General features: G+C 56.7%; 3 protein-coding genes across 12 annotated transcripts; 1 reads left to right on the top strand and 2 right to left on the bottom strand.

Annotated features, from left to right (window-relative positions):
* Positions 1-9,402: 9,402 nt before the first annotated feature.
* CD40 (CD40 molecule) lies at positions 9,403-16,926 on the bottom strand. 5 transcript variants are annotated; one of them, XM_058176001.1, is made up of 9 exons: positions 15,144-16,926; positions 13,513-13,600; positions 13,027-13,152; positions 12,605-12,751; positions 12,173-12,266; positions 11,543-11,601; positions 11,229-11,366; positions 10,617-10,642; positions 9,403-10,447 (listed from the first exon to the last, which is right to left on the bottom strand). In XM_058176001.1, exons 1-9 carry the CDS (start codon positions 15,495-15,497, stop codon positions 10,325-10,327), a joined length of 1,155 nt encoding a protein of 384 aa, XP_058031984.1. In that variant the 5' UTR covers positions 15,498-16,926; the 3' UTR covers positions 9,403-10,324. The 5 variants fall into 5 exon arrangements, 4 of the variants coding, with proteins under 4 accessions (XP_058031984.1, XP_058031986.1, XP_058031987.1 ...); XM_058176003.1 differs by having other exon boundaries at positions 12,173-12,194; XM_058176004.1 differs by having other exon boundaries at positions 9,405-10,447; positions 11,229-11,339; positions 12,173-12,194; positions 15,144-16,923.
* A 734-nt stretch (positions 16,927-17,660) lies between these two features.
* On the top strand, positions 17,661-26,501 carry NCOA5 (nuclear receptor coactivator 5). Of its 4 annotated transcripts, none has more exons than XM_058175999.1 (8): positions 17,661-17,795; positions 21,438-21,504; positions 23,110-23,340; positions 23,418-23,533; positions 23,621-23,747; positions 23,875-24,074; positions 24,933-25,256; positions 25,373-26,501. In XM_058175999.1, the coding sequence occupies exons 2-8, from the start codon at positions 21,467-21,469 to the stop codon at positions 25,990-25,992; spliced, it is 1,656 nt and encodes a 551-aa protein (XP_058031982.1). In that variant the 5' UTR covers positions 17,661-17,795; positions 21,438-21,466; the 3' UTR covers positions 25,993-26,501. The 4 variants fall into 4 exon arrangements, with proteins under 4 accessions (XP_058031982.1, XP_058031979.1, XP_058031983.1 ...); XM_058175996.1 differs by having other exon boundaries at positions 23,086-23,340; XM_058176000.1 differs by lacking the exon at positions 17,661-17,795 and having other exon boundaries at positions 18,584-21,504.
* Positions 26,502-35,811: 9,310 nt separating this feature from the next.
* On the bottom strand, positions 35,812-55,041 carry SLC12A5 (solute carrier family 12 member 5). Of its 3 annotated transcripts, XM_058176112.1 has the most exons (25): positions 55,012-55,041; positions 54,684-54,815; positions 54,146-54,292; positions 53,226-53,280; positions 52,426-52,556; positions 50,562-50,803; positions 46,845-47,056; positions 46,374-46,541; positions 45,787-45,885; positions 45,303-45,360; positions 44,829-45,003; positions 42,030-42,148; positions 41,764-41,862; positions 41,538-41,657; positions 41,257-41,361; positions 40,595-40,763; positions 40,262-40,457; positions 39,831-40,000; positions 39,494-39,625; positions 39,084-39,191; positions 38,573-38,695; positions 37,066-37,256; positions 36,931-36,945; positions 36,645-36,778; positions 35,812-36,038 (listed from the first exon to the last, which is right to left on the bottom strand). In XM_058176112.1, the coding sequence occupies exons 1-25, from the start codon at positions 55,024-55,026 to the stop codon at positions 35,947-35,949; spliced, it is 3,207 nt and encodes a 1,068-aa protein (XP_058032095.1). In that variant the 5' UTR covers positions 55,027-55,041; the 3' UTR covers positions 35,812-35,946. The 3 variants fall into 3 exon arrangements, with proteins under 3 accessions (XP_058032095.1, XP_058032096.1, XP_058032097.1); XM_058176113.1 differs by lacking the exon at positions 38,573-38,695; XM_058176114.1 differs by lacking the exons at positions 36,931-36,945; positions 38,573-38,695.
* Between the last annotated feature and the right edge of the window lie 12,129 nt (positions 55,042-67,170).

Below are 67,170 nucleotides of genomic sequence, written 5' to 3'. Positions count from 1 at the left end.
ACCTGGTTGAACATCTCCTGGGAAGGTGGTCTCCCCACAGACCAAGAGTTCTTTGGTCATCTGGAGGGACAGGCTGCTCTCCCTTCTGCGGCGCTTGGGGGGGGGGCACTTGGGCCCAGATGCCCAGATAGGGGCCTAGCCAGGGTGGGGGGGAGAGAGAGGGGGGCTGGTGAGGAGTAACTTTGGCATCTGCTGCCCCCATGGATATGGCTGATGTGCTTGGTCTAGATTTGGGAAGTTGCCCCATGTGGATTTATGAGGAAGAGTCTGTCTCATGGGCCAAAATGCAGAGAGAAATGAAATTGCTTTTAAATCCAAAAGCCGGCAAGATTAGCTACCTCTCCTCCTGCAGGCGTAACTGGAGAAAGAGCCTCTTAATCGAGGGCAACGGAGGGGGAGTAGTCTGGCCCAGGAAAGGCAAAGAGGGGCAGGCAGAGGGAAAGGGGGCTGGGGCTGCCCAGAACTCAGTGGAGGGGCCCTTTTGGAGGGAATGAAGGGGCCCCCAGGGACTGGCCAGATCCCACCCATAGCCCAATTTTACCACGAGGTGCAGCCAGGTTCTCAGAACCACGTGGGAACTGAGCCGGGGGGATCTCCTACCTCGTGCCGTTTCCTGTCATGGGTGGAGAAGACCTCAATGGTCCAGAGGCCTCCCGGAGCAAGGCTCATGAGCACAGGGGGGTGCTGCGTCTTGTGAAAACAATGCTGTGGTGCCAGATGTATCAGTCCCAGCCTTATCTGGGAATGGGCCCCAGGGGTGCAGGGCCCCATCTGGGCTAGGCTGCTGTGAGGGATGAAGGGGGAAGGGCCAAAGGCAAGACTGAAGGACAACCCTGGGGAGAGTAAGTGACCCTTTGCACCCCCAGCCTCATGGGGGCCCCTCAGGACTGGCCAGGCTGGCAGAAGGGTTTATTCTGGGAGATTTCTGCCCAGGCAACCCTACAGAATGACAGCCTGCACAGGAAGGGCTCCTGCCTCACACAGAAAGGGGTCACTTCCCTCATGGCTGGGGAGGCAGTGATTCTCCAGAGGAAAAGGCCAGGAGCCCTGGGGGAGTGAAAGAGCGCACCCATCCCTCACTCTCCCAGAGCTCTCTCCAGGAAAGGTAGGAGCAGCCCCCCTCCACATTCTTGTTGAGGAGGGGTAGGGGACTGGCAGGGCCACCTTCTGGGCAGGAGCTGCAGCAGGAGCCTCTCCTGCCTGGTACAAGAGTGCCCTCCACTGTCCAACGCGCCAGTTTTGCAGGCAAGGCTGGCATCAGCTGGAGCCACCTCCCCCCACTCGATGGAAGAGGGAACCTCAGCTCAGGCTCGTCCCTGAAAACCATGGGGATCCTCTGGGCATCAAGCAGGAAGGGCTGCCCTCAGCAGGGCCAAAGGGGCTTATTCCTTTAGCCAGGGGTCTCCAATCTTAGCAACTTTAAGACTTGCAGACTTCAACTCCCACAAGTCCTCAGCAAAGCAGAGCTGGCTGAGGAATTGTGGAAGCTGAAGTCAGTAAGTCTTAAAGTTGCTAAGATTGGAGACCCCTACTTTAGCCATTCCAGTTGGATCACCTTCTAAACTGCAGAGATGAACCAAACCCTCCGCCTGCTTTTCTTGAAATGTGGTGGGCAGGGCTGAAAGGAGCAGCTCCCCCCACCCCAGCTCCGAAGGTGCTCTCCCTGATTCTTCTCCAGCAGCTGCTTTCTGGTTGAGGTGGCTCACCTGGTCTGCTCTGCAACAATCAAGCAAGGCCAGTCTTGGGGGGGGGGGAGGCACCAGGAAACGCCCCAGAGCTGAAAAGCTTCCTGGGGGAGCCTGGCAGGCTGCTCGAATGTTGCCCCCAAGGAAGTTCTGATATGGAACTTGATGCCCAAGGAAGCAATATTTTTGGGCCCTGCCATCAAGGCTCCCCACTGTTCAACCAGCAGCCGGGTCTCTCCTCCTGGCCAGACTTCAGCCTGGGCCAGTGGAGTGGAAGAAGAGCTCCCTGGGATCTTGGATGTGGCTCAGAAGGATTGGGGTATGTGTGTCTGCTTGTTCCCTGTCACCCCAAGCAAGCAGTCTGCCATCACCTTGGACTTTTGCTTCTGCCTCTTCTGCTAGAGTCCATCTGCCCCCTCGTTCATTCCATGCCCACAGGGATCGATATTCTCTGCAGGCAGAGGAAAAGGGCATCAAATCGCCTGGGAGCACCAGTCCAGGGTGGCTAATCAGGGCAATGCCTTTACGGGGCACCCCAAGTCCCCCAGGATCCAGGAGTTAGCACAGGATCCCTCGCTGGCCTGGGGGTGTCCCCAGTGAGAGCCCGGCTGCTGCTTCTGAGCATACTGCTACTTTTAGGCTTCCCTCTCATTGCCCAGAGAGCTGGAATCCAGCTTCCCACCCCCATCCCGGGAGGGCCAGGCCTGCCCCAGAGCCATCCCAGTCGCCTCTCCTCCACATCCCTTCTTCCCTCCGAAAGGCTGGTGTTGTGGCTGCATCCCAGTCGCCTCTCCTCCACGTCCCTTCTTCCCTCCGAAAGGCTGGTGTTGTGGCTGCTGTAATTCGCTGATGACACATATTCCCAGCAGTAAATATTGCTGCTCCCCCCCTGTCCCCTGGGCTGATAAGGGAGCAATCCAGTTAGTAACTCTTCAGCGGTTGTAAAAGCCTTTTGTGTCCCAGCAATTATTTACCGATAAACAGAAGAAAGCCAATAAGCCAAGAAGAAAAAGCCAGCCGGCTGCTACAGGGGCGCTCAGCAGGATAACTGATGAGGGGGGTGATGCTATCACAGCCCCAGCACAGGGGAAATGGGGGGCACCGGAGTAGCTGGCAACAACCAAGTGATTGTGTGGCAGAGGGTGACAAAGCTGGCAGCCTGACCACCCTTCACCAGGTCCAACAGCCTCTGCAGGAGACAAATGCCAGGAGGGTTGCAGGGCCCATCACTCTGGCTACCCTTTCTGGTTTACCCAACTCACCAAGACCCCAAGACCGCATCCCCTTGCCCTCCAAGAGTCAGGGACCTGCCAGCCCTCAGAGAAGGTGAGGCTTCTCTGGAGGCTCACAATTCTGCCCTCTGAGTGGCCAGTACCGAGGCTCCCAGAGTCTTTACGCACCCCCTGCCTTCCAGGCCCAGCTAGCCCTCTGCAGCCGTGGTGCTCAAGGCTGCCCCAGAGCACTCTGGCCTGTTGGGGGGGGGTTCAAAAGAAGACTCCTCCCCCCACTCCTCCTCCTCGCTGGTCCTCAGTTGCTGGTTTCTGGATTCCTGAAGCAATTGGGGAGGGGTGGACCCAGGCCATGGCAGCCCTCTCGGTTCCCAACCGATGGGGGCTCAGACCTGGCAAACCTCTCCGAGTTGGAGAGCTTTCAGTCACAACCACACTGGGCTCTTCTGGAGGACCTGCAGCCCCACTGCTCAAAGCAGACCCCTCTTCCTAACATGGGAAGTACCTTCTGGTTGATCAGATGCCTGAGCCCATCATGCTGTGCAGCTGCCAGAAGGGCCAGAATGCATTAATGGGGAGTGGGAATCCCCCTCGTTCCTCCTTGGAAAGAAGGGGGCCCGTTTGCTCTCCTCTGGTCTTTGGGGACACTCTAGTCCCCTCAATAGTTCTCAGAGATTGACATGTGATTGCCTCGCCCGCTTCCTTCAGCACCTGGGGGGCAAACTCTCTGGACCTGGGGACTTCCTTCCCCTGGCTGCTGGTTCAATGGTCAGCCCCTTCCTGAGTCCATCTGACACCCAGCAGAGGTCATGTGTGGGTGGGTGTGGCTGCGTCTGCCCTCACCACCTTTGCGTTTGATCCTTCCCTACCATGGAGGCTGACCATCCCTACAGGCCTGGGCAGAGAGCCAAGAGGGCTTTTTCAGGTGGGTATTGAACTGCTCCTGCCAGGATGCCCATCTCAAAAGGTTCGAGCAAGAAGAAGAGGAGAGAGGAGGAGGAGAAGGGGAAGAGGGGGAGTGGGAAGGAGAAGGAAGGAGAAGGAGAGGGAGGAGGAAGAAAAGGGGGAGGGGGAGGGGGAGAAGACACGGGGGTGGGGCAGCAGGGCCAGCTCTGCAGGGCCATTCTTGAGGCACAGCTTGGAAGGCCCTTTGGTGGCTCAGGAAGCTTCTGCCCCAGGTGTGGGGAGCCAGGAGACGCAGCGTCTTCTGTAACACTCAGCCCTTCCCTCGGCCACTGGGCCAGCAAGAGCTGGAGACTCAGAAGGTGAAGGGCAGCATTGGGGCAGACTGCGGATGGGAAAGGGGTGGAAATGGCCTGGAGCTGCAGCAGGCAAGGGGGGCGGATTGTGGGGGTAGGGTTGCCGAGAGAAGCAGAGCCGCTTTCCAGTGGAGCCGGAGAGGTGACATATCTGTCCCCCAAAGATCTGCTTTAGCAAAATCACGTTCTTCTCCGGGGTCTGAAAATCTCCCCCAGATGTCATGGCCACCATCTGCTTTGCCTAGTGTGGCCACAAGGCCCAGAAGCAGCTCCAGGTTGCCTGCAAAGCCCTCCTGCTGTCTCCCCCACCAGGAGCAGTCCCTTAGCTGACCCTGCGCTTTGACCCTTCCAGCCCCACCCCGCCTTCCAGAGGCTGACCGGAGGAGTTTTGCACCGTCTCTCTTCTTCACCCCCAGTTCTGAAACTCCTGAAGCTGTTGCGTTGCTCTTCCGTAACTTTTTCATCGCCCTGCTTTGCAATGAAGAGAGGAGCCATTATTTACAACCAAACATTTAATAACAGGATACTGGTGAGGTCAGCTGAGGCTGCTCTGCTCGGTGCCTCAGAGGAACCTCCCCCGGGAGCTGCTCTGAGGCTCCCAGTTGCTTCAGCCTCTCCTCTCGGAAGCCCCAGGCTGATGGTGAAGCATTCGGGAACGCCCCGGGCAGGGGGGTCCACCACCAGGTTTGAGGTTCCTTTCTGTAAGAACTCTTTAGGCCACAGAGCATGCTTGGATACCCCCCCCCGCACCTCCTAATGGTGGTCCCTTCTGTAGCCCTGAGGTGTCTCCAAGGCTTCCTAAGGGAGGGACGGCCCCACTTGTTCTAGCCAAACCCTTGAGAGGCATTGCTGGGTGGCGGGCATCTGTGTGGGTCTTCCATTTTGTCCTGGGGGGGTGAGGTTGGCCTCTGGGGTGGGGGTGCAAAGCTTGAGGACGGTGTGGGATGCCTCGGCTCTGGGCTCTGCAGAGAGACAGCCGAAAAAGAGCGCCAGGGCTCTCCCTGGCATTCCCTGGAAGCAGCAGTCACCTCTGAGCTTCTCTCCACCTGCTGAGGTACACCTGGCCTGGCAAGAAGACCCAGGTCCGAGGGGCAAGTGATGCAGGGACCCTGCCCACACCAAGGCCTGAAAGTCTCCCCCTCTCCTTTGCTTCTCTGGGGTGGGAAATAGGGCTGCCGGTGGAGGGCAGGGCCACAGGGCCAGGTGAGCAGAGCCAAGATGGAAGTAATTTCTCACTGTTGGCTAATAACAGCCAGACAGAAGTAAGTGACTGCACAGTTCATTCACGGCACAAAGATTTATCCAATCACTTTATCCCGTAATTGGTATTCCGGGGAGCTCTGGAGCCACTCGCTGCCTTCCCCTCTATTTGTTTTCTCCCTGCCTTCCTCCTCCTCCAAGGAACAATTCTGTCCCTCAACATCCCGTTTAGAGGGAGCATTTGCCGGCTGAATAATTAGCCGCATTCTGTCAGCCTCCCCCAACCCCGCAGTGGCTGACAGCCTAACAAGAGGGCTACAGGAGGGGCTCTGGCTGGGGGGGGGGCGCCTATGAGGTCCAGCAGCCCCACCCTCTCTGGCCTGCACTGGGGGGGGGCTCCAAAAGGAGGACATCATGTGCTGCCCTCCTGCCACCTGCTCCTTGGATGCAAAGGCAGCCCCTCCTCCCAGAAAGGTAGCAGCCAAAGAGGAGGTCCGATCCCCAGGCCTGCCTCTGCAGCCAGCCCAGAAAATGCACTAAGGCGGCCCCCCTCCACTTCCCCTCTTCCTCCAGACATTCAGCTGGGGAGGCTAACTCAGATCTCTGGAGGGGGAGGGCATCTTGGTTTGGGCATGTCTGTAGATTTCCCTTCAGCACAAACCTGCTCGGAGCTGTGGGGGGTGGGTGGGAACCCTCAGCCTCAGCCAGTGGCTTTCCCGAGGGGCAGAAAGAGTCTAGAATGGGCTCTTTCATCCACGTGTAGCTTTCTGGGCTGGGGGCTCAGGCCAGGTGCTGTTTGTTGGGGGAAGGAAACAGAAAAAGGCTGCTCTTTTTGTTGGATGGCTGCCTTTCCTTTTCTTGGTGATGGTGGATCTTCCTTAGAAGGCAGCAGGGAGCTCTGGAGCAAGGACCAAAAAGCCACTGGCTGTTTTTGCATTCCTGGGCCTCTTCTAGGGGCCCAAAGGGCAGAGGTCCTGGAATTGTGGGCGGGGGAGGGAAGGAAGGAAGGGATGGTGATGGAGCAAGGGAGAGATTAATTTGTCTTTCATTCATACAGCCATATTACCTGCAAACTAGCAACCTGCATCTTTCAGTTTGCCTATAGATACACCTTTTAACCTAGCCTTTATTTAACCAAGCCTAGAATTGTGTGCATATATCTGCGTTTCTGCAAGGGGGACTCCCCACCTTCTGGCCATTGTTGAACATCCCACTCACCCTCAGCTCCAGCTGGCTGTTCTTGGCTTATAAGATTTTCTTGCAGTTCCTGACTCTTATCAAAGCCTGTTTCCAGTGACTGCATTTACATCAAACATGATGTTATTCACCAGCTCCTTTGCGTCATTGTTTGCTGAATAAGCTACGTTTGCAGGGCTGCAATTTCAAATTCTATGGCAAACTTAAGACAGCATATTACAAAGCGGAGACATCACCTTGCCAATAAAGTTCCCTATAGTCAACGCTCCGGTTTTCTCAGGAGTCACATGTGGCTGTGAGTGTTGGACCATAAGGAAGGCTGAGCACGAAGAATTGATGCTTCCGAATTGTGGTGCTGGAGAAATCAGCCCTGAGTGCCCTTTGGAAGGGCAGATCCTGGAGCTGAGGCTCAAATGCTTTGGCCACTTAATGAGAAGAGAGGACTCCTCGGAGAAGACCCCGATGTTGGGGAAGATGGAAGGCAGGGGGAGGGCAGAGGAGGAGAAGATCATTAAATAGGGTCATCGAGAAAGGAAATTGGGAGAAAGTGGAGGATGGGGGGGCTGGTGTGCTATGCTCCATTAGATTGCAAAAAGTTGGACATGAGTTAGCAACTGAATGACAAAAAATTCCAAAATTGTTCCTGAACAGCCTGATTTGACCCAGGGTTCAGCTGACTCGGAAACAGAGACCCTCTAGAGAACAGCTACTGAGCCCAGATTGGTTGCTGTTACTCAGCTCAACCATCTTGCAGAATTCGGCAATTTACAGCTGGGCCATTCACCCCTGGAGAGGAACTTGGGCATGGGGGAGAGCCAAGAGGGATCCCTTCTGCAAGATGGGACCAGGAGAACACGAATTCCAGGCAGCTGCTAGTACCGGAGAGGGGATGGTTCCCGATGCCCACCTGCAACACTTGTAGGGCTCGGAGTCCTGGTCTGCAGAAGAAGGCCGCTCAGACCTGAGCAGAACCTCCACCTCAAAGGCCTCCTGGAATCCCCCTCCAATGTCTTGGCAGCTGTGCCCGCCCCCTGGGCTGGCACCCTGCCCACCGGCCTTCCTCAGCAGAGGAGGCTGGCAGGCAAGCAGCATGGACTATCTCTGGCTGGCCACTCCTTGCTGCTGGCACGGTGGGTGAGGGAGCGCCTCAGAGACAGGACCACCCTGGCCCAAGAGGGATGATGCAAGGAGGCCAAAGCAGGGACAGGATGTGCCTAGAGGGCGTGGAGCCAAGGCGCTCAGTGGGCGGATGAAGTCCCAGCTGGCTTCACTGCAGGAGGGGAGGCCCACAAGTGGGCGGCAGGCAGCCACCAAGTCCCCACAGCCTGCAGCCCTCAACCAGGAGGGCGAGGCGGGGGGGGGGGGGGCCGGGTCGCCACAGCCCTCCAGGGCAGAAGGCGTGGGGGCGGGGGAAGCAGGAGGGGAGGCGGACTGGGTCCCGCTGGCGGCAGGGGCTGCTGCCGACACTCGCTTTCGAGGGGGGGGCACTGCCCCGAGGAGAGGGTCGTCGTGCCGCCAGCAAGCCCTCCACCGTAAGGCAGGATCCCCGCGACGAAGCGAACCACGGCCCGACGCCCCCGCCGTCCCTCTTGCTGGAGCCCGGCGGGAAGCAGGCAAGCTCTTCTGCTGCTCCGGCCGGCTTGCGCGCGTTTCCAGCGCCCCCCGGTGGCCACAGAGGGTCCACGACCCGGAGGAGAGGGGCACCGCCAAACGACGTCGGGCTCCCCAGTAGCCCGGGATACCCAGACAGGGTTAGGGTCATGCAGGTTGGCTCACTGTGCTCGGGTAATCCGCCCCGCCGGGCCGGCTCTCAGCAGGCTAAGCCGGTGGGGTTCAGGGAAAGGAGCTGCGGGCCCGACGGGCGATCTCTCCAGCGGGAGAGGCGACGGTCAATTGAAAGCAGCTCCGCCAATGTGGCCTTTCTAGATATTTGCCGGCGGGGGGAGAGATCCGGGGGCATAGCCCGCCATTGGCTGGCATAAGAAACGCCCCCAACAGCAGGGCGGGTGGGGCCCCTCCTCCTCCTCCTCTCTGCATTTCCTCAAAATGACCCTCTTGTGATTCCAGACTCCAGGCGTGCAATGAACCCTGCTTGCACCCTGGGAGGCTGGCAGGTTCGCCTGCTTTGTGTCTCCATTTCTTGTAAACCAGGCTGGAATTTTTCTAGAGAAAGGCAGGACCTTCCCTTAACGGGTGGGAGGGAGGGCTAGTGTGCAGCCAAGCTGAAGTGTGCCTGTGTGGGTGTACACATACATATGTGATGACGAAAAATGACAGTGTCAAATCCTTGGGATTCCGCCTGATGACTCAGCTGGCCCGTCCCTCCATGGGGCTGCCCTCCTTCCCAAATTCATGTGGGTCAAGAAAAATAAGGAAACTGACTTGTCTGGAAGCCCCCTCCCCATAACACTCAGGTGACTCTTGGTTCCCATATATATGGACTCCAGCTGGTCTACAGACGATGCCCATTGCCAGCTTCCTAATCCCGGAGGCTGAGAAGTTGCCAACAGGCAAATCATATTCGGGGGCTGTGGGTCCCCCCCCAACTTTAGTTTGAATCAGCCCAAGAACAGAGTGCTTTTCCAAAGGTCAGATTTATAAAAGCCCAACATGGAGCTGCTGTCCGAGAAACACACAGATGAGAGAGTAAGCGTGCTCCATTCCGGCTGTTCCAAGATGGGAGGACGGAGGCCTCCTGAAGGCTGCAACCTCTAACCCCAACCATTGGGAGGGCAGCTTTGGACAGCAGAGTTGCCTGCCACCAAAGACCCCAGCCAACAGGACCAGACGCTGCTCCGGAGACCACCAAGGCCCCCACCCCCACCCCACCCCACTGGGACTTGCCTTCCCAAGACCTCATTTGCTCCCTTGCCTGAAGAGGCCCCCTTTTGCTTCCGGTTTCAGTTGAAGCCCTGCAGAGCCAATCCATCGGCCTCCAGGGCAGATCTGGGCGAGGGAGGAGAGGGCTGGGAGTCTTTCTCCCCTGGCTGAGACCCACACCTTGCTAGGTTTTTAGAAAAAATGGAGGCGGCTTAACTCAAAACGCCTGCTGGAATTGTACTTCCCCTGAAGGGCAAAGAGAAGCTGCCAGAAAAGAAGGGGCACCCTGCGTGGCAGAGCCCGGGCCTTGTCAAGTGGGAGAAGCCTCCTCACCAGCCCCCTTCACCTGAACCCAACTCAGCTGTCCCCTAACCCAGATCACTCTATGGGGCTGGGAAAGAGGAAAAAGCCAGTCTGCAACTCCCCATGAGGTAGCACACACTGGTGGGTTCCTCAGAGTAGAGGAGGAGGGGCCTGTGGAGCCGCTGCCCCAAAGCCTTTCCCTACAACTGGGAGGCCACAAGCCTTTGGGATGGCTGCAAGCCCGGGCAGGCTGGCGTGGCTGCTCGTCTCTGCAGATGGCAGTCATTCTGCTGGGGAGGAGGGGCAACCCAGCCCCCTTGCTGCACTGCTTCCACCCAGGGCCCCTGCTAGGGGGCGCCCAGGATCTTCCCAGGAAGAGAGCTTGGTACAACTGGTGCCAGGATCCAGGTGGCGGGAACACCCAGGGTCCTTTGAAGAAAGCTTTTGCCTTTTTGCCCTGCCAGCCTTCCCTTTGGGGAGCCTGTCTCCAGCACGGGGCTCTGGAGGAACCAAGGAGGACCCTGGCAGGACACAGCATCGCCAAGGCTGCCAGGCATGGAGTGCAGAGAGGCAGGTGAGCAGATGGTCAACCTGGCTGTGCAGCTGGTCTCGCATCCCCACAGCTTCCTGGTCAGACCTGCTCCTGCTGGGCGAGATGGCAGTCCTTCTCTTGCATGCCCGCCTGCTCCCCCAGAAGGGTCTCTTGGGTGGGGAAGGCAGGGCAGTCCTCTTCATTCTCGGTGGGCTCCGGGGGCTGCAAGAGAACCAGGGCATTGGAGGCTCCGCTGGCAGAGGTCCCCTAGCACCGTCCTGCCCCCCGTCATCATCCATGGCAAGGCTGTTCTTGGAACTTCAGTCCCAGGCTCAGGGGTCTGGCCCCGGCCCCCCCTCCACCAAGGAGGGCCACAAAAAGGAGCACCTACCAGGTCGTGGTGCCGCTTCCGAGGACCTAGGCAGGAGGAAAGAAGACATCAACTGCGGGACCATCCAGAGGAGGCCTACTGTACCCATTGGGCCACTGGGCCCATCAGGAGAGGGAACCGGAGGGCTGCGACCCCTTCCCCGAGACCTAGCGTCGGAGCCCTGCTCTGGAGCCACGTTTCCATGACAGCTGGAAGAGAGATTTTCAGCCCAAACAGGCCACTCGGGGCTGAGTCTCTCTCCAACCCCCCACCCAGCACGGACAGAGTTGGGGTTCAGGCTGGACTGGGAAGCAAAGTGCATCTGAATCTGAAGACCCAGGAACTCGTCCCTGAAGACTCCTGGCCCACCTGCTCTGTCCCTGGGGATCCCTGTCTTCCTGCTCCTCTTCCTCCCCCCCCCCCCCCCGTAAGAGGCCTGGTAGTGGGGCTGAGCACAGGAAGGGTACTCTAAAGAATACTGACTGAGCCAGAGGCAGGTTAGAAACCCCGCCCCCACCGTCTGCAGGTCCAAGAAAGGCAGTGAATGGACAACCCCGGGGGCTCTCCCCAGAGGCCCCCCCTGCTTGCCTCTGGCTTGTCCATCCTCTTTCCAAGCCTTCCCCCATCACTCACATTTGCCACGTCGATGCCACAAGAAAAGGAGTGCCCCCAGCAGGAAGGCAGCAATAGGGAGCAGCACCAGCAGGTGGCTCTTCCTGGCCTCGCGGGTCACCGGGGCGGGCTCTGCGGGAAGAAGAAGAAGGCCGCCTGCTGCAGCCCCCAATATGGGCTTCCCCGTTTGGTCTCTTGGTCAAGCCCCCTCGCCCCCCAAACAGCAGGGCACTTAGGGGGCAGGTTGACAGCTGGGTTTCTATGTACACACACACATGCAAGCACCCCGCCTTCCCATTCCTTGAGCGGTGTCTGCTCCTCTTGCTCTTGCTTACCACAAACGACGTCCGTTGCCTGTGTGCCGTTTGTCTTCTGAACCTGCCCCTCCTGGCACCTGCAAAGACAGAGCGGCCTGAGAAGGCCTGGCAGGCAAATGGCACCCTATCCCTTCCCCACAGGCCCCACCGCAGAGCAGCTGCTGCTGGGCAAGAGAGCCAGGCCTCCCCGAGGGGTTCCAGCTGAGCGGTTCACAGAAAGACTCCGGGCAGAAGAGCAGCAGAGCACAACTGCACACTTTGCCAGATCAGAGGGCGGGGTGGGGAATCACCCATGCAGCCCCACCTTCCCCCCAGGCAGCCGACCCAGCAGCACATCCTGCAAGAGCTACAAGCCCTGACCAGGTGGCAGAGGGCAAACTCCACCCTTTTCTTCTGCGGGTAAGTGAGGGTGCAAGGCTATTCGGATGGAACTGTGGCTTGTCTGAAGAGAGGGGGAGGGGCATGGCTTTGCCACAGACAGATGGTGTCAGCCACCATTTTATCACCTGCCAGTGACAATCTTGAGCTCTTGGCCCACAGGGTGGAACGCTGTGGCCTTCCCGCCCCGTCTGCTCTTCCCTTGGGCCGGGCGAACCGGCCATTCAAGGGGCCAGTGGCCATTCTGTGATGATCCCCCGCCCGGCATACCTGCTCCAGGGCTGGCACCAAGCTGTGGAGGACGAGACATTGGAGAAATGGCCCAAAGAACAGGGCGCACACAGAGTGTCATTTACGTGGTTGCCTGGAAATAGCGAGATGAGGCTGATGGCACATCCAGCAGGCAGCCCTGCCTTCCAATCCTGCACCAGCCCCATCCACGCACACCTTCGCCAGGGGCATGCCAGGCTTACTAAGGACGGGAGGAGCTCCCGTCAGGAGGCCCTTCTCCCTCGCCCACCTGCAGCAGAAGAGAGGGTGGAGGTGGGGGCTCCCCCAGCCTTGCCCTGCAGGATCTTTCAGCCTTTGTCTGAGAGGCCAGAAGTTCCTTGGGCAGCCCAGATTGGGCAGCCCAGATTGGGCAGCCCAGATGGGCCAGCAGCCCTCCACCTAAACTGGAAGCCCTGGGGCTGCTGCCCTCACCATCCTGTTGGACCCCTTCCCCTTTGCCGCAGGAGGTGTGGGGCCGGCAAGTCTCGCACTCATTGCTGGAACAATGGGTACCCTCCCGGCACCGGCAGACGATGTCTCGCTCTTTGCTCCCGTTCCGATAGACAATCAGGCCAGCTTCTGAAAGGGGAGAGGGTACCAACAGGCGTTTGTAGCTCAGGCTTGAAATGTGGGGTCCTCGGCGCTCTCTGAGCTTCACTGTTATCTTGCAGACGTTTCGTGACCCAACATCATCAGTGAGGTTGACGTTTGCTGATGATGTTACCTAGCTGGGTCATGAAACGTCTGCACAAAAACAGCCAAGCTCAGAGCGCGCCAAGGGCCCCATAAAGGGAGGGGGCTTTGCTGGGCAGGATGGCTCCAGTGGAGCAAAGGGAGCCCCCAGCTGCACTCACTCAGGTTGCAGATGTGGTGTGGGGTGCAGTGAGGCTCCTTGGTCCAGCTGGCCTGGAAGTGATGCTCCTCACAGGGGCTGCAGATCGTACTGGACTCCCCCGAACAGGCAGCTGCCACTTTGTGGCCTGCAAGGCGGGGAGGAAACAGGCAGGGCTGAGGCTGGAACAGGGGAGCGCTGGCAGATGGCACTCTGTGGGGATGGGGGACCATCAGAGGAGCCAGCAAGGGACTTTGCAAAGGGGGAAAGGACCCCAGCCGGGCAGCGCTGGAGGCACCCGAGGGGCCTGTCTGCATGAGCAACAAAGGGGCAGAGAAGCACCAGGGGAACCAAGGTGCTGGATTTAGATGGGAAGAAGGCTTCTGGCCCTCACCTCCACCCACCAAGGTAGAACAGAAGGGGGCTTAGGAACTGCCCTAAACAGGGCGAGGGGCAGGTCAAATAAAACACTTGGGGAAGAGACAGCTGCCCCACACCCACACTCTACCTGGTGGGCATCGGCTGCAGCACCTGCCGTTTGACTGGTACTGAGTGCGGTTGCAGCTGGGCCCCTGCGTGAAGGCCAGGCCCTGCAACTAGAAACACCACAGGCGATTAGTGGCCACACAGGCACCTGCCCCCCCCCCCACTTCCCTCCTCCAGACTGTAAGGACTAGGAAGGCCGGGTTTCCTCTCAAACAGCCTGGCCAGGATATGTGCTGATCGGGTCATGATGCCCAGCCCCACATCTGGTAGCTTAGCTTTCATGGTCAAGTTCGCTCTTCCCAAAGCCGGCCAGGAGCAGCTTTAGCAACAGCTGGGCTGCCACCACCCCCCCACCCAGCAACCTCCCTGGAAAGTCCTGCTTCTTTCTCCCCTTGGCCTCACCGGACAGAACTGTCTGGGGAGGGGCTCCCCAGCCTCCCCTTGCCCTGAGCCCAGAAGGCAGCCTACCCAGAAGTGGATTTTGGGTGCCAACCAGCCACCTCAAACCTGGGGAACCGTTTGTGTCATCTAGGCTGTCCCCCCACCAGGCCAACACATTTCTCTTAACTTCATGTCAGGCCCCCAAATCAGGAAAGGCATGAGGAGTTTCTTCTGAGCGGTTTCCTTTATGGTTCCTCACCCACAAACAGAAACTTGCCAAATTAAAGCAACTATTTGCATATTATAGACGAGAATACTCTTGAGAATCTCTAGGGAGGAGCTGTCTTAACTCCCTTCCTCTGATGCCTCTTTGCCCTCTGGAATGCAGCCCCCTGCTTTGGGAATCCAGACTACCTAGCATCCTCACCTTTTTATGCCCAATGCTACATACATGTGCCCCAAACTGAACCATGAGGAAACGTGTGAATGTAGTCACCAAGTGCTTCACAGACCCATTAAGAGCACACCAGGGAGTGCAGGGAAGGTGACCGGGTGGGGGGAGTATCTGAAGACCATGGCTAACCCTCCCCATTACTGATTATTTTTTTGTGCAGAGGGGCTTAGCCCCCAAAGTTGGGCACCACACACACACACACATACACACACACTAAAAGGACTCAATTCTGCCAGGCCAAAAGATCCCAACGGAGACTATTCCTGCCCTCCCCCAGGAGACTTGCCCTCCCCCTGTGCCACCCAGCCAGCGAGCACAAGGGGGCTGCTAGCCAAAGGGTGGGGGGCTACTGGCACGCAGAAGGCCGCCCAGAGACCACCAGGAGCCACTTTGCCCTCTGTCTGCCCTAAGCACGAAAGCCGGCTGGGTGACTTTGGGCCGGTAACTCTCTTCGGCCCAACCCACCTCGCAGGGTTGTTGTGGGGAAAGTAGAAGGAGGAAGGAGCATTAGGTACGTTTCCCCGCCGTAAGTTATTCATAAAAAATAATAAAGGTAAGTATATAAACAAGGCTGCGGGAGAGATCCTGACTCTAGGTAGAAATCGGACAGATCAGGCGGCGGCGGCCGGGCTCGTTTGGGCACCAGCTGCCGCGGAGAAGTCCGGGTGCTGAAAGGGGAACTCGGGCGGGGAGGCGGCTGGGTGTCGCCGCAGGCCGCGCTCGCATTCCCGGGCGGCGCCCAGCCGGGACTCGCGGGGTCTCCCGGGGCGCGTCTGCCAGAGCGCGGGGCCGTCCTGCCGGGCGAAAGCGAAACTCACCATAAGCAGAACCGCCGCGCTCAGCCCCGCCGACCACCTTCGCCCCTCCATCGACGCCGCCTCGACCCGCCGCCTCCATCCCGACCCCTTTATAGGCGCCGGGAGGCGGCGGGGCTCTCGCCAACCCATCGGGCGAGGCGCTGAGCTTCCAGGGGCGGCGCCGCACTCTGCCGGACCCTCGCACCCGCCTACCGGGAATCCCCCCACAGGGAAGTCCCGAGCTCGGTCAGGGGCAGCAAATAACAACCCCTCCCCATTTCGTCCGTCCTTTCGCGCTGAGCCTGAACTACCTCGCGGGGTTGTTGTGGGGCAGGGGACATCCAATAAGAGAGGGAGCTCTCGCGGGCATAGCATCGATAGGGTCTGAGGGTCGCTTGCCTTCCCCCCACCCCCCGGCTCGGGGTCGGCGTGCGAAAGGGCAGCGCTCCGGGGGCGTCCAGTAGAACGGCCAGGAGCCGGAGGGCCGGCGAAGAGCAGCCGCTGCTGGTTTCCGAAGCCAGCGAGGCGCGGGTTGGACCGTGGCCGGCCTGAGGCTCAGCCGCAAGCAGCGGGGTTCATCAGTCCCTCCAGCCTTCGGAGCAGAGATTCGTGGCGACGATTTGTCGGGCGAATCAGATAGCGGGAAAGAACTGGGGAGACCCCCTGCAGCAGAGCCTAAACATCCGAGGGGTGGGGGCCTTGAATTGAGGCGTCCGCTTTGGAGCTCTGCTTGGCCACAACTGCCTGCCACCCGCTGTAGTAGAGGGGATGCCCCGGCCCCGGGAGAAGGCCTGAAGGGGGTGGCAGCTTGCCTTTCAGGCTTTCCCATGGATTTGGGGCGATTTGGGGCCATTTGGAGTGACGCAGCATCAAAAACCGCAGCTCAAAGGTCAGCCAGCCCCAGTTGGTCAGCTGAAGGGGCCACAGTTGTCCCTCACGCTGAGGATTGGAGGCAGCCCGTGGCTGATTTCCCGGGGAGGGGTCTCCACCCCCTCTTGTCATGGCTCAGCCACAAACCAACTATGGAGGGGACAGTGAAATTTTGCACCCCAAATTCCATTACTGCTTCCTAGGCAGAAAATCAGCACCCGAGAGGAAGCAAAGGAAATGCCCCCTCCCCCCAGGTCTGGGGTTTTCCATCTGGCAAGGGAGAGAGGAACGTCCCCTCACCCCGGACTCAAAACCCCAGTAGGGGCCACTTCCCCATTCGGTGTTACACTTGGCTGGAGGCCTGCTGGGAAACGGCCCTGGAGGGCCTTGGAAAGCCCCTCCCCATTCCCCATCTCTTCAGCAGAAAAAGCCCCGACAACTGCTCCTCGGTTCCGTTTGCCGACATATGGGGGGGAGGCTCTCTTCAGCCCCCTTAGGAAAGCTCTATTTAAAAGGACAAGAAGCTACTGCTGTCCTGGAGCCCCTTAATAAGCTCTGAAAGGAGGCTGACAAAACACGTGAGTGACCCTGTTGAGCCGACCCCTCCTGCAGATGCCCACCTGTTAAGACACGTATTAAATTTGAGATACCTACAATAGAAGAATGGATATTGAAAGTTATTAATTTGGCTGAGATGGCTAAAATCTCAGCGTTTTTAAAAGACAATATGCAGGAAAGATATTTAATTGAATGGAAAAAATGGATTGATTATTTACAAAACAGATATCAGATTAAGAAATATCAGATTGCCTTTGAATAATTAGAAAGTTATTTTATGTAATGGGGAGGGGGTTGGGAGACGAAAAGCTTTGGATGTGGTTATTTGGATTGGAAGGGAAAATTTTATTCTATGTTTGGTTTATGTATAACTTTACCTTGTGATTGACCCGGGAAGCCGGGGGGTGGGGGAGGGAGGGGGGTGTTTTGTTTTTGTTTTTTTGGGAGGGAGGGGGAAAAAAGGGGGGAAAATGTTTGTTTTTTTAAAACTCTTTCAATAAAAAAAAAAAAAGACACGTATTAAATTCGTTTGCCGCCCATCTTTGCCACGGGGCAAATTTCTCCCGGTGAACCCAAACGGCTCGGCCTCAGCTGGTTTAATTCTTGTGGGTAACTAGACTGAGGACTAGCAAACGCAGAGACTTTTTTTATTTTTATTCATTTCCCAAAGCTCCTGCGGGTAGGACAAGAGATCCACCCTGGGAAATTCCGGACCCTCCCTGGATGCGCTTCCCTCCAGAAGCTGTTCCTCACTGGCACAACCAATTCGGGGGGGGGGGCGGCTTCGGCCTGGGAATCTCAGCCGGATGGGAGGCGGGCGGGGAGGGGGCCGAGGCCAGGCAAGGGGGGGCGGGTCAGAGGGGGGCCAACCGGGGGGCGCGGCGAAGGCCCGGAGCGCCCCCGATGAGGCAAAGTCGGCGCCAAGGTCCCCGAAAGCGAAAGAGCTGGACTCCGCACCCAACTCACCCCCCGTCCGGAACGTCTGAGCTTCCGGCCTTTCACTTCCGGCCAGCCGCCGGGAGGATTGTGGGAGTTGGAGTCCGAGGCGCCGCGAGGGAAGCCGGACGAAGGCGCAGGGGCGGATTGGCCAACAAGGGTGGAAGGGGCGGGGTCGCTCGCGACGGGCGGACGGCCCGGAAGCGGAAGGGCCGGTCACATCCTCCGGTGGGCGACGCATCGCGAGGGGCGAGGAGGCCGTTGCAGCGTCGTGAGGCGAGAGGAGCGCGGCCGGGACCGGCCGACCCGGTGAGTGAGCGAGCGTGGCGGCGACCCTGGCGCGCGGGTGCGGGGCGGTGCTCGCGCGGGCGCTCCTCCCCCTCCTCCGGGAGGCCGGCCGGCAATAAACGCTCCTTCCCGCCTGTGGCTGTTGTGTTCTTTGGCGCGCGCGCCCCCGACGCCCCCCCCCTCCCCGCCGCCGCCGCCGCCGGTGGAAGCGCTCCGAGGGCGGTTCCCTCGCGGAGCCCCAGAATCCCCCCGCAGCAGGCCGGGCCTCGGAGTCTCCTGGCACTGAGTCCCGGCGAAGGATCCCTCGGTCTCGGAGCGCTTTGGCGGCCCCGTTGGGCGAGGGAGTCGTTGAACGTGGGAGAATCGGCCTCGGCAGAAGGGCCGCTGCGGCCGGAGCTCCCGTCCCCGGAAGCCTCTGGGCGCGTGTGTGTGTTTGTGCGTGTCTCTTATTGCACGTAATGCCAGCCTAGTGGGCGATCCTGGCCCCTCCCCGAGTGCTACCCAGACCCGTCCTTGACTGCGTCCTTGGAGGATCCAAACGAAAGGGATCCACCCCCCCCCCCGCGAGGCCCCCCTGTAAACCCGCCGCGTTGCAGGGCGGCCGGTGGGGAGCTTGGTTGTCGGACCCTCTGGAGAACTTGAGTTGGGGGGCAGAGAAACGGGCGTGCGCTCTAGCAAAGCCGGGCCTTTGGTCAGACCGCACAATGCCTTCACCCCAAAGAAGTCCCGAAAGTCTCTTGCTCGCTGGGTCGGAAGCTGGCTTTCGTGCATTTCTCAAGCGCACTTTAAGTACATCTGCAGCCAAGAAGTGGAAATGGAAGAACAAACCAAGGAGATGCTTACAAGAGCCATCCGGAGCCATCCTTCAAGCTACCTGTGTTGGGGTCCGCGAACAAAATGTCTAAAGTGTTGAAGATAAATGACTCCGTGTCAGCAAGCTAGAATTATTCTGAAACCTGGAAAGGAAGGCCTCCCTCCCTGGGTGAGGAGAATCGGGTCTTCCAAAACCATCTCCCATGGAAGAGGAAACAGCAATAGTCCACTCTGCTCTACCCGGCTGGTGCAGTGCAGGTTGCTAGAGAGCCATTGAGAGCAGACATCTGCCTGCACCCATTAGAAGGAAGAGGGTGGGCTGAAGGCTGCCTCTTCAGCACTCGGTCCCAGGCACCATTTATTATAATGCCTTTTCGCTTCCTTCCTTCCTTGAATAAACTTTTGCTTCGAAGAAGGAGATAAGGGGCCATATTTCTTTCTATTTCCCTCCCCCACCCCGAGCTTGGAAGAGGGAGGGCGGTGCCCACCACACGCCTCTGCCTCCCTTCCGTCCTCCAGAGCCACATGGGGGTCCTCCAGAGCCACATGGGGTGGAAAGGCTGAGAGGCAGGGATTCCAGAGAAGCTGATGGCAGATTCATATCACCCAGGTCAGCTTCGGGTCAGCGCAGCAACAAGGGGGCTGAATTCCACTGGCTCTGGTGGCCATCGGAAGGAGCTCTGCAGCTAGAAACCCCTTTTTCCCTCTTCAGGCCGTCCTCAAGTTATGACCTCCGTGGAGACCTGGATTGCCATTGCAGATCAATGCAACCCTAAATGAGATACCATATGACCATACCGACTTAATGACTGCAGTCTCAGCATTCCCCATTGCGGTCGTTAACTGAGAATCGCAGATCGTTAAGCGAGCATCTACCCCAATCCAGGCCATTCTGGGCTTGGCCCCATCAGAGCCCCGAGCCTAATTAGGGTTATAACTGCCCCCTGCTCCCCACACCTGCCTATCTCCCTCACCATTTCTGCCCTCTGCCTTGCTGTTCAGCAAGCAGCCCCAGAACTATCCCGGCTTGTTTGCAATGCTCTGGAAAGCTGTAGCGCCCTCAACCAGTCCCAGCCACAGTCATCTTGAAGCCCTTGCACTTCGAGACCTCTGCCGCCCTCTGCTCCACCACCCCGGCTGCCTTCTTGCCCCACTGGTGACGAGGTGTGCCCAGCCTGACCCTTGTGCCACATCGGAAGCTGCTCCCTGACTTGCATCTGCTTCTTGAGGTGCACCAGAGAGTCCCCTGCCCAGCCCAACTTCAAATGATTGTGCCTTGTTGGATCTAGTAGGACCGGAATAGAGCCGGAAGGGTGAGAGTGGAGGGAAAGTGGCCGTTGTCAGGAAATGTGCTTTAATTCCAGGGGACACTGAGGCTGGAGGGGATGGGAGATGGGCAGCTTCCACTGACCCTTGCTGGGCTTACTCTTGGACGGGTTAGATGGGATGATCCCCAAGGTCGCTCTCGACACTCAATCAATTTCAATCAGAGCTAGAAGGGACCTTGGAAGTCTTCTAGTCCCCTGGTCAAGACCCCATAATGTTTCAGACAGATTGCTGTCCAACAGCCAGGAGTTTACTCAGCCTCCATCCATCCGAGGTCGGAAAATTAGGTAAAAATTACCCACATTGTTGGCGGAGGGAGGGGCAAGATGCGGACTCTGCAGACCATCCAGAGGGGGCTGTAAAGCACTATGGAGCCGTATATAAGCCTGAGTGTTATTGCGAAAGTGGACTTTTATTTAGTCAGAGAAATGACTTAACGGCCCTGCGTCCCGCCTGACGATGTCCCAGCAGATGGGCCCATGACTGTGATTGGGCCCTGGCTGGGGGAAGAAGCGGGTACCCCTTTGAAGGCAGTGGAGCAGCCCTGCAAAAGCCTTCCCAATCCAAGGGTGGAAGAAGGGCTCTGGGTGGCCCTGAGGAGCCTCGGCAGAGCCTTGTGGGACATTTTTGGTCCTTCCCTCACTTGCAAAGTAAGGGCACTCGAAGAGCAAGATCGTCTCTCGTGGCTTTGAATAAAGCTGTGCGTGCCTCAGTGGTTTCTGCGTGTGTTGGCTCCCTTCGGGGTCTCTCTCTGTCCCCTTCTGCCTCCCCTCTGAAAACAAGGGGAGCCATTTTGGAGAAGCATCTGCTCCAAATTCTGTATAATGAACTGGCAGGCCTTCTGCCCTGGGACGGGCCTGGGGCCTGGAGGGGACTAGTAGTCGCCCCCCAATAGGAGAACCTGCCTCTCCAAACATGGCTGACCCAGGCTGAGCAGGAGTGGATTTCTGTTCTTTCACTGGGGTGGGGGTGGGGCGCCGTAAGTATTTCCAGAGGCCTGTGGAGGCAGGTCCCACCTGAGAAGCCCGGGATGGTGGTGGGGAGTTCTTCCTTTTTCTTCATTCTCTCTGATTTTAAAAGCAGCCCTCCTTGTGATCCTTTTTTTTTTTGCGTCTCTCGAAACAGCCATTTAAAAGGGAAAAATGGTGCCATTGCTTTGTTTATATATTCAGATTTGTATAATTAATTGAGGCAGGCTGGACGGCCGGGTTCCACCAGGGAAGCGGTCCCTTCCCAGGCCATTTTTCCCATTTGCGTGGGCCGCGTTGAGTTCGTCGCAAGGCTGCTGGGGCCTTTGTGTGCTGGCAGGTGAGGGGCGTAGCTGTCCTGGGGGCTGCCTCAGAACGGAGGCCTTCCCCGGCCGTCTCTGCCTGCTGGATCCTGGATGTAAATAAAGATTTTTTGACGCTCGTTGGTTCCTTGTGTGGATTTCCTGGCTTCACGTTTGTTGCTTTCTTTTCAATATACTGACGATCTTTTCTTTGTTTCATAGCATTGAACAGATGGGTTGATTATTCTTTTCAGATATTAATAAAGCAGCGGAAAGAAGAGAAATGAATAAGCCTCCCTCAAGGTCCAGCCCATCGCGAAGGTAAAGTACTCTGAAGCAACCAGTTGCCTGGCTCAGCGGCACTGCCTCCCAGGCCCCAGTGGAGCCTCTCCGAGGGGAATCTGGCAGGATTCCCAGCCCTGGCGAACCTCCCGGGCGCCTCAGGTGAGGGAGGAGAGCATGGCTCTCTTTTCAACTCGGGGGCGTCCTTGGGGAGCGCCTCGGGTGGCCCCACCATGGGCCGCCGTGGGGTTGCGTTGAGGGCAGAGACCTCAGGGGAGCAGCTGCCCTTAAGGAGGCGGCCCTGGTTTGCCGCCACGTTGCCTTGAAGATGGACGCGAGATCTCCTTTGGCACTCCACCTGCGTTGTGCCCACCATACATGGGTGCATCTGTTGGCATCAGCACAGAACTGTGTGCAGCCTCTGACCTGAAGACCCTTCCCACCAGGGCAGGAGCTGGGACGTACTGGGGGACCCTGGGTCAAAGCGCAAGCATGGGCCCAAGCGTTGCTCTTGATGCTGGTGGGTGATGCGCACGCGAGTGCCTGAGCCTGGCTCTGTCTGGAGGCTGTGGGCAGCGCGCATGCGGGTGCCTGGGCATTGCCTTGACCCCGGTGCCAGTGGGAAGAAAGTGACAGTGTTGGGAGGGGGGGTCATCTGGTTGGAGTCCTTCCGGAGCTCCTGTCGCCTGCTTACATCTACCGAGCGCAACGGAGGGCATCGCCCCAACTTCTCTTCACGGTTCTACCTGCTGCTGTCCTGCCCCAAATTTGCCTGGCTCTTCTTTAAGCAGACTTTGGGCATCCTTTCCGATTCTCTGGCCCTTCTTGTATCCCCTTGGAATAGATGGTTCATTTGGACTTTGCGAAATCAGACTTTACTTATGTGAAGTCAAAGAATCCCCAAGTATTTTGTCCTAATCGGCACAAAGCTCTTGGTGAGGGATACCACGTATTAAAGTGCAGTCATTCCACATCTGAATTCTCCGCGGGTTGCTGCGCAGCAGGGCAGGAAACTCTTCCAGTTATTCTCGAGGCATCTGCAGCCGGGGCAGCTGTGGTGGGGAGGGCTTCCTTGGCTGTTTTGGCCCTTCTGGAAAATCTGCTCGCCCTCCTTGTCTCTCGGGAGTTTGGCCCACTCCTGTCCTAAGTAGGGCTATGTCGTGGCTCCCGGGAAGTGCGACCATGGCCTTTTCAAAGTGGGGAGTTGCTCCAGGCTGGCGGGGGGTGTCTCTCCCTTCGCCCCAGGATACTCAGCTTCCACCAGCCACCGGCTTCAGTGGCCCCATAAACTTCCTTCAGGGCCAAGGTGGGTCTTGCTGAACTCCAGCAACGGGTCCCGAGGTTGAGCCAGCCTCCTTTTGGAGCAAGGCGCTGTTTATGCTTGGGGTCTGGCCAGGGCCTCCTTGCCAGGGAAGGAAGGGCCGCGTAGGGCTGAAGGCACCTCCCAGACCTCTTTCCTGCCTTGGGAATCTTCCATCGTTTGCCTTTGCATTGCTTGCCTGCTCTGGAGATGAGCACTAGGCCATGCCCCAGAGGGAGGCCAAGATTGCGCGGCTGCCTTTCTAGACTCTGATGTGGACAATGGTCTGGTTCCCTCCCCTGACCCCCTTCCCTCTTAAGGGCTTTTCCCGGTCCTTCCGGCAGGGAGCCCATCCCTTTCGGCGAGAGAGACGCGCGGAGGGATCGCTCTCCCAACCGGGGCAGCCCACGCAGAGATGGCAGGAACGGCCGAGATTCCCGGGACGGACGGGACCTTCGGGCACGAGAGTTGCGGGGGGGCAGAGATCACCGAGACCCCAGAGATTCCCGGGATGTGCGAGATTCCCGAGAGCCTCTGTACGATCGCTTCAGGGAGGCCAGAGAGCCCCAGTACAGGTAGGCGCAGGGGGAGGTGGGCTGCTGGGGAGGGGTCGGGCCCCGCCCAGCTGATGGGCTGCTGCTGGCCTCTGCAGGAGAGAGGAAGGCTATGACCGCTACGCCCGTCTGGATGACTATTGCCGCAGGCGGGAGGAGCCCTCTTACGACCGCTATGGGGATCCCCTGGACAGGCCCACCCTGAGCACCGAAGGTCAGGTACCACCCAGCTGCGCGGGGTGGGGTGGGGTGGGGTGGGGAAGGCGAGGGCCGGCCCTCATGCCGGCAACCTTCCCTACAGAGCGCATGAAGAGAGAGGAGAGGCGCCGGGAAGAGCTGTACCGGCAGTTCTTTGAGGACATCAAGAAGTGCATCGATGCCGAGCGGCCAGTGGATTGTTCCGTCATTGTGGTCAACAAGCAGACCAAGTAGGTAGCTGGGGGGTGGGGATCAGCTGGGCAGGGCCAGCCGCAGGCTCCTTTTTCAGGGTCCTAGTGGTGCCCTTTGGCGGACGCACTGGGCAGACTCTGTTCTCTGGGCTTCTGCCCAACGCAGGGATTATGCCGAGTCGGTGGGGCGCAAGGTGCGTGACCTGGGCATGATGGTGGACCTGATCTTTCTCAACTCGGAGATGTCCTTGCAGCAAGCCCTGGACGACGTGAGCCAGGGGGGCTCTGCCTTTGCCATCGTCATCACCCCCCAGCACCAGGTCCATCACTCCTGCACCGTCAACATCATGTTCGGCACCCCTCAAGGTAGAGGCTCCTCCGCCAGCCCCGCTCAGTGCAGCCCCCTCCCTGTCGCTTGGCTTGAGGCTTAGTGCAGGCCAGCCAAGCTGACCAGCTCAACGGTTTGATAAAGCGAGGCATGATTGGTATGAAAGCTGCCCAGGGGGTGTGTGGTCACGTCTTTGCGGTTGGCAGAAAACTTAACGGCCTCAGGCTTCATCACCCCCACCCCCCACCAAAGCAGCCTTAAGGTCTTGCCATCTTCTATGGTCTTTGCCTTTGGATCCCGAGCTGATCCCGCTCTTCCTAGTCCTCAAAATTTGGGCCAAAATTGGGTCCCTCAGGTGCTTCATTTGGAATTTAATTTTATTGAAAAATTTGAGGAGGGAGATTGACTAGGGGAACTCTTCCAGAAGACCCTTGGCAAAAATTGGTCAGGGATTCAGAGAGGTTAAAACACAAAAAAGCCCTCAGCATGAGGAGGGGGGAGGGGGCTGCAGGAATCCCCCTCACTCAGCCCGGTCTCCTTCTGCGGAATCCCATCCAGTTTGTGAAAGAGGCAGTCCTGGCATTAACTCGGCACTGCAGGGAGTTAGGCTTTTTGTGCCCTCCCTGTGAGTATTATGGGCTGTGGCAGCCTCTTTAGAAGGACCCCTGGTGGACTTAACCCCCCTCCCTGGCTTTGTTCCTTTGCGATGGACAGCAGGTAGTTGCCTCCCACCTGCCTTGCTTGCCCATCCTATGGCTCTCGCAGTGCCATGAAAACTTGGGCTATGTGTCTGTGTTTGGTATTCTAGTTTTCTTTCAATTGTAAGCTGTCCAGAGCAACAAATTGGACACAGGGGTGACTCACAGCCCGTGACGGCTTCTCTTCCTCCTGCTCAGAGCACCGGAACATGCCGCAGGCAGACGCCATGGTGCTGGTGGCCAAGAACTATGAGCGCTACAAGTCCGAGGTCCGCGAGAAGGAGCGGGAGGAGATCGCCAGGCGGGCAGCCAAGATGGCTGACGAGACCATCCTGCAGGAGCGAGAGCGCCCCCTGCCGGCTGAGGAGGGCCTCCGGGGGGCCCACCCCCCAGCCATGCAGGCCCTCCTGAACCTGCTGGCGGACAACCGGTACCTGACTGGGGAAGAGACGGACAAGATCATCAACTACCTGCGGGAACGCAAGGAACGGCTGCTGCGTGCCACCGCCGAGCCCCTTTCCGGTAAGCCCGGGCAACCCGGCCCCCTTTTGCCCCCAAGAATGCTGGGTGGGGGGAGGGCAGTCGAGACCCAGAAGGCTGTGGGGCAGGGCTCAACTTGCTGGCTTCCCTCCTCACAGCTTCGCTTCCTAGGCAGACGATGGGAGCCACATCGGGATCCTTGGTGCCCGCTTCCCAGGGGCACCAGAGCGTCCAACCTCTGCCGGCCTCTGCCACAGCCGCCGGGCCCTCTAACCCTCAGCAGGAGCTGCAGGCCAAGATCCTCAGCCTCTTCAACAGCGGGGCGTCCACCGCTGCGGTGAACGTGGCGACCGGGGGCGGCTCAGGTGTGGGGGTGTCTCCGAATCCAGGGTTTGCTTCCGGGCCCAGCACGGCCAGCCGCGCCCCGCAACTGGGGGTGACTGGCGTCCCCCAGTCTCAGCAGCGAGCTCCGTCCCAGGCCGCCCAGTTCCCCAACCATCCAGGTTCCTCTAGGGTTGCTGGTCCCCGGCCCTCGGCTCCCTCACAGCCGTCCCAGCCCCTTTACCAGAGCCGGCCCCCTGCGCCCAATAATGTGTCTGCCTCGCGCCCAGCACCATCCCTGGGGATCAACTTTGACAACCCCAGCGTGCAGAAGGCCTTGGACACCCTGATCCAGAGCGGCCCAGCCCTCTCCCACCTGGTGAGCCAGACGGTGGGCCAGGCCCGGGCAGTGCCCCCAGCCCAGCAGGCCTTGGGCTCCTACCAGCGGCATTACTGATGCCCACTGGGCTTTTGGCTGCCTGCTGCTGAATGTTCTGGATGGTGCATGTCTCTTCCCCTCTCCATCCCGGGCAGACTAGGGCTGGAGAAGGCAGCGACTCCCCCCTCTGCCTCTGGACGCCCCCCTCCCTCCCCCGGCCTGCTCCTTCCTTTTCAGTTGGGAAGGGGACCAAGAAGGGGTACACTCTCCTGAGCAACAAAGAGCAGGCCAGAGCTGGCACAGGTGGGTGGCTGGGTGGGCTTAAGGGCCGATCTGATCGTGTGGCTGCACGAGAGTTTTTATGGCTGGTCTGTGACACACGCACCCCTTTGGGTTTGATGTTGTAAAATTTGAAAGTTAAGTTTTGGGGAACCTCATATGCCCCTTTCTTTTCCAAGTGGCTCTTGGCAGAGGTCGATTCCTGTTGTTCTGTTCTTGGATGGTTCGGTTATGTAGAGGCCTCCTCTGTCCTGTTAGCAGGAGGACATAACTTTTTAATAAAATTTACATAATGTATATATTAAAAATGGTGGCCATTTCAGTTATTTCAGACTGGCTGAGGGGCTTTTGTGTCTCACGGAGTGCCACGGATTAGCTACCACGGCGCCCGTGTCACCGCCTAGGCCTACCAGGGATCATCTGGTGCCACTTGGTGGTTTTCTCCCCAACTCAGGTCATGAAGTGGGCTTCTGCCTCTCCCTCCAAAGGTTCCCTTTTCAAAAGGCAACTGAAGTTCTTTGTTTTTCCTTGAAGCTGCTTCAGTTCTTGCTTGATTTTTTAAAAACTGCAGTCCGTTAATATTGTCCTAGTCTGGGGTTGTCAAATTCAAGGCCCGCAGGCCGGATCCGTGGGACCACCCCGGAAACAGCAAAGGACCGGACCACAGTGCCTCTGCCAGAAAAAACTGAGCTCGCAAGGGTCCGTTTTCACTGGCAGAGGGTTACAGGAGGCTGCCGCTGCTGAAAATGGAGCTCAGGAACCCTTTTTTCACTGGCAGAGTCAGTTCCCTTTGGAATCGTTATCTGCCCGGAGGGCTGGTTTTCCTGGGGGGGGGATGGGATGTCAATGTGCCCTGCGAGCATCCCAGGAGGGCTGTGATGAGGATGGATGAGAGTGCAGCCTCATCTTCCCCCTGGCTTGGAAAGAAAATGCCTTGGTTTTTGAATGGCTGAAGGAAGGGAGCGAGAGCAGAAGTCTCTCTTCCGAGCACCGTCCGATATTCCAACATTTACACCAGATTCAAGCTATGAACATTAGGAGAAAAATGTGACCTGGAATAGCCCAAACAAACTTTCCTCCTTCAGTCTTTCCCCCCTGGGAGTCACAGCTTCTCTTTTAACAACCATTTCAGAATATTGTCTTCCTTCATTTGCCCATTGCCTTCTTTCCAATGTTCATTCGAGGTGTCTCTTTCAGTCCAGAATAACTACAAACAACCTGGCCGGTGTAATGTCAAAAAGGGTGGGGGTGGGTGAAACCAGGAAGAATGAAAAGGAAGAGCGAAGTTGGAACAGGAGCTGCTCCCGTGCACAACAATTTCCTGGCTGAGCGTGGGTGGAAACAAGCTGGTTCGCTCTGGGGAGCAGCGGGTGGGCCGAGCGGCTAGGCGGGCACTGGCCATCAGCTGCACAGATGAAAGCAAGGGTGGGGCTCTTTGGCTGATGGGCTATGGTGTCCTGGGACATCTGAGGCAGCAGGGACAGATGGTGGAAGTCCTTTGCTTTTGTTGCCTGGAGCAATGAGCACCAGCCTCACCATGCCCAAATTCTGGTTCCTCGGAAACCCGGGATGACCAGCGGAGCCTGGTTTCCCTTCTGGCCAACCCTCCCTGCCCTGTAAGGAGCCTTGTGGGGGGAGGGGGGTGCTGTGGTCTCTTCCCAAAATCCCCAAAGCTTCAACCAAAAACTTACTATTGACCTCACCCCATTTCTAAGAGGTCCGTAAGGGGTGTGCATAAGAGCACAAGCGTGCCTACCGTTCCTGTCCTATTGTTTCCTTTTGTTATATCCAATTAATATAGTTATTACATACTCATACTTATACATATACATATATTGTATAGTTATTACATGCTTATGCTTATATATAACGTGTGACAAAAATAAATAAAAATAGTTACTCCTCCGCTCAAAAGAAATCTTTGCCCTGCAGCGCCCTCAACTGGCCCAGCAATGTATTCAAGGCAGGAGCGCCCATGGGCAAAAGGCACAGGAGCCTCTGCCACCCACAGACTGGCCCCTGGATCACAACCAGGCTGGATTAAAGCTGGCTAGGTGGCTCAGTGGTTAAAACGCTGAGCTTGTCAATCAGAAAGGTCAGCAGTTCAGCGGTTCGAATCCCTAGTATAGGTCTGCGTGAGCAGGGGGTTGGACTAGATGTCATCCAAGGTCCCTTCCAACTCTTACCGTTAAGGATTTGTCCTAATTGAGGCTCACGTTCCCCATGTGCACTTCCCCTTCCGGGGCAGGTGAGCCTACTTCCAGCACTTCCATCATCTGCAATTGTGGGGCCAGCAGGGCAAGAACCCCAGGACCCTGCGAGGGAGCCTGAGGGCAGAGCAGTCCTGCAGGGCCAGGCATCCAAAGGCCGGGAACATCTGGGCATCGGCGGCGGTAGCCTTCCGAAAGTCCTGCTTCCCAGGGAGGCCCTGGAAGCTGTGGTGCCCCGGGGAGTCCCTGCCCACAGCGGCTGAAGGTGGGCAGCTCTCCTGCTGGCTGAGGTGAAGGGAAGGAGAAAGTCCTCTACTCTTCTTGGGAGGGAGGGAGCTTGTGGAAGAGTTGGCCGGCAGCGCCATCTTGTGGAGGCTGCCTGGAAGAGGAGAGCTTCAGGCCCCCAACTTTATTTATTTATTTATTTATTTTATTTATTTATTTGTTCGTACTTTTATACCGCCCTATCTCCCTAGGGACTCAGGGTGGTTTACAGCCAAATAGAACATATATATATATATATACAGAATAAAACATTAATTAAAAAAACTTATTAAATAGGCCGAATATTTAAAATAAAAATATAAATAATAAAACCCCATTAAAACCAGATTTAAAATTTAAAAATTCTAGTTCAGTCCTGCGCAAATAAAGAAGATTCGAAGGTCAGGAAGTTGGTGAAGTCCTGGGGGAAGCTCGTTCCAGAGGGTGGGAGCCCCCACAGAAAAGGCCCTTCCCCTGGGTGTCGCCAGTCGGCACTGCCTGGCCGACGGCACCCTGAGGAGTCCCTCTCTGTGAGAGCGCACGGGTCGGTGAGAGGCAATCGGTGGCAGCAGACGGTCCCGTAAGTAGCCCAGCCCTATGCCATGGAGCGCTTTGAAGATAATTACCAAAACCTTGAAGCGCACCCGGAAGGCCACAGGCAGCCAGTGCAGTCTGCGCAGGAGAGGTATTAGGTGGGAGCCACGAGGGGCTCCCTCTATCACCCGTGCAGCCGCATTCTGAACTACCTGGAGTCTCCGGGTACTCCTCAAGGGGAGCCCCATGTAGAGAGCATTGCAGTAATCCAGACGAGATGTCACGAGAGCATGAGTGACCGTGTATAGGGCATCCTGGTCTAGAAAGGGACGCAACTGGCGAACCAGGCGAACCTGGTAAAAAGCTCTCCTGGAGACGGCCGTCAAATGGTCTTCAAAAGACAGCCGTCCATCCAGGAGAACGCCCAAGTTGCGCACCCTCTCCATTGGAGCCAATGACTCGTCCCCAACAGTCAGCCACGGCTGCAGCTGACTGTACCGGGATGCCGGCATCCACAGCCACTCCGTCTTGGAGGGGTTGAGCTTGAGCCTGTTTCTCCCCATCCAGACCCGTACGGCTTCCAGACACCGGGACAGCACTTCGATAGCTTCGTTGGGGTGGCCCGGTGTGGAAAAGTACAGCTGAGTATCGTCAGCGTACAGCTGGTACCTCACACCGAACCCACTGATGATCTCACCCAGCGGCTTCATATAGATGTTGAACAAGAGGGGCGAGAGAATCGACCCCTGAGGCACCCCACAAGTGAGGCGTCTCGGAGCCGATCTCTGCCCCCCCGTCAACACCGTCTGCGACCGATCGGAGAGATAGGAGGAGAACCACCGATAAATGGTGCCTCCCACCCCCAATCCCTCCAACCGGTGCAGCAGGATACCATGGTCGATGGTATCAAAAGCCGCTGAGAGGTCTAATAGGACCAAGGCAGAGGAATAACCCCTATCCCTGGCCCTCCAGAGATCATCCACCAACGCGACGAAAGCCGTCTCAGTGCTGTATCCGGGCCGAAAGCCGGACTGGAACGGGTCTAGATAGACGGTTTCCTCCAGGTACTGGGGTAATTGACGTGCCACCACACTCTCTACAACCTTCACCGCAAAGCGAAGGTTGGAGACCGGACGATAATTACCTAAAACAGCTGGGTCCAGGGAAGGCTTCTTGAGGAGAGGCCTCACCACCGCCTCTTTCAAGGCGGCAGGAAAGACCCCCTCCAACAAAGAAGCATTCGTAATCTCCTGGAGCCAGCCTCGTGTCACCTCCTGTGTGGCCAGCACCAACCAGGAGGGACACGGGTCCAGTAAACATGTGGTGGCGTTCAACCTACCCAGCAACCTGTCCATGTCCTCGGGAGCCACAAGATCAAACTCATCCCAAACAGTCTCAACAAGACAGCTCTCTGACATCTCACCTGGATCTACCCAATTTTGGTTCAGACCATCCCGAAGCTGAACGATTTTGTCATATAGATAACCACTAAACTCCTCGGCACATCCCTGCAACGGGTCATCCCGCTCCCCCTGTTGAAGGAGAGAGCGAGTCACCCGAAACAGGGCAGCCGGGCGGTTATCTGCTGACGCAATGAGGGAGGAGACGTAACAACGTCTCGCTTCCCTCAGTGCCACTAGGTAGGTCCTAGTATAGGACCTAACTAGTGTCCGATCTGAACGACTGGACCTCCAGGAACTCTCTAGGCGTCTTCTCCAGCGTTTCATCCCCCTCAGCCCCTCGGAGAACCAGGGAGCTGGTTGAGAGCTACACCGGGTCAGAGGCCGCAAAGGCACGACACGGTCTAAGGCCCCCGCCGCGGCCCGTTCCCAGGCCGCAACAAGTTCCTCGGCCGTGCCGTGAGCCAGATCCTCAGGAAACGGCCCAAGCTCTGTCTGGAACCTCTCTGGGTCCATAAGGCGCCTGGGACGGAACCAACGTATTGGTTCCATCTCCCTGCGGTGTTGAGTGGCGGTCAGAAAGTCCAGGCGAAGGAGAAAGTGATCTGATCATGACAAAGGTTCAGTGACTAAATCCCTCAAGTCCAGATCCTTCAACCACTGACCAGAGATGAAAATCAAATCCAGTGTGCCTCCCCCAATGTGAGTGGGGCCATCAACTACTTGTGTCAGATCCAAGGCCGTCATGGAAGCCATGAACTCCCGAGCAACTGTCGATGACATGCCGGTCGATGGCAAGTTAAAGTCCCCCATGACTATAAGTCTGGGTGTCTCCACTGCCACTCCAGCAAGCACCTCCAGGAGCTCGGGCAGGGCTGCTGTCACGCCGCAAGGAGCCAGGTACGTGACAAACAAGCCCATCTGACATCTGTGACCCCACCTCACAAAGAGGGATTCACACCCGGCAATCTGAGGTACAGTGGTCTCCCTCGGCTCTAGACTCTCTCTAATAACAACCGCCACCCCCCCACCCCTACCCTGGGCCCTCGGCTGATGGAATGCTTGGAAACCCGGTGGGCACATTTCAACAAGGGGCACGCCCCCTTCAGTGCCCAACCAGGTCTCCGTAACGCCCATAAGGTCCGCGGCACCCCCCTGAATAAGATCGTGTATTAGGGGGGCCTTATTGACCACAGACCGTGCGTTGCACAGCATCAGCCGAAGCCGAACTCACCTGAATTTTCTGAGCCCGACTCAGCCCTTGTCACAGCTGACAGAACAGCTCCACCAAATAAATTAAAAGAGAATACAGAATAAGAGCTGGAAGGGACCTTGGAGGCCTTCTAGTCCAACCCCCTGCTGAAGCAGGACACTTATATCATTGTGATCAAATGGCTGTCTAACCTTTTCTTGAAAACCTCCAGTGATGGAGGCACCCACAACTTCTGGAGGAAAGCTGTTCCACTGGTTAATTGCTCCCCATTATCAGATAATTTCTTCCCAGTTCTAAGTTGCTTCTCTCCTTGAGTTTTCGTCTGTTGTTTTTTGTGCCCTGCCTTCAGGTGCTTTGGGCAATAGTTTGACTCGCCTCTTCTTTGTGGCAGCTCCTCAAATATTGGAAGCCTGGGCTATTGTAGAAGGAATTTGGTAAAGGTCCTGGAAATCCGTCCCTGGTATCTCTGCCCGGTTAGTGAATGTTTCCTGCTCTCCATGCATGAGCAGAAGAGCCTCTCACTTCTCCCTCTGGCCTGCCTGTGTGGGGGTTGCCAGCAAGGGACACGAACCCCTCCCTCCCTAAGCCTGCAGGTAACCACTCTCTGAAAACAATAAAGGAGAATGTACATGGATCTATCCAGGCCCCTTGGAAGCCATTGGGGAGCGACAATCACTGAGCCTTGTCACAATGAATTCCGCCCCCAGTTGAGGATGTGGAGGGGGGAGCCCACTCACCTGCCCCCCCTCCTGCAGGAATTTATGTGCCCGACTCTCATCCCACCCTCCAGTCGCCTCTTTTCCAAGGCCATTCTGGGGGAGCCCCAGCCTCTTCTGCCCTTGGGGGGACACAATGCTGGCTGATTCAGGCCAGCCCCTTTTTGGCACAGAATCAACCTTTGCCGGCCCGAGGCCACACAGGGCAACCTCTTCATTGAGTTCCCCACTGCTTGTTTTTTCACCACCCATGCTGGTCCTTTTTCAGCTGGTCTGCAAATGGGGACCCCTGCCTGTTTCCCCCCGAGAGAGGAAGACAGACCTTTAGCGGGACAGGACCCCGTCCCTGTTGCAAGGCAGCTCCAGACCCCAACCTTTGGCAGACGGACAGTCTTCGCACTCAGTAGGACTTCCCGGGCTGCCCCAGGAATGGTCTAATGCTGCATGAGAGGCCAGCTCCCCACTGGCCCTGCAGGATTTGCACTCTGCATCGCATCCCGTTCCCCATGCACACCGCAGAGGGTGGTCCCCTCAGCAGCAGACTTCAGCCCCTTGGGAGCGTCTTCAGGAGGGTCTTGGCCCCAATCCTGACTCAGCAAGGGAGATATTGCTTCTGAAGGCTTTCTGAACACGAGACCCCTGTGGGCAGCCAGGGAGGGCCAGGGACACACAAGAGCCCACTGGGCAACCAGGCACAGCCAGGTACTTATTGAGTCATTTCCCTGCCCCCCCCACTCTGCCAGGACAAAGCAACTTTTTGTAGGTGCCAGTCTGGTTTTGGGGTCCTGAGAAGACACATGACGGAGAGGCCAGAGAGGTGACCGGGGTGGGGATGGGTTTGTTGGGGCAGCCGGAAGACAACATTCGCCACATCAACAAGTGAAGGGTGTAATAAAATCCTTTTATTGCATTTTGTGCAGACAGAAGTCTAGAAAACAAAATATACGGTATAAGCCTCAACACAAGCGAAGAGGGACCGTGGCCCCCTGGATACCTAAAGCACCGGCCACGCAAACACTCGCGGAAAGTAAACGCAAGCCCAATTCACCTTCCTTTGGGTGGACAACTGAGGTTATTTACAAAGAGCAAAGGGGGGGTCGGCGGCATTGCGCTGCACAAGTATTCCCTAGAACACAGGCCTATGAAAAAGCTCACAACAGCTACTGCAAGAATATCGCACTGGATTCAAAGTCACTCGGATGGACAGAAAACAGAGGAGCTACAGTGACTGATTATAAAGGTACTTCATGAGCTGACTGGAGTCACATTCATAACAAAGATATTGCACGTGAGCACGGAAAGAAGAGTTGCCACCGACCCAGCCGTGGGCCCGCCTGGCTCGCCCCTTGTCTCGTGACCCCGCCAGCCCTCCGGAGACGGCCTCCGCACAGCGAGGGAGGGGGGCAGCTCAGAAGCCCAAGGGTGCAGCAACAGTACAGTGGGCTGCGGTCTGGATCCAAGGCCGAGAGGCTGCCCCTCCCTGCTTTCCCAGAGCACCAAGGAGGCCGTGGTGTCTTCCGTGCAGGGCTGCAGTCCCTCCTCCGGCTTTGGCCAGGGGGCCCTGGATGCCCACACGCCACCAAACATGCAGGGCTGGGAGTGGGGGAAGGGTAACCTGGCATGCAACGCTCTGGCTAGCCGGCTGTGGGCCCCTCTGGAACGGGAGGCCAGGAGGACGCTTGGGGGGACAGAGGGGCAGCAACGGCCAGGAGATGAGCCTGGGCTCTTCCCTGGGCCCGGGGCGGCCAGAGGTAGGCTGGGCATCTGCCAGTGAGCGAGAGAGAAGTGTGCCTGCCTTCCAGGGGAGGTGCTGGAGGTGCGTCCCTTAGAAAGTGCTGACCAGGGGTCTGAATTGGAGGACCCTGCTCTTGGAGGGGAGTGTGTGTGCGTGCATGCGTGGGTGAGTGAGAGAGAGCGCGAGCATCCCCAAAACTCTCCCCTGGTTCACTCTCGGCTATGGGGTTGCTGGTCGCTGTGGAGGAGGGAAGGCCCAGCTGCTTAGAGGGCGGCCAGAGGAGGCCTGAAGCCATTAGGCTGGACCGGGCTGGAAGGTCAGCTATGCAAGATGGGGAGGGGACCACTTTTGCCCTGAGAAGAAGCGTTGCCTTGCCGCACCCAGAGGAAGGCTCCGGAGCCCCCACTGGATGGCGGAGCAGGGACTTTGCTCTGGCCCTGGGCCCACTGGAGATGCCGGAGCATCCTGGAGCCACCCCAGCTCCTCCTCCTGCAGCTTCCTCTCAGTTATTATTCTCACCTAAATAGGACAACTTTAAAAATACAGGTCCTGTGCTATGTACAGAATATATATATCTATATATTTACAGCCTCCCAGGAGGGGGGGGGCAGCATTCTGCTCTTGGAGAGCTATTCACATTGGTTAAAAGCTCCACAGTTTTCCTCTTCTGGGGGAGGGGGCTGCCCCCAGGGGTCCAATGCACGTGTTTTGGTATAAGGTGAGGCACCAGAAATTGGGGGGGGGGGCACAGAAGCAGAGCACACCCCTTCTTTCCTGGTGGGGGGAGGAGAACTCTACAACCAAAGGGGCAGCTGTGCTCCCCTTCCTTATCCCTGGGGTGGGGGCCTCTGGGGTAGTGCAGGGCTTTGTGGGGGTCTCTCAAAATGGCCCCCGGACCTGCAGCTGTCCAGGGTTCACTTTGATCCTGGCTTGAGGGGAGTCCCTGGCTGGAAGACCCTAAAGTGCAACGGGGTTGAGGAGTGGGAAAGATCCCCTTGCGCGCACACACCCATTTGCACGTGTGTGTGTAAGCTAGGAGCCTTGGCTGAAAGATAAACTGCTGTGTGGAGCCCTTTTTCCCTCCCCTGCCTCTGGGGGAGAGCCTGGTGGAGTTGGGGTCAAGCCAGGAAAGGGCCTGGTCAGCTAAGCAATTTGTCAGCTGGCCCAGTGGGTGCCAAGAGCCCCCTGGCCTGGATGGGGAAAACTCCTATGATTGCATGGGGGGGTGTGTGACTCTCAGCTCATCCCCAGGATCCCCTTGCTCCAAAGAGCCCCCACCCCACATCAAGTCCAAAGAGACGGGGAGGGCCCTGAGTGGGGCGCTTTCCCTGCAAAAAGGGGCCTGGCACAGAAGGTGGGGGGCGGGGTGGGGGGGAGAGGCCAGCGTTGGCAAGGGAAGCATGCTGGTGGCCTCGGCTGGCACCCTCTCCCCACCTGGGATCTGGGTGGAGGGGCAGCAGTGGGAAGCAGTCTACTGGGCATGAACCTCCACCCACCCACCCACCCACTCTCCCTTCGGCAGATCTGGGCCCCCCGCTGAGCTCTGGGTGGGGCTCCATCCTCCTACCCCGAGACACAGGCCGGGTAGGGCTTGCTGCAGCTTGGGGCGGTGGGCGAAAAGGGGTGGGGCAAGGCTCTCGGGGCACAAACCTTCGGACAAGGAAGGGCCTCGCCCAGCTACTCAGGAGTAAATGGTGATCACCTCCCGGCCCCCCCCACGAACCAGTAGCACCCTGTCCAGGTGCTCTGTCAGCACCTCCAGGAACTCCATATCTGGGGGGAGGGGTCAAGGCTTGTCTCTGCAGGAGCTGCCGTGCGCAGAACCCCTCCCCCACCGCCCTTCAGCTGATGCTCCCCCCACAGGGCAGCCTGGAGCAGCAGAGCCGGAGATGCGGGAGGGGGACCCTCTGAAAGGCCAAAGGACGCCCACCCCACAAGAAAGAGTTCTGGGACCCCGGCAGGTTCATGGAGGGGCTGCAGAAGAGCCCGAGGCAGGGGGCCCAAGGGAGCGGGTGGGGCTTTGTAGCCTCAGGGCAGGCCGGTAGGAAAGCCAGCAGAACAGACTGCCACATGAAGTGGAACTCTCCTGCCTTTGGAGGCTTCTTCCCTGAGCAGAGGGGAGGGGTGGGCTAGATGACCGCTTAGGTGGTTTGCAGCTCTGCAGTTCTGATTTTCAAAAGGGCTGCCCTGGAGTCCTTGCCCCCTTCCCTGGGGTACCTTTGCCAGGCAGTGCTGGTGGCTCCGAAGAAAACACTCCTCCTTTCTATACTGAAACCCAGCCCAGTGGCCCTCCAAGAAAACTGGCAGCCCCCCCCGACCCTTCCCCAGCCCCCCCGACCCTTCCCCAACCGTCCCACCTGGCGAGACATGCAAGGATACAGTTCTCGTCCCCCTTGCGATTCCGGGGGGGCCCCGGCATGTTGAGCAGCACCAGCTTTGCCTCCTGCGACTTCCGCACAATGGCCTCGTTCAGCCGGATGGCCGTGTGCATCCGCCGGACGTTGGACTGGTTCCTGGGGGAGAGGACAGGCCGGTGGGTGGGTGGGTGGGTGGGTGGGCCAGCCAGGCGGCCTCTGCCCCCCTCGGGCACAGCCAGCCAGGAGGGGGGGCATCAGCAGGAGGGAGACCCCCTCCCCAAGCATTGCAGAGCGGCCGAGGCACTTACAGGCTTTCCCACTCCCTGGCAGTGAGCACGGCAGGCAGGAGCAGCGTCAGAGGCAGAGGAAGGAAGGGAAAGTGTGTCATTGCCTGGGGGGTCCACCTGACCCCCCCATCCCCCCCCGAGTCTCTCCCCCCTCACGGCTTCATGTTGAAGAAGTCCTTGATGCTCTCGGAGCTGACGGGGCTCTTGGCTTTGCTCTTCTCGGCCTCCTTCTCTTTCGTCCAGGTGAGGTGCACCTTCTCGGGGGCTGCCTCGGCCTCGGCCTCCTCCCCCGGGGACTGTGAGTCACCTGAGAAGCTGGTGGCATTCTTGTCATAGATCAGCTGCACCTGTTGAGTGGCCGATCAGCGCCTTACCCCTCCTGCCTGCGGCCTCCTGCAGGACTGGCAGCCCCTAGGCAGGAGCAGCCGTGCAGCAGTCCGGAGGGGGAGGGAGCCAGGCGGCCCCGGCCAGGAAAAGCTCGGAAGATGGAGCAATTTGGGCGCGGCAGCTGTGGGGAAGCGGGCAAGCACAAGGCAGACCCCAATCCTGGGTGGGAGGTGCCAGGGGCCCTTCCCACAGCACCCGCACCCAGGCTGGGCAGTTTGCTCAGCAGAGCTGATATTGTGGCTTTGTGTGTCTCCCTGAACTGTGCTGGCCAGCATGGCTGGGAGAAGAGGGGGACGGGGAGACCCTGAGGAATGCCTGCCTGCCTGTGTGTGTGGCTGGGCCACCACAACCTTTCCTCTTTGGAGAGGGCCCATCCTTGGGATGCAGCTCAATTCCTGTCCTGTTTCCCTCTCTGTCACTGGAGAGAGAGCCGGTGCTGGCTGTGCCCCCCCCCCGCCAGTCTGAATGAAAGAGGCTCTTTTCCCCCTTACCCTCCCCACATAGTCTTGTCTTGGGGAAAATGGGAAAGCCCCCTGGGGGAGGCAGTAGGTGTGTGGGTAGCCCAGTGGGAGTCCAACCCCACAGGGTGGCCCATGTCAAATCCAGTGGGAGCCTGGGGTCGGGGGCATTCTCCACTCAGGCTGGAGTTCATCTGGAGAGGACAAGCCCCCTCCCCCATGGCTCTTCTGGCTACCCCAGAAGGTGGCATCCTGGCTCCTGTGCCCTACTTTAGGAAGGGGAGGGAGATCCTGGAGCCCATCCAGAGGAAACTCAAGAGCTTGGAGGGAAATCTGAACTGCTTTGGGTGCCTTTAATGTGGTGAAGAAGCCTGGGGCAGGATGTAGGGTAGAAGCCACTGAAGGGCTGCCCCATGGAAGAGGCTTTGAGGTCCGTCAGCAGACAGGACAACTAACAAGGAGCCCTTTCACAAGAGAGCAAATGTCAGCCGGACCCTGGAAAAACTCTGGGGACAATGTCATCTCCATGCCCAAGCTCTTTGGATGTCGAAGCAGAATACAGAATGAAGCTGGAATGGGACCTTGGAGGTCTTCTAGTCCAACCCTGCTCAAGCAGCAGAGCCCAGTTCCTGTGGCAGTGGCAGAGCTGGGAACCCCCAGCCTTTCCAACCCTGACCCTCCATGACTGTGAGGAAGACGTCGCTGACAAGAATCCATTCCACCCACTCCTGGGTTGACGTTGCCTCCAGCCCTGCCAGACCCATCTCCCTCTCTGACGCCGCACCCTCACCCACCCACCCCGTGCCTGTCCACCTCACCTCTTCTTCAGGCTTCTCCTCGCTGTCGCCCACCTGCTCGTCCGGGACACTCAGGCGCAGGTGGGTGTTGGGGGGGTTTTTGCGCCGGATGGAGCCCCGGGATTCATCTGTGATGCTCTGGATCTGGGGCAAAAGGCAAGGGGGCTCTGGACTCTCTGCTCAGACCCCAGCCAGACTCAAGCAGAGTGGCTGAAATGCTGGGCACAACAGCACACGCAGTTCCTATCTGACGCACAATTCGTGTATCCCTGCTGTCCCCTCCCCCGGTAAAAATACACAACCCAGAAACTGTTTCTCCACCCTTCAGAGGAGTTTTGGCCCAATCACACAGATGCCTCTAGAAGTCCAGGGCAGAGATGGGCACCGGAGAGCCAGCTCCAGTGGCAGGAGGTGTTGGCAGCAGCTGTGGCCTTGCCAGCCAGGAAAAGCCAGGATTTGCCCAGCTGGCATCCTGTGCCAGACGAGCCCCTTTCTCGGCATGCCGGGGTGGGTCGGCTGGGGGCCAGGCTACCTCGCGTTCCCGCTCTGTCTTGGTCAGGTGCATCTGCTTTAGGATCAGGGAGCGCTGCTCCATCACCAGGGTCTTCTCATAGGTGTAGGCTGAGATGTCGCTCTCGTGCTGCAGGACAAGAGGAAGCAGTGTCTGCCTTCAGCGGGGCTGGATTCGGTGGGCACCGGTGCGGGGTCCCTCTTGGCCGAGGCCCCACCAGGAGCCCAGAGGTGGGAAAGCCGGAACTCATGACTGGAAGAGAGATCAGCCTGGCCAAGAGACAACGGGGGTCTCCCTGTCCCATGGGCTGAGAAGGGGAAGCTGGGGGGGGGCAGCTCTGGGCTACTTGCTGCCTTCAGCAGCCCACCCAGAGATGGGCATGTGAGGGGGGCTAGTGTGGCCTGGGCTACTGCCCCCCTGCCCAGCCTCACCATCTCCACCACCTCGACTTCGGCCGTGATGCGCAGGTGGTAGAGGAAGGTGGTCAGGTCCTTCTTCATCTGGATGCTGTTGTCGTCCATCTGGGCCACCGTGAAGATGCGCATCCTGCACTTGCGCCAGACCTGCAAGGAGAGAGAAACCCCCTGGTGGGCTCAGTTGTGCGGACCCTCCCACCAATCGCCCCATGTCCAAGATGACGCTGGGTCCCTCTGCAAGAAGGGCCCCTCCCTGCTTGGGCTTCTGGGGCCCTGGAGAGCAGTGGTTCCAAGGGAAGGGAGGCCCCTGGACTGTTCCTGCCGTGCCAGGCCCAACCCCTCCGGGGGGCACCTTGTGCTGGCGCAGGAGGAAGGGCAGCAGCATCAGCATCCCTCCGTCATGCACGATCCACCAGACGTCGATGTGGCCCTCTGGGAAGCGCTCCGTGTTGGCCGGGAACATGGCTACGTTCTTGGCCACCAGCAGGGCCATGTGGCCAGCTGTGGTCTCTCGCACCAACTCTGGGGGAAACAGGCAAAGGAGAAGACGTGCCAAGATGCCCAGGAAGGAAGGGAATTCTGAAGGGAACACCCACCCACCCCCAGAACAGCAGAAATCCCACAGGGAGAACCAAGGAAGGAGCAGAGGGCAGCTTCCCCAAAGGCCCGAGTGCCAGGGCGAAGATGCCCCAGGAGGACACCTCTCTTTTGGCCGGACAAGGCCAGATGAAGTCACTTTCCCCCCCCGCCCCCTGCTGCCTGTGAGGCCCCCTCCTCTCTCACCAATGAAGTTCCTCCAGGTCTGGTGGTCCTCCTTGCTGCGCCAGTTGCGTGGCCAGCCAACCAGCACTGTGTTGTGCTGCAGCCCTCCAAGGCCGCTGGACTGGATGAGGTGTGACATGCCATCCCGGACGTTGCAAGAGGTCACCACCTGGCAGAAGCCCTTGACCTTCTCGGCCTCCATCAGCCGCCGGATTGACTGGGCAGGGGGAGCAGAAAGGGGGAAGTCGCACTTGGGGCGGCCCTTCTCCCCAGGAGCCCGGGGTGCTTCTGCCCCATGGGGTCAAGGCTGGGTAGAGGGGAAGGTCTCCCACGGGCGGGTTCTGCTGGGCTTACCTCCTCGGCACGCTGGACTTGCAGGTGGTTGTCCAGGAAGGTGCCGTCCAGCACGGAGCCTACGATGGTCAGTCCCTTGCCGGCCTTCAGCTGGTTGGTGAGGGACAGCAGCTGTGGGTGAGCCACATTCTGGTCCTGGTCCACCCGGACGAGCACCAGCAGCTGCGGTCTGGGAAGGCAGAAGACGGAGGCCTTTAGCCAAGTCAGGTGGGCACTACCTCTAAGGCTGAGATATCGCTTGCCTGGCCTGGCCTCATCCATCCGTGGCACTTTCCCCGTGGTCTTCTATCCTGTGCCAGTTGGTAGAATAGTCCCCCACCTCTGCCGAACCCCCCTTTCCACCTCCTCTGCTCTTTCCCTCTGAGAAATCCAGGAAGGGCAGCTCTCGTCTATGCCCAGTTCCTGACGGGCCTCCTGTGCCATAATGCCAAGCGCAGAGCAAGCTCATCTTGAGCCAGGAGGGAACCCTGATTTTGCTCCTCAAAGTAACAAGTGCACTTTATATGGTGTGCCAGTCCACCTTCCTGGGCTCCAGGTGCCTCACCGGGAAAGGGGGCTGTTGCTGCTGAGATGCCAAGGCTGGCCCAGCTGGGCTGCCCACCCTTTGGACCCCTCCCAGGCCCGGCACCAGTCATTCCCCCTTCCTCCCACAGCCAACTCACCTCCAGTTCTTGGTGTGGGGTGGCCCCTCCTCCAATCGCAGTAGGGCATAACGGGCTGCGCTGAGCGAGAGGCCTCGGATGCCATCGCCCCACTCCTTCTCTGCCCTGGAAGAACGATGGTGGGGGTAGAGCTCTGACCCCCCCCCATACACCCTACAGCGTTCCTCAAGAAGGGGCCAAGGCCCAGCCGGCCACCATTTAGCCAGAGCACCAGCCCCCAAAGTAGGAACATTCTGCCCACCTGGGAAGTGTGCCAGTGGGGGCAGCGGTGGGGCACTTACCCTCGGTACTCGATGTACTTGTAGATGAGACCTGCAATCAGCATGGCGACCAGAGCATAGTACCAGGAGCAGATGAACATCAGCGCCAGGCAGAGGCTCATGCCCAGGAAGGAGAGGGTCCTGCAAGATCCCAGAGGCCACGCTGTCAAGAGGTTGCCTCCCCCAGACGCTCCCCCCGTGGGACTCCCCAGGGCTGCAGGAGCCAAAGGAAAACAAGGGCACCCACCAGTGGTAGTAGCGAAAGCGTGGGCGCCAGTTGGGAGTCCTCAGGAGGGTCTGCACCGCACAGGCCAGGTTGACAAACATGTAGCACATCAGGAAGAACCTGGGGGGAGAGGGTTGCTCAGTGCTGGGGGTCAAAGAAGCCCCAACCCAGCTTGGAAGGACGGAGCTCCCTCCAACAACTTGCAAGGGGTGGCGAAGCCAGGCCTCCTTTAGCTTCCCTGCCGGCCTTCTAGGCCATGAAGGGGCCTAGTTTGGGGGGGGGCGTACATGGAGAGGATGGGGGCCACCTCATCCAGGGAGGCGATCAGGATGCCAATCTCGCAGATGCAGGCTGTGAGCAGGAGGGCCCAGGTGGGCTCCCCGTTCGCCTTGCCGTGGCCGAAGACCTGTGGAGAAAGTGCAGAGAGAGGGGCTGGGCAGCAGTTCCCGGGGCACCTGGGGGGGTGTCTGGCCCTGCCTCGGGACCCTCTACGGTGGGCCAGCCACCCCCAGCCACTGCCTGTCCTTCCTGCCCCAAGATAGAGGAGTTTATCAGTCTGAATTCCTCCTTGCAGCTCACAGCGTTACCAAGTCTTTGGAAGTGGGGGAAGCATCTGCTGCAGCCCCCCCTCCCGGATTCTGTCCGCCCCTTGCAAGTCCTGGCCCCCTTTGCTGTGAGCTGCAGTCGCTTGTCGAGATGGCCTGGACTGGTGCCCATGGAGGGCATGAGGTGGTGTAAGAAGGAATGGGGAAGACAGGGTGGGCACAGAGCCTGGCAGTGGGCTAAGGGTAGGGAGGACAGGAGAGAGTTGCAGTTTCAGCAGTTCCAAGAAGGCTCCACACCCATTTGCACAGATAAACCTCCCAAGCGGCATCAGTGATTCTCAGAGAGAGCGCTAACAACCAGATGACTGCAAGGAATATAAATCCTTCCATCCTCCACCCGTCAGTCAGAACTGAAGAAGTTTCTTGGATGAGGAGCGAAACGTCTTTAAGGGAAAAACCAAGAAAGTCCAGTTGCCTTTTGAAAAAGCACTTTTGGAACAACCGTGGCCTGGATGACTGAGAATCTCCACAAACACCTTGCTGGACTGTTAAAGGTACCTCGGTGAGGGAGGTGAATGCAGGTGTCTTTATATACGCAGACATGGCCATGTTGTCGGCTAAGAAAGCAAATGCTTTGCGGGAATATTTAATAGATCACATGGAGGATCTGAAAATTAATATGTATCAGACAGAAGTTACTGTATTTGAACAGGAAAATCAAATAAAAGATGAAAAGGTACAGCAGGTAGATGAATTTACATACTTAGGTAGAATATTTACTAAAGAGGGAGAAATTTTAAGATGGACAAATGTTGATAAAAAGATTATATGTGATCTGTTACGAGGAACAAATGTTTGTGCAGTCCTTGATGCTCTCGGAGTTCAGTGGTAAGAGGTCACACCATCTGTCTGAGGGTTGTGGGGTCTGCTCCCTGTGTCATATTGGCAGCAGCTTGCCTGCCAGGGTTGTCAGTGTGGTTTCTCCTTGGCAGTCCCTTGACCGGGGGATTGTTTTAGGCTTGTTTGTCTGGTGTTCATCCTTGCTTATCTGGATGTCTGAACAGCAAGTGAGAACACCAGAAAAAGGAAACAGAGAATCTACACACCTTCAAAAATAAAAATAAAAATGGATAGCCGTGCAACTTTATCAAAAAGTGCCGGAGAGTAAAAAATGATCCCATAATGAATGACTGGACAATGAGTGTCAGGTTGAAAAAAATCTGCCCAGATGGTCAGCAAGAGAGGTGGAAGGAGGGCTGAAGAGCAAAGAAGATGCGGCTGAATGCAGGTAATTCCATCCTTTAAAACAAGAGGGAGGCATGAAGTGATGGATGGCCAGAGGGACCATTTTCGCTGGCAGAGGCACCGCGGGCCAGATCTAAGCACCCCGCGAGCCAAATCCGGCCCCCGGGCCTTGAGTTTAACACCCCTGGACTAGATGATCTGTGAGGTCCCTTCCAAATCTGGGAGACAGAGACTGGATGGCCGATGGTCAGGAACACTGCAGTAGCAGGTTCCTCTCCCACCAAGGGCTGGACTAGATAACCTCTAAGGTACTCCCAAGGCCTGGGGAGGGGGCTGGTCCCAGCGGAGCAGCAGGGTTACCTCCCACCGGGCTGCTTCTAGTGGTGCTTTGAGGGAAGCATCGTTTGTAAAATGCTCCTTCTCAGGAGTAGTGATTCAAGCCAGCCGCTCATTGGTTGAGAGAGTGTGTGTGTGATCCTCCCTCCCCCCCCTTGCCCGAGTGTGTGCATGTTTCTGTGCGAAGGGCGAGAGGACGGATGTCTCCTTGCATCAACCAGTGACTTCTCTATCTCCAGAAGGATGTGGCAGGCTAGGGCACTCTGGGCGATGGGAAAGCGGAGGGGGGGAATGGTTGCTCTGGCTTTGCGGAGGGCAGCTTCCCTGGACAGGCTGCAGTGGCTCCTCCGTGCCCAGCTTGGGTCTTGCCGATTCACAGCAGGAGTTTAGCCTACTGGGGGACCATGAGGGGGCCTTGGAATTGGTGGCCCTGATGCCCACAACACCCCCCAGCCTTTCCCAAGAGGAGGCATGTGCCCGTGCTGCCAACCTGCTTCACCCCATCGCTGCTTTGCTGCTGCCAGACTGCCATGAACCCTGGGAGTGTGTGTGGAAGGGAGAGAGAGAGAGAGAGACTGAAAGGACTCCAAGTGCCTGCCAGAGACATCGGCCGGCCGCTGACCCCAAGGCCATGGCCATGGAATGTGGACCATCATAGGGTCCGCCAAGCACCAGAACCTTTACCAAAACAATCTGTTTGAATCCAGTTGGATGCCGGGGAAATGGGGGAAGGAGGGAAGGACCCAAGAAAGGGGAAAGTAATTAGGCAGTTTTGACACAGAAACCTCAGATCTGCCTTCTTCCTACCTTGCAACTGCTTGGCTTTAGTAAAAATATGCCTTTCATTACAGTTAAAAGCCCTCTCTTCCTAAATGACAGAGTGGTCCAGGTCTGGCCCCTAGGAAGCCTGCCTTGCCGCCCGCTGACCCTGGCCCACCTGTGTCCGCTCCCCCCACGTACCCGGAGGAAAGGCACGATGCCGTCTCGCGAGATGGCCTGCAGCAGGCGAGGGGCCCCCGTGAGGCTCTGCAGCCCAGCTCCACAGGTGGAGAAGAAGGAGCCGAAGACGATCACCCAGGGGGAGGGCCAGGCCATTGTGCCCACCACCAGGTTCCCACTGACGGCCTCGCCGAACCTGGAAGGGCAAGATGGCGGTGAAGGTGGGGCCCCTCTCAGGCTGAAGCCCCCTTTCTCTGGCCTCCCAGGGACCAGAGAACCGGTCCTTACCTTGGCCTGAGAAGGCTTCCCCTGAACAACTACAGAGTGCCTTTTCCGGACCCAGCTGGTGCCAAGAGGGAGAAAGCTCCCCCACTCCAGTCCCCCTCAGCCCTGAAAGCTGCTTATGCCACCTGGAGGGGGGCCTCGAGGCAGAGCTGGGTTCCCTCCAAGAGGCAGTGCGGAGGGGGGGTGTCTCAGGGGGTCCCAGGCACTCACTTGTCCCGGAGCACCACACCCTCAATGCAGGCGCCGAACAAGATCACGGAGCTGATGTCTGCAGGGGCATCAAGGAAGCCAGCCAGACAGGCAGGAAGGCAGGAGGGGTACCCACACGAGAGAGCTGTGCCGGGCTGGCTAGGACCCCCTCCCATACCCAGTTGGTAGTACCCACAGGACCATTTTCCTTCCTGACAGCCCCCAGCCCTCCTCCCTCTCCCCATGTAGGCTCAGCTTCGGTAAGAGAGAAGCCTGCAAGAGAGTCTGAGGCGAGCCCCTCCCCCCCCAAGAGAGGCTCTGCTCGCACTGCCAGGGCCTCGTCTAGGGCCCGACGCACACCGGACAGAGCCTTTGGGGTGCCTCTCTGGAGGAACCCCGTCATTCTGCAGCCCACATGAAGGGCTCTCTAGGCCAGATGGAAACAGCAGCCGCCCTGTGCCAGCTTCTGCCCATGCCAGCCTCCATCCATGCCAGCCAAGGATACAGACGGCTGAGGTGGTGGCGATGGCGAGGATGGTGCCCGTGGGGATCGATTTCTGAGCATCCCGGAGATCCCCAGACCGGTTGGAGCCAGCCATGATCCCTGCGGAAAAGAGCCGGAGGTTCAGGCCTGCCTTCCCCTGGGGCTGGCCCTCCAGTTAGGGAGGGGGGGGGCTGCATCAGAAGCCATCCCCCAATCTAGGCAGGGGGAGGAAGAAGAGGCAGAAGGACCAGAGGGAAAGGCTGCTGGCCATTCTTGTGTGTCTTTGTGTTTGACCGGCCAAGGCCTGATGCTGCCGAACTCCCAGTCAGAGGCGGGTCAGAGGCCGGGCAGGGGGAGGAAGGGAAGATTTGTGCTCGACGCTTCTTGTCTGGACTACCGGGAAGGGCTGGTGTCCATCTTGCAAGTCTGAAAGCTCCTCTTCCAGGCATTGTGGGAAGCAGGAGGGCCTCCGGCCAGCCACCTTCCCAGGACCACCACCACCCAGCTTACCAGGCGGGAGAGCTCACCCCCCCTTAAGCTGCGGGCCGAGTGCCAGGATCTCCACTCCAGAAAGGGGTGTCCCAGCCCTTCCCAGGAAAGTCTCTCACCGGTGACGGAAGGGAAGTAGATGCCGACCAGGAGGGTGAAGTAGGAGGTCATGTCGCTGAAGACGTAGGGCTGGTCCATGTCCAGCACCCCCTCGGAGTCGGGCACGGAGGTCATCCCTGCCCGCTCGATAAACACCCCCTTCGGCAAGTAGGAGCTCCAGAGGTTTTCTGTGAAGGGAGGATGCTGCAGCTCCAGGACCCATCCTCCCCTGCTGAGTCACTGCACCTTCCTCTCCCTCCCCCACCCCCCAAATAGGATTTCTCACCTGCAAAGATCCCTGGGGCGGTGGCAGCTTTGCCACCATCCTGTCCCAAAAATCCCCCACCAGATCTAGCCAGCCCCCTGTAGCCGGGGGGCTCTCCCCCCACCCCGCTGCCCTCAAGGGGAGGGCCCAGCTGGCATTCCCCTCCCCCATGAGACCCCAGCCCACAAGGATGTTCCCCCCACCCCCGGCAAAGGGATCCTTGTACCTCGGATGAGACCAGAAGCTGCTCCAGGGATGCCCTGAATCTCCGTGACATTGTTCTGGCTAAAATACTCGTCACAGGTGGCATTCAGGAAGCGTGAGGAGCAGAAGAGTGCCCACAGCTCAGAGCCCATTGTCTCGTTGCCCACCTGGACCACCTTGCTACACACGTCAAAGCCATGGCGTGACAGAGTCCGGTTGCCCAAGAGGCAAATCCTGGCCAAAACACATGAAGGGAAACTGAGGGCTGTTTGCCAGCTCTTCCAATTGGCCATGCAAGGGCCCCCTGGTTCCCCCCCCCCGCATCTCAGGCAGTGACAGCCTTTGCAATGGGGCATTTCCAGGCAGCCAGCTGGGGCCTCAGAATCTAAGGGGTGCTTCTCCCAGGAGGCCTCTCTGCCTCATAACAGACCAGAGGAGAGATGGCTCAGCAGGTGGCCAGGATCCCCTCGTGATACCCAGTCTCTCCTCAACTCCTCTGGAAGTTGGGTGTGCAAATCTCCAGACCCCAACTTCACTCTGGCCCTGAGGACCCTCTGGAAGAATATGGGGCCTATGTTCCCACCCATCAGCCCATTCCCTCTCGGGGCACGGGAGGCCCCAAAGTAAACTGGGGCTAGAAGTTAAAGGCCTGAGGAAGCGAGAAGGAAAAGGCCAGAGAGCATCCCTCTCCTCTCTGCGTCTCTCCATCGCTTTTGGTCCTTGCTAGCCTCCAGGCACACACAGAGCACTTCACCCTCCACCTCTCCTCCCTCAGGTCTTCCTCCTCTCTGGGGCAGGATCCGATCCAAAGCCGGCTTTCTCCTTCTCCTCCTCTTCCTCCCTTCTTTCAGCTTCCTAAACTGGCCTCCCATTCAGTGCCGGAATCAAACAACTCACCACAGCCAAACTTGCCACGGGAAAATTCGCCAGAGGACAATCCAACCAATACAACAGTTAAATTAATTTCAATGGAACCAGAGCTGATAATAATAAAATAAAGTCAATCCAGAGATGCAAGAATTACAATAATTTTGACAAAACATAGTCAGCAATAATAAATGAAATAATGAAATAATTAATGAATGAAATAATTAATACAGTGTTGAATTGTTCCGTGGCGAGTTGTTCTAGACCAGGGGTCTCCAACCCCTGGGCTGTGGCCGGTTCAGAAGTGGGCTGCACGAGCAGCAGGCTGGCGCACACACCGGCCCACCGCTTGCATAGGCCAGTTCCCCTGCCCCCCACCAGGCCGCCAGCTCATAAGGGTTGGGGACGGCTGTGCCGGAGTGGAGAAAGTGCAGAGAGAAGGGCTCGGCAGCAGTTCCCAGGGGCACCTGGGGGCAGGTGTCTGGTCCTGCATTGGGACCCTCTTGGGTGGGCCAGCCACCCCCTAGCCACTGCCTGCCCTTTCCTGCCCCAAGATAGAGGAGCTTATCAGGCTGAATTCACAGTCAAAGCTGCTTCTTGACAGCCAGATCCTCCTCACACGTTCAGTCCACCTCCATTCAGCCCTGTGGTCTCAGCCTGGTCACTTTTCTCCTCCCTGCTTTTAAGCGCTTCCCTGGCAGTCCAGCGACTCTATTTCCCTGTAACCAGGGAGGCTCTTTCGCACCCCTGGATTCTCTTTTCTACGAATGTTTCCTTCCTCGTCACAGACCACGAACATCTCCTTCCAACCAGCATTTGCACACCTTAAAATTTCTCCGTCCCACATTTATTTACTCCCCCAAAAGTTTTCACAATTGCTGTCTAAGTTACAATTGTTTGTTCCTGTTTCCTCATCCGACACCCCAGCCTTCCTCTCGATATATCGATTTTCAGAGTCCTAGTCCTCAGTGCAACACACCGTTTGTGGCAAATCCTTCAAATTCTTAATAGGCAGCCGAGAATCGCCTGCATCTTTGCTGGCATCCCTGGTCAAAGACCTTTAATGCCACCGGTTTCTTATGTGCCCATTCGAAAAAAATTAAACTCGGACATCGCCCATCCTTGTCAAGTTCTTACTCGGTGCTGAAGCTTCAGCTAAGCAGCCTGTCTTCTCTCTCAATTTAACTTCCCTTCTGCTGGCTGCATTCAGCAATCAGCTATGAACTATTCATGTTTAACATTTTCTGAGTCAAGCGTATTGACTCAAACTGCACCCTTTTTCTAAAATTAATAAGCATGCAGTAAACTTTCCCTCCCACCTTGCTGCTTTTCTTAATGAGGTGCTGAAGAGCAAAAGCCTGCGCTGTGCACACCCTTCCCTTCCTCTGGGAAGCCCCTTTGCAGATTCCTCCCCCCCCCCCCCCGACTCAGTGGTTGCTCTGCTGATCCCGAATTCACCCTTCAACCCACTTTCCCTGCTCACCGGGCAGCAATAATGGCCTCCTGCCAATTCAGCCTCCCTACCTAAGCCAAGCGCATCCATAATTCAGCATTTTCCCAGTTACACCACCTTTATCTTACATTTTTTAGTATTCTGGCACCACTTGTGACTTCTTCCATTTTTTTCCTTCGGCACTAAGATTTGGAACAGTCACTTTGGTTCCTGTCTGCGCTATCGCTGTCACTCTCATTCCCCAAATCCCCCATGAACGGTTCCCTTGCTTCCGTTTCTCCCCCCTCACTTTTATTTTTAATTCCACGCTCTTCACTGGAGGCGCCTTGTGCTCTAATTCCTTGCCACCTTTTATTCCCATCAAGGCTGGTCTGCTCCACACTTCCCTTTGGTCTCAGCTGGCCCTCACTCTCTCGGACGCTCTTCTCGGGAGCCCCTTTTGCTCTGGTTAGGGCCTTTCACTCGCCCTCGCTTTGGGGCAGTTCTGCTCCATTTATCCACACTGTCTCCCCACCCCCAGCCTTCTGGACACATCAACACTGAAGTCACTGAGCGCCTCCCTCCACACACTTCTGCAGCCACCACAACCTCTTTCCTTTCTGTCTCAGGATACTCCGGCCTCCTCTTTCCATATGCCCATTGATGCATTTTACTGTACACCTGTGGCATCAAAACAGATCGTGGTCCGGGTGACTTTCCACATTTGGACACCTGCCTGCTGTTCTCATCTAGTGTGAAAAGGACTCAGAGGGCTGACCCTGCATACCATTCCTGGCCCCCATTTCCAGGTATTGAGGGGGGAAGCCTTGCATTGCAGCAGGCCGAGGCACTGCCTGGCAATGGTCATGAGGCCCTCCATCCCATTCCCACCATTGACTTCCCAGAGCAGGGTGTGTGCACGTGCGTGCATAGCCCTTCCTCCTGTTTGCTGACCGGTCGGGACTTTTGCTTTGTGCAAATTAGAGCTGAAGGTGCCCAGAGTCCAACTTTCATCTAAGGGGCCAAGTCAAATTACACCCTTCTGGGCAATGCCAGAGCTCCTCAGAGCACATCTGGACACACCTGCCGTATTCAGTGCTACATTGTGAAGAAGGATGAAGGAATCTTGCAGGAAGCCGCTGGCGGTGTTTTTCAAACCTCTCAGGTGTGCAAGAGCTCCTGCCAGCTGCTGCCAGCTAGAGGTGCCAGTCGCTGGGCTCAGGCCTTCAGTTGGCGAGCCAGTGCTTGGCCATGGAGCTCTGGCCTTCCCTTGGGTACCTCCCAGGTCACAGGGAAGTTGGGCGGTGGGCAATGCTGATGGAGGACACTGCCAGGAGGGCGCAAGAAGGCAGAGTCTCCCTAGTCAAACCGTCCCACCCGCAACCATCGCAAGGAACCCAGAGACCCCAGCCCCCCCCTCACGACCAGCAAGGCACTTACGGAAAGGATGGGGGGTCGAAGGCGGACTTGATGACCCCCGCATAGATGGCCAGGATGGAGAGGATGACGCAGCCCAGGAAGACCAGGGCAAACTTATTCACGTACTTCACGCCCACAAAGACGACGGTGGCCATGAAGGTGAGGACACATGTCCCGTAGACCCTCATGTTGTTCAGCAGGGCGGCCGCTTCCCCACTGGCGTCCTCGGCCTTGAAGATGGCCATCGGGGGGAAGATGTAGGCCTGGCAGGACACAGGAAGCGGCTCTCAGGGCACCTCCTTCAACAATGGGGGTCTCCAGCCCTTCCCTTTGGAGCCGCTCTCCCCACAAGACTTTCTGGGTCATTTGCAAGCCAGTGCAGAGGCCATTCCGGTCATCCTTTGGCCTCGGCCCCTGACGGTCACCCACCAGGGGAGGCAGGGGGTGGGGGCTCCTGGCAGCCCTTCAAAGGACTATTTTCCCAGCAATTTGGTGAAGAGGAGCTACCTCTCTTTTTCCCCTTTGCTCAGCATGGGTATATTTTTTGGAGGGGGGGAATTAAATGTTAAGTCATTGCTTCTTGATGGGCACCATGAGCCAGAAGGGGCCAGCAAAGGAAGCTGGGTCCCAATCCTGGGCAGCAGCAATGGGGCTTGGCAGAAGCCCACCCCCCACCCATCCCAGAAGCAGCCAAGCCCCCTTCCCCCATGAGTGGCTGCTGGGCCCCAGTAAACACGAAGCTTCCTGTTTTCTGGGTTTTCCCAAGAGAAGAAGGGAGGGAAATGTGAAAAATTGAATTGAAGTCAGGTATTTGGCTCCTTGTTCATTTACATATCCCTGATTTTCCTCCTGCCGTGTCCTCTTATTATTATTTCGGATAATATGGCTCATCCTGTCCTGGCAGCCTGCAGCTCGTAGAGATTAGAGATTGTACCACCTTGCTGTAGAGATGGGGGGTGGGGGAGGAGGCTGAGACGCCCACTGGCTGTGCCCAGGTTGAAGCCTCACCAACTCCACCTGGACTCTGCCGTTGAGGGTGCCATGGAGCCAGGAGGGGTGGCCACCCGCTTGCCTTGCTTCTCACCTACACCGAGAAGGGGGGAGGGGGCGTCTGGGGAGGCTGAAGCTTTTCTTGGCTCTCAAATTAGAGTTATGTAACATGAAAGAACGCCTGGCTGCAATCATTAGCTAGCTCTGCCATTTAGCCCATTTCCCTGATAAAAAGCATCGGGTATCCAAAACAGTTTTGGGAAATTATCTCGCATCCCACCGGGATAAATTCCCTGGCGTCTTTCTCCTGTTCCCAGGACGCTTCTCTGCAGAGCCGGGGTGGCGGGTGGTGGGTTTAAGGCTGGGCCTTGAACCAAATCCCTCCCGCGGAAGGAGGCGACACGCGTAACATGCAAATGGATACATCGACCGGACCCCACCCCCGTTCCTGCCTATTCCTGCTTTAGAAACCCTCGCCTGGAGAAGGAGCGATGCCCCACGAGACGGTTCCCCACAACAGCTCCGGAGTTTTCGAGAGCTGCCGCCCACTCACGCCTTTCGCTGGCATAAATCGCTCAAGCAGAAGAGCTCCGGGTGGGCTCCGTGTCTCACTAGGTGCCGGCCTTTCCCGGCTGAATGCACCCAGCGAGCCCGGCTCTGGTTACTTGAGAATGGAGTTAGCTGTGTTGTGTGAACAGCCGCAGCCTCCAGGACGAGAGCGACCTTGGCTCTCTCCCATTTCATTGGCAGCCACGGGTGCAAATGTTTGCATGCCGGGTTCCTGTCCTGCTTCTTTTCTGGCAGCTCCAGGGGCACCTTCTCTTCTTGTCTCAAGGAGCCAGTGCTTTCCCTGGCAGGATCTCCGCCTGCTCTACCCACCCATCCCCGCACTCACCAGCAGAATCTCTATGGTGCCAAGGATGTACATGGCCCCTGCAAAGGTGGTGCCCAGGTAAAAGCAGAGTCCCACAGCCCCTCCGAACTCTGGGCCCAACGAACGAGAGATCATGTAGTAGGACCCGCCAGCTGGAGGGAGGAAGGGAGGGGAAACATCAGCTGGGGCGACCAGAGAGGAGGGCATGGGCTGCCCTGGCTCCTCAAGGCACCCATCGCTCTTCTGCTGGGGAGGGGCACCAAAGGCTCTTGTGGGGTGCTGTTGAGACAAATGCCCCCCCTTTCTTTTTGTCCAGGTAACCCCTTGGGGAAGAGGACTTTTGCCAGAAGATACACCCCAGTTACAACCCCTCCACGTGGGGAGGTCTCAGAAGCAGCCTCACCCCCCTCAGGGCCACTAGCACATCCTGCCTGCCTGCAATGCCATCCCCAGGTGGCAAGGAAGCCACGGGAGGGGGAGGGGGACAAGGACACCTCAGAGATGGAAACGCGTCCCTCTTGGGGGCAGCCTCCCTCTACCCCGGACCCTCCTCTCCATCAGGAGCCCAGGTAGGGTCCTCGGGCACCCCGGAGGGTCCCTGATTTTGTGCACCCCGTTAATGCTGCCAAAAAGGGAGGAGATCACATGCAGAGGGAGCAAGGATGACCTTCACCCAAAAAGAAGGGTGCTTCTGTGCAGGACCCAATCCTTGTTTTAGCCTGGCTTCTGGCAGCCCTCCCAAGTCCCTCCCTTTGGCGGGGTGGGTGGGTGGGAGGATCTCCTGGGAGGCAGGCCACCTTCCGCCCCTCCCAGCTACCCACCTGGCACCACTCCGTTGGTGGCGATGGCACTCATGGAGATGGCCGTCAGCATGGTCTGTGGGGAGAGAGAGCAGCCGTGGGCACCCGGCCTGGCAGGGAGGGGGAAGCTGAGTCTGAGCAGCCCCATGTGTTTGTGTGTGTGTGTGTGTGTGTGGTTTGGTTGATCCCCAGAGAGGAGAGGCGCAGAAGGCATTGGGGTGGGGGAGCCTGAGACCCAAAGCAATTTTTTGAGCCTAGTTCTCCAGCCAAAGGAGTGGGGTGGGGGGCTTGCTAGCCTTTCCTACAACCGCAGAGCTTCCCGTGGAGTCTCATGCTGGGGGCCCAGAAGCCCCCAGGGCAGTCATTGGGAGGAGCCCAGAGCCCTTGGAAGCCCCACCTTGGCAGGCGGGATCCCCACAGCCAGCTTGCCCCCAGGCAATGCCCACCCCACCTCCTCCAGGGCCCCTAATTGGTTGGCCGGCCAGCCAGCCAGGGCTTCACCTCATGAGCAGAGGGCAGGCTGAGGGCTGCAGGGGTGTGCATGTCATATGGATGCCACTGGGATTTGCACCTGGGGCCCTGGGTTGGGCAGCTAGGCCTGGCTGGCTGCTTCTGACTGCCCAAGGGGGAGGGAGCTCTCTGCGGGGGGGGGGGGACTGCCACAGGACAGAGGGGTGGGATGGAAGCTGGATAAATTAGCCATCAGTTTCCTTGCGCCTTCATCTGCCCAGGCAGGTGCCCCCAAGCATGGCTGCCCCTCTGGGTCTAACTTGGCACTCCCCCCCCCCAAGGCTGAGATCCCTATGGGCCAGTGGTGGCACAGGGGAGCCTTTTTTCAGGCCGGTCTACAGAAGATTTGTTCAGAGGCTGCATCAGGAGGAGCCCGGCTGGTCAGACTCTCCCCTGCCTGGCCAGGCACCCACGGCCGGAGCAGGACTCACGCAGGAGCAGCAGAGGAGGACCATGCAGAAGGACTCCATGATGCCCGAGATGCCCACCACCCAGGTGAGGCGGAGGAAGAGGATGACGCCAAAGATGTTCTGCAGGCAGGGCAGGTAGACGCCCATGAAGGTGCCCATCCGGGTAGCCTGCAGGAAGAGCAGGGGGCGTGAGGCTGTGCCCAAACTGGGTGGGTGGGCTCCCTCCCTTCCCACAGCAGATGCCTTCCTGGCTTGGCCCTGCAGTTTCACTGGGCAACTGGAGAGGACCCACAAGCTGGGGCTCCTCTTACCAGCCGAGAAAGAATCAGGCTGGGCTGCAAAACCCCACACTACCACTGGAGGGCAGCATGGAGAACAGGAGGGAAGGCCGTGCTCAGCTGCCCTCTCCTGGTCATCTGGGCCCTGCAGTCAGATCTCCTGGCCTGAAGAAAGGAGAGAGCGATTGGGCTTTCCTGCTCTAGCTAGCTACTCTATGGGACCCATTGTGGGGTGAGCATTTGGGGGGCACAAACCCTCACACACACACACACACCCGCACCTTGACAGGCTTCTTCTTGGCTCCCTCGTTGTTCTCTGCCTCTTCGTGCTCCCGGCTGCCCTGGGGCAGGTTTGTGTAGTTGGCCAGGCCGCTGAGCAGGGAGGAGACCATGGGGCTGGTGTCCATCTCCTCCTGTTAAGGAAGCAGAGGGAGGTGAGGTCTGGTGGCCGCTCTTGCCCCTCCGGCCCTGCCAGCCCCATCATCTGGGTCCTCGTGGAGCCCAGGGTGGGCTGCTCTGGCAATCCAGAGGCCTTTGCAGGTGAGAGGACAAGGCTTCTGCAGGCCAGGGCCCTTTGACCGCCCCCCACTCCCTGCACATCCCACTGACCTCAAAGAGCGCCATGTTCTTCCCATCGTATTCCTTCCCTTTCTCCAGGTCAGTGCTGTTGATGAACGGGCTGCTTTCTTTGGGGTTTCCATCACCTGGAGGGAAAGAGAGAAGGGCTGAGACCGCCATGCTGGTCAGCCAACCAGGCTGGCCCCATTTCCTTTCGCCAGCCTCGCAGACCCAAGCTCAGCCAGCAGCCCTGCAGGCCCCTTCTCTGGAAGCCACCCAGAAGGACAGGCCAGAGTGGCGGATGGGCCTCTTTGCCTGGACACACCTGTGCCAGGACAAATCACCTTTCCAGATCTTGGCCCAGACAACCTGCCCAGCTGCCTGCCCGGAAGGCTTTGAGCAAAGAGATGGTGTCGTGTCCCACTCCTCCGCTGACGGCCGGGTCAGGGAAATCCGAATCAGGCTTGCCTCTGCAGCTCTGCCCAAAGTCCTAGCAAAGTCCTCAGAGCAGGCAGGAGACCAGAAAGTGACTTCAGCAAGATAAGTTCGACTTTTGCCTGACTCAGAGACTGCCAGAAAGCAGATCCTTTATATAGGCCATGGGGTGTGGCTCCATGACTCAGCACTCATTAAGGCCTGCCCCTCCCTTCCTTCTGTTGCCTCCGCCTATCCAATCTTCTGATGCGAGGGTCACTCCAATCAGCTGTTGGTAATAAACCCTTCTCAGGCTCACATGCTGTGGAGGAGGGGGAGGGATCTAGCTGCTCCATTTGCCTGGGCATGGAGTCAGGGCTGGGGCCGGGAGGTGCTCCTTCTTCTGCAGTTTGTCTGGGCATGGAGCCAGGACTGGGGCCGGGAGGCATACATTCCTCCGTGTTCGGGAGCAGATAAGAAGGCCCCGGCTGCTCTGAGGGCGGGCAAGACACAACAGATGGCCTGAGAAGCAGAGCACCTCTGAGTGAAAGGCGCCCAGAAACTAGGGCTCCCATAGAAGAGTTGGGCTTTTGGGATGACATGAATTGTGGCCCCCATCCGACACTTGGCAAGGCCACCTTGACTGGCCCCCTTTGGCTGATCTACTTTGTGCCCAGGAACAGCAGCTCTTCTCTGCCTGCCAAGGAGGACTGGATGTTGGCTCTCCACAGAAAAAGTTCTGGACTACTTCAATGCCACCTCCCCAGATGTGTGGCCAACACCTGGAATGGCTCTAAGTCTTCATGTCTCCGAGTCCCCCAGGGGAAGCCACCCAAAGCCCCCCTTACGAGCAGGAGGATGCTTCCTGCAAAGGATGGTTTGCTGTCTGGGGAGAAGACGGGGCACCAGGGGTGTCCAACCTTGGCAACTTCAAGACCTTCAACTCCCAGAATTCCCAGGCAGCGTAGGATAGCTGGCTGGGGAATTCTGGGAGTTGAAGTCCACAGGTCGTAAAGTTGCCAAGGTTGGACACCCTAAAGTACACAATGCTTCGAGGAGGCAGAGAAGCCAAGCCCCCTTGTCTCGAGAAGGCTTCCCACAACACCTTAACACCTAAACCAGAAGAGTGGCCAGGTTTGCATTCCATGCTCCAGCATGCCAGCTACGCTAATGTATGTGCTAACTACACACACAGAGACACCCTGGAACAACAGACTTCCCATAGCCCCACTGACTCACAAGTGACCTCCTCTCCCCTCTCATGCCTTCCCTGCCCTGGGGAGGGGCTTGAACAAGGAGAGGCTGGGTCAGAAGATGGACACATGTCTCTTATCCAAGGGAGACACGCTGAAATGCTTTTATGCCCCCCCACCAAGAAGATGCTCAGAGGTCTGTTACTCCCACCTTAATCAATAATACAATTTACAGAGCGAGTTGCCACATAGAGCCTCCTTGTTACTTTTTCTTGCAGAAAAAGGCAGGGAGGCCCAGGAGGGATTTCCTGGCAGCCTCTCTGCTGACTCCAGGGTGGGGGACCCCCTGGGAGCTGCACATGGTGGGCAGGAAGATGCTAGAAATCTGAGTAATGTGTGAATGGTGACGGGGCTCAGCTGCTCTGGTGTGAGCCACCCAGTTTGGGTCACCACATTACAGAAAAGATGTTGAGACTTTGGAAAAAGTGCAGAGAAGAGCAACTAAGGATTAAAGGCCTGGAGACAAAAACATACGAAGAACAGTCGCAGGAACTGGGTATGGCCAGTCTAGAGAAAAGAAGGACTGGTGGAGACATGATAGCAGTATTCCAGTATTTGAGGGACCTGCCACAAAGAAGGAGGGGCGGCAACTTATTCTCCAAAGCCCCAGAAGACCAGACAAGAAACAATGGATGGAAACTCATCAAGGAGAGAAGCAACCAGGAATTGAGGAGAAACTTCCTGACATTGAGAACAATAAACCAGGCTTACCACAAGAAGTTATGGCTGCTCCAACACTGGAAGCTTTTAAGAAGAGACTGGACAGCCACTTGCCTGAAATGGTAAACGGAAGTGATGGCGAACGTTTTTGGCCCCGAGTGGCAAAAGGGTCGTGCGGAAATGTCATGCAGACGCACGTTGGAGCCACATCTGGGAAAGCCGAACTTCTGGGTTCTAATGCACATGCGTGCCTGACAATCAGCTGCCTGGTGCGCATGCGCAGGCTGGTTTTTGGCACTGCCGTGCATGCAAAGGACAGCTGATAGTCACATGTGCATGCATGCCAGAGACCTGGAAGACAAACAGGCAAGGCCGTACGTGCTGGGTGACATGGCTTCACGTGCCACTTTGGGCACGCGTGCCATAGGTTTGCCATCATGGGTCTAGGGTCTCCTGCTTGAGCAGGGGTTGGACTAGAAGACCTCCAAGCTCCCTTCCAGCTCTATTCTGATTGATAGATAGAAGAGAGAGAGAGAGAGAGAAGAGAGGGCTCCAAGGTGATTTGTGACCACACCTGACTAGGATTTTTACAACAAGCTTTAGGTATATAAAACTCTCCCCCTCCTCTCCCAATGCCCTAGCAGGTGCCCTTCTGCTGCTGCTTTGGGTCCATCTGGGGCCAAGATCTGGTCACCCCAAGGGAAGCATGGCGTCTGGTTGGTTCATTCACCCCTTGTGCAGACACACACACACACTGGTCTTGGCAGGCCGCAGAACCCCACCAGCCCCACCCCAGCTTCACGGGTGATGCAGCACAGGCCACTCCTGGTCACGAGGCCCCAGGCCAAGTTCGTGGGCGTCCCAGGCAAGTCATATTGCAGCCGTTCGGTCCGTGGAAATGGCTGAAGAATTCTGAGCAGCTCCATGCAAAGAAATGCCACCTGCCCCTCAAAGTCCCCACCTGGTCGCCTCCGTTAATGCTGCTGGGATTCAGTGTTAGGAAGCAGAAGTGCAAATGAACGGAAAAAGCCGAGAGCAGGAGAGGAAGCAAGGATTCTGCAGCACCCTGTCACGCCAGGCCAGGCCACGTGAACCACCAAGTGTCAGGAATGCTCCGAAGAGCCCTGGTGAACAGCAGCCTGCCAGTGGTCAGGGAAGGCGGCTGCCTCGGAAGTGGTGACTCCTCCTTCATGCAACGAAGGCTGTTGGTTGGGGACACCATTGTAAGAGACCCCTGCATTGGGAAGGGGGCTGGATTGCATGGTCTCCAGCGCCCTTCCCACCCTTATCTTCTAGGATTCTGCCACTTCTGGAAAAGGAAGACGGGCTTACTACAGAGGCTACTGAAGGCTGGCCTCCCAAGTGAGAATATTCTGAGATTTGCAAGATCTCTAGCAGAGTGCCCAGAACAGCACAGGCTCTGCTAGAGAGACGTTTCCTGAGGATGGGCTCCAGCAAGAGTCTGAAAGCTCAGAAGATAAAACCTCTGGTCCTGGTGACCGACCCAGAGTGGATCCTGCAACATTATCCTGGGACACGTAGATTCCCCTTTGTTCATTCTGATATTTCTCTGAAATGGCTTCACTGCAGGTTCCATTCCTTCTCCCAAGGACAACAGGTGCAATCCTGGCCCCTCCTCACCTGACAGCCATGCAATGGGAGAATGTCCTGTTCAGTTCTTCCTGCTGTGCCTCCCAGGCCTTGCTTTCCCCCCCCACCCCGAATGACCTCGCCTGGATGCCCACGAGAACCCCTGGCTTCTCCCCCTGCCCAGATCTGCCTGTCCCCCTTCAATGCTCGATATACGGAGAGTCAGGAGCCATTGATAACATTCATTCATCACATTTGTTATGTGCATCCATGTCGCTGAAACCTTCAAGACCCCAACAGCTTCCAGGCCCTTGGAGGAGACTTCGACGGCATCTCCAGCTGGGCCTGGGGTAGGAATATAGAGAATTTAACAGAAGCGGAAGGGACCTTGGAGGTCTCCTAGTCCACCCCCCTGCTCAAGCAGGAGACCCAAGACCAATCCAGATAAATGGCTGCCCAGCCTCTTCCTAAAATCCTCCAGGGATGGAGCTCCCACAACTTCTATATTGCCACTTATTCGCACATGGCAACTAAGGCGGCTTACAGGAGTATAAATAATTATATCTAGACAAATCCAAACCCATTAAGGCCAACCTCCCCCTCCCCGCAGCACAGCCCAGCAGCTTCCCTGGCACCTCTTTGCCCAGGTGCTGAAGCCGCCCTCTCTCCAGGCTGCTGCTAATCAGCTCCAGCATCCTTCTCTCAGAGGCTCTGCTTCACTGGCCTCCAGTGACCAATGGCACAGTTGGCCAGGGTGCCCGGCACCAGCTCAGCAAGTTTCTGCTCTGTCCCCAGACCCAGAGCAACCAACCATGTTCCGGGCGAGTCAGCTTTCCTTCTAAACCACTCTGTAAAATAATAGCTCTACGGTCATAAAGACATTGAAGTCCACCCCCTGTAAACTCTCCCATCCCTCACAATTCGAGGGACAAGCATCCCCTCCCCCTCCCCATTTTGGTGATTAGGGTTGGTGCTGGATGACCACTTTTTCAAAAGTTATTTCTTTATAGAAGACAGCCTCTGTCACTCAGGGATGAACGGCAGAGTCCTTGGTACGTTTCATCACCCGAAGAGGTACTACCATCAGTGTGAGTGAGTGTGGGGTTCTCTCCCAGTTTATATACAGTAGCTTGCCCTGCCAGTGTTGGGGGGGGGGTGTAGTTTTCTCCATGGTGATTCCTTGATTACTGTTTTCTGCTCGTTTGTCTGGTGTTAATCCTTGCTTATTGGGGTGCTAGCTGCTGCAAAGCATATCTTCTGGTCTTTTGTTTCTTTCTTAGGTTTTCTATTGTCTCTGATGTATAAATCTTGTTTATCTCTCTGTTATCTACTGATGATTGATTTGTCTAAATGCCAAGTTTCCAGGAATTCCCTGGCATTTTTGGATTTGGTTTGGTCTAAGATGCTTTTTCCCCGGGGTGATAATGTGGCTGAGGCTGTCCATACGCATGCTGGGATTATGGAATTTTCACCATGTCTTCCCACTTCTGGTTCGTGTTTATATTCTCTGCTACTTTCTGCCTCTCTGTATAGAGGCGGTCGTAGTCTTTATGAGGTACGTTAGGGATCCCCAACCGTGACAACTTTAAGGCTTGTGAAGTTCAGCTCCCATGCTGGCTGAGGAATTCTGGGAGTTGTAGTCCACAAGTCTTAAAGTTGCCAAGGTTGGGGATCCCTGTTGCAGATGCCTCCAGTTTTTCTTCTTGGCCAGTAGCCTTCTGGACAGAGGCTAGATGGTTCGGCTCCTCCTTGTCTCCAGTTAGTAGCTGAGGGTGGGGGCTGGGGGCATTGAACCCGTGACTGATCCACTGTGGAGGAGTACAGGGCTCAGTTTTTCCTCTGTGAATGGCAGGTTAAGGAGTGGGGTGCCCTCAATAGGCTGATGCCACCCAATGATATATTGCCATCCTGAGTCAGAGTGAGGATGCCGTGGAAATCCTGAACTGGAACCTAGAAGAGTCACAGACTGGATGGGAAGAAACAACCATTAATTCTACCAATACAGAACAGCCTATTCTGGCTCAGCAGCTGCTTTGGATGGGATGGTGCTCGCCTTGGGGCCCTCTTGGTGGAAAAGAAGGCGCGGGGAAGCTTGGGCATGGCAGCCTTCATCCAGCCAGGGATGGTACCTACATGCCCAGACCAGGGAGCATTCCAGGCCCCTATCATCACCCATTCCTGCAACGACCTCCATGTGGGATGCCTGTGAAGGTAGAAGCTCCAGCTGGACCAGAATGAGGTGGCCAGACTATTGGCATAATTTTGTGGTCCGCCGGTGGCCTGCAGAGCTGGCAGCAGAGTCAGACAGTGAAGAGGTTGGGGAGGAACATGGGCCAGTCCTGGAGTCTGGGGAAGGCTCGGACGAGGGCTCTGCATTGGAGGCAGAGAGGGGGCCAGGGCCATCTGGGAGTTATGTGCTGCCACCAGAGCCTCCAGAGTCGGACATCAGTGAGGCAGAGGAACAGGGGGAGCCTGTTCCCAGTGTGCGCATGCGCAGAGCTGCCAGAAGGCAAGAACAGTTAAGACAAAAGGACGACTTGGAAGTAGGGCTTGGAGATGATTGGCCCCTCCCATAAGACACAAAGGAGGAGCAAAGGCATGTGAGCCTTTGCAGGAAACAACTTTGTTCATTCTGGTCGGTTTAAATTCTGAAGCTCTGTTTTGACTCTGTGCTCCGTGTCGCCTTGCAAAGCTAATTGCCAATTAGGTCTTTGGCAGCGTGTTGAAGGAGATAAAGATGGGTACTTATCAGCCTTATCCCAAAGGACTGTGGCAGACTTCTGTCGGACTCTTTACCAACTATTTGTGACTCATTACGGGCTGTGAATGAATTCACAGCCATTGAAATAAAAAGAGGGTTTTTGGGACTAATTGTGTGCTTTTTACTGTCTCAGAAAGCCTAGGTCAGAACACATAAAGAGCCCCAGCCTGAGGCTGCTGCATTGGATGTTCCCGGGCTCCGTTCGAAAGCTGGTCTTCGGAGGCCGTGAAGTCCTTTAATTATGACTACCTCATCCTGCCTCCAGGCCACAATATCTGGAGGGCCACCTGAGAGTCCCACTCAGGGGAGTGGAGGGTGGGGGTCAGGCATGGAGTCTTGGCAGGGATAATTAGATTCTGAGATTCCTTCCCCCCATCAACCCCCCCCCACCCCGAGGCCTGCCTGGCCAGGACCCCCCTCCCAGAGAAGCCTTCTTCAGTGCTCCAACCATGGGCATCTAAGCAGCTTTCCAAAAATCTGCCCTTTGCAGAGGCAGCAAAGAGTCGAGTAATATACCAAATTTGTAAAGAAACATTACTCACCTCTGGATATAAATCCCACAGGGCCCCTTCCAAATATCCAGGCATTTCTATAGGCCACAGAAGAGTTCCTGTTCTCCACGGCTCTCGATGGGGAAAGTAACATTGCCCCCCACCCTTCAAGTTGCTATGTGGGCAGAAGCAGGAAGGACCACCCCTCACACGATCCTGCCAGATTAAAATATCAGGCTTGGGGGCTACATGGCATCCAGGGACCCCAGGAGCCATGGGGAGACAAGATTGGGTGGATGAGATTTAGCCAGCCCAGCCCAAGAAACTGGCTGAAGGTTGCCAGAATCAGGGGGGCTGCCTCCGAAGGCAGCTGCTGAGGGGCTCTTTGGGAAAACCTCCAGGGATGAAGCACCCACAGAGGCGAGTGAAATGGCTCCTCTCTGGGTAGCCATTTGTCCAGAATGGTAGAGGGTCTCCTGCTTGACTAAAGGGTTGGACTGGAAGACCTCCAGGGTCCCCTCCAACCCTATTGTTCTAGGTTCCATTCATTTAGTGACTGTTCATAGTTACAGCAGCACCTAAAATAAGCATCTTGTAGACATCTCATCACCATTTGTGACCTTCCCAGCTGGTGTTCAACAAGTGAAGCCAATGGGGGAACCCGGATTCACTTAATGATCAAGTGATTTTCCTAACAAGAAAAGGTCATAGGCCATTGAGCGTGACTTGCTTGAAACTGCCTTGCTTAGGAATGGAAACGCTGGCTCCACCGTAGGCATTGGGGGAGGGAATGGGGGACCAGCCGCATAGGCTGAGAGAAGGGAAAAGGGCTCCCAGCCTTCCTCTCAGGTTCTGACTACCCAACAGGACCTCCAGGTCAAACCTTCCAAAAATTCAAGATAAGCTGCGCTAACAGTTCATGGTCTCTTCCTCAATCTGGCCATGTTCCTGAGTCTGAGGCACTGAAGGGGTGAGCCCCCACCCCACCCCCTTTCCTGGCTTTATTCCTAAGTAACCAAGTATCTCAGTTGTTCTGGGTATTTATTTTGGATGTCTGTAGAAGTTCTCAGTCATCTAGGTTATGATTGTCCCAAAGGGGCTTTTCTTAAAAAACTAAGAAGTCCAGTTGCCTCTTTAAAAAGCCCCTTTGGGACAACCATGGCCTGGAAGAGCAAGAATCTCTACACACCCTTAGCTATGCAATTTGGGATGAAGACCCTTTGGATGGTATGGGAGTTTGAACAGATTTCAAACGTGAAATCTGAACATGTCCAGAAATATTTTACAAGAAGAGTTCTCCACTCCTCTGAATACAACAAAATACCTGATGCCACCAGATTTGAAATCCTGGGTTTATAAAATTTAGAACTCTGCCGCCTTCGACAGGACCTGAGTTTAACTCATAGAATCATCTATTGCAATGTCCTTCCTGTTGAAGACTACTTCAATTTCAATCACAACAATACAAGAGCAAACAATAGATTTAAACTTAATGTTAACCGCTTCAATCTTGATTGCAGAAAATATGACTTCTGTAACAGAGTTGTTAATGCTTGGAACACACTACCTGACTCTGTGGTCTCTTCTCAAAATCCCAAAAGCTTTAACCAAAAACTGTCTACTATTGACCTCACCCCATTCCTAAGAGGTCTGTAAGGGGCGTGCATAAGAGCACAAACGTGCCTACCATTCCTGTCCTATTGTTTCCTTTCATTATATCCAATTAATATAGTTATTACATATATATACTTATATATTATATAGTTACTTTCATGCTTATGCTTATATATATTGTTGTGACAAAATAAATAAATAAATAAGATTTCCAGAGAAAAAACTGCAGACTACAGGAACCATTAGCACCACTCAGGTGACCCTGAGGACACAGCTAAACCTCCAGGTGGACTTGGATTTACAGCCTTTGTGATTTACAGGGTTGGAAGGGACCTACTCATCTAATCCAACCCTCCCCCCCAAGCAGGAGACCCTTTAGCATTTCTGACAGATGGCAGCCCAGTCTCTTCTTGCAAGCCTCCAGTGATGAAGCTTCCACAACTTCTGAAGGCAACTTCTCTTCCATGGGTTGATTGTTCTCCCCATCAGAAAATTTCTCCTTATTTCTAGGTTAAATGACTCTCTAAAAAGATGCAAATGACCAGCTGTCTGCAAGCAATAGATATCCTTCCATTTCCCACTATCCAGTCAGAGCTGAAGAAGCTTCTTGGATAAGAAGCGAAACGTCTTCAAAGAAAACAAAACAAGAAAGTCCTGTTGCCTCCTGAAAAAGCACGTTTGAGGACATTTATTTTGGATGATTTTTTTATTGTTTTAAAATGTTTTTATTCTTGTAATTGTGTATGTTTTGAACTGTGAGCCGCCCAGAGTCATTGATCCGGATGGGAGGCTGTGCAAATCCAATCAAACCAACGACTAGCCTTCCCTCCTGGCCGACAAGGCTGCATTTCTCTGTCCTTGCTTCCCTCTCTTCCCTCTCCTTTGTGTCCCTGGTTGTGTGTGCAGGAAACCCGGGTGCAGAGTCTGGGGGTTCTTTGTGTGGCTTGAGGCCGATGCTGGCAGGGAATTCTCTGAACAAAATGGTCCCGTCCTCCCTCCTGCATTACAACAGTTCCCCCCTCCAAGTCTTCCTATGGTTTCAGCTTCATCATGCAAACGATCATCAACCTTTATGTCCCAGCAACCCCTGAATATTCCTGCGCCCTTCAGTTGTTCACTGTCAATGCGTTGAAGGAAGGATGGATGTTTGTGTAATATTGCTATTCACTGAACCCTCCTTCCCCCAAGCCAGGCTGGGTTTTTTGTTTTTGTTTGGAGTCTTATGCAAAACACAGGGAAAAAAATGCTTAGAAATTACAGGCCTGAAATCTACGGCAATTCCCCTTCGTTTAGATCATTGGATTAGGTATCTTTGCAGACAATTTGCCCTGCAAAGTTCAGCTTCAATCGCAGATTGAGGGGAGAGGCTAAATCCTGAATTTTTCTGTCAACTTCTGCTTGGTTTCACGAGGGTCAGTAGCAGAAGGTATTTTGGCATTTTGGTGTCAGGGCCTAAACCTGGGAAGCAGCTGCTAAACTGGTGACTCAGGGTTGGGATGGGGGGGGCACCCCCACACCCCGGTCTCCCTTCCATAGGAGAAAAGAGCAGAGTTCTGCAGGTGTTTGGCCTCTTACAAGAAAGAATCACTCCTTGCAACAGGCCACATGCGACCTACAGATCCTCTACCAGTATTTGTGTGTGTGTGTGTAAAATTCTTCAACCAATTTTTCATCTTTAGAACAGTCATTCTTCCTTGCTTTTTAAAAAAAATGCCTTCACATCAGTTTTGATTCTTGGTGGCTGCTTAAATAAGTCCCTGCAGTTCTTTTGACAAGGTTTTTTGGAAGTGGTTTGCCATTGCCTCCTTCCTAGGGCTGAGAGAAAGTGGCTGGCCCCCAGCTGGCCTTGTGCCTAAGGCAGGCTGCAGGAGTAGAACCCAGCATCTCCCAATTTCTGGCCCAGAGCTTGAACCACAATACAACTGTCTGTCTCTACTTGTTCTAGTGATGCATTATCTACACATAACTTGCAACTGTTTGCCCAATTTTCCTCATTAAGCAGTAATTCCCTGGGTCTTTGATATGTTAATTTTCAAATTCATATTCTTTGTTGCATCATACATTCTATCATTAGCTGCAAAACTTTCCCAGTCTCAATCAACAACCCGGCATTATCTATATAAAACCCGCTTGGGTTTATGTATAAGAATACCTTTCACACAAATGGAGTCGAGGGTCTTCCTTTCCTAGAAGCCCAGGTTTGGGCAGGTGTGACAGATATACACACATATTTGTGTTCCTCACTGCAAATATTCCTGATATATTTGCCCATAAATAGTACTGAGGGGATATCACACATCCAATCTCTTTCCTCACCTACGTTGGGCCATTTGCTAAGCATTCAATTACGCTAAAGCTTTGCTGCCATCATGAGCCACATCGGCCACGTCCAGCAAGCAGCCTTCGATGCCGTATTATTGCAAAACCCATTCCATAATTCAAGCTCATTCATTTAATCACACGCTTTATCTGGCCCTATCGGTGGATGCTACATTTTCTTTCTCACATCCATCTGGATCGTGTGTCACCTGAGTTACAGGAAGGCAGGCAACAGTGCGCTGACCTCCAACCTGGATCCTTGGAGGCTTGAATAAAATCAGGCGAGTGGGTTAGGGTTTGGGATGATGCTTGTGACGCAGTGGCCAAAATGCATGCAAACTGACCGTCCTGGCCATTGTTGGTAGGAATGTGGCAAGGGGTACAGGTGCAATGAAGGCTAATAAGCCAGGCGATGCCAAGTATATCCACGAATTCTGACAGATGTTGGGGCCATGCAGCCTTTCTAAAGTGTTCTGCCCTGAAGCACATCTGTCGGCCATTCCTTAAAGTAGCTTCAGTGTGATCTCAGGAAGCCATAGCCAGTTGTAAGAAAGAGCTGTTTGCACCCCCAGCACACACTGCGGCCCCTTTAAGAGACAGAGGCCATTAAATACGGCCCTATCATTTATTGGATTATGGCGGAGCAATATTTATCAATGACCTTTCCAATATGGTCAGCCCATCAAGTCATCATTTGAATTAAGTGGCCCATTCCAGGCCATCAATTCTGGGAACAGCCACTTCCTTCCCAGTTCTCCTTGATTCACACCTCTCCCCTTCTGAAGCCCAAGAGAACTGTAGGGAACTCCTGCTTTGATGCTGGCACCACCAGGGACCAGATTCCTGGTGACCTCGGGCTGGCCATTGCCTCCTTCCCAGGTCTTCTTTCTCTTCTTCCAAGGATCAGAGGAATGTCTTCTCACCGGAATTCTCAGCAACTGGCCTCCCACTGAACAAGCGTTCAGCCGCGGGGGCTCCGTTTTCTTGGCATCTGCACCTGGTTGGTTCTCTTCTTAGTGGGTCAGCTTCCCTCCTGCCCACGCAGCCCCCCTGCGATGGACCCCTCTCACTGGCCAGAGTGATTCTCCCAGGACGGTCAGCATCACCG

The sequence above is a fragment of the Ahaetulla prasina genome, chromosome 3 (genome assembly GCF_028640845.1).
Source record: "Ahaetulla prasina isolate Xishuangbanna chromosome 3, ASM2864084v1, whole genome shotgun sequence".
NCBI lineage: Eukaryota > Metazoa > Chordata > Lepidosauria > Squamata > Colubridae > Ahaetulla > Ahaetulla prasina.
The sequence above is the reverse complement of the archived record's forward strand: the minus strand, read 5'-3'. Positions and strand labels throughout refer to the sequence as shown.

Excerpts from the sequence above, each read along its gene's own strand:
- CD40 (XM_058176001.1), bottom strand. The coding sequence starts at position 15,497 with ATGCTATGCCCGCGAGAGCTCCCTCTCTTATTGGATGTCCCCTGCCCC. Across the intron at positions 12,752-13,026 it reads ACACCACATCTGCAACCTGA|AAGCTGGCCTGATTGTCTAT; the intron begins GTGAGTGCAGCT and ends CTCCCCTTTCAG. Across the intron at positions 10,448-10,616 it reads GGAAGCGGCACCACGACCTG|CCCCCGGAGCCCACCGAGAA; the intron begins GTAGGTGCTCCT and ends GTTCTCTTGCAG.
- NCOA5 (XM_058175996.1), top strand. The coding sequence starts at position 21,467 with ATGAATAAGCCTCCCTCAAGGTCCAGCCCATCGCGAAG. Across the intron at positions 23,341-23,417 it reads GCCAGAGAGCCCCAGTACAG|GAGAGAGGAAGGCTATGACC; the intron begins GTAGGCGCAGGG and ends TGGCCTCTGCAG. Across the intron at positions 24,075-24,932 it reads CATGTTCGGCACCCCTCAAG|AGCACCGGAACATGCCGCAG; the intron begins GTAGAGGCTCCT and ends CCTCCTGCTCAG.
- SLC12A5 (XM_058176112.1), bottom strand. Across the intron at positions 53,281-54,145 it reads TCCTCCTCTGCTGCTCCTGC|ACCATGCTGACGGCCATCTC; the intron begins GTGAGTCCTGCT and ends CTCTCCCCACAG. Across the intron at positions 45,004-45,302 it reads GGTGTGGTGCTCCGGGACAA|GTTCGGCGAGGCCGTCAGTG; the intron begins GTGAGTGCCTGG and ends TTGCCCTTCCAG.